General features: G+C 36.5%; 1 protein-coding gene across 1 annotated transcript; it reads left to right on the forward strand.

The window, feature by feature from the left end:
* The first annotated feature begins 22,569 nt into the window (after nt 1-22,569).
* FNBP1L (formin binding protein 1 like) lies at nt 22,570-52,245 on the forward strand. Its single transcript, XM_075711232.1, has 16 exons — nt 22,570-22,599; nt 25,615-25,730; nt 33,929-33,982; nt 35,506-35,653; nt 36,046-36,108; nt 37,774-37,878; nt 38,426-38,554; nt 40,651-40,797; nt 41,589-41,792; nt 44,157-44,315; nt 47,544-47,558; nt 49,574-49,683; nt 50,310-50,442; nt 50,917-51,011; nt 51,521-51,669; nt 52,067-52,245. The coding sequence occupies exons 1-16, from the start codon at nt 22,570-22,572 to the stop codon at nt 52,243-52,245; spliced, it is 1,836 nt and encodes a 611-aa protein (XP_075567347.1).
* The last annotated feature ends 3,363 nt before the right edge of the window (nt 52,246-55,608 follow it).

Here is a 55,608-nt window from a genome sequence, read left to right on the forward strand (position 1 = left end):
TGAGGGAAATTTGGTCATTTTGTATCAGCTGTTTTAATGTCTCCTTAAACCCTGCCTTCTCAAACTATATCTCTTCATATGCTGATTATTGGTATTTTATGCTGATTCACAGTTCTGATCTCCCCCCCCACCCCCCGCCCCGAGTCTTTATGCCATTTCAGTAAAGTAAAAAGTGTGCATGGATGAATTTAAAGACAAATAAGGTGCCAGAAGAAAAATGAGGGAATTAGGAAAGCAACTCATGTCTGGTATTTATGTGGTACTGATTTAATATGGCTGTTCTGGTATTGACACGATGCATATGCTGCTCTTATTTCTTAAATGGTTATATCAGGGACGTGGCAAGGGAAAGCTTTTCTTTGATGGGCCAGTATTTTCTAATTCTTTAAATTCTGTAGCTGCTATTGCTGTTTGTGGATTATGGGGCTTTTTGTTTTTCAAGCAACCATTTTTATAAGTACACCACCATGCTCTGAAGTGGGGGTGCATTGGCCAAAGCATATATGTCTTGAGTAAGCTGAAGTACTTGTAAGTACTTCTTTGTGCTTTTCAGCATGTCTTGGCTAAACAGCATGCTCCCTGTTGCGTTACTGCTTCCAATTACGAATGTATTTCCTTTGATAGCGTTGTATAAAATAATGTGAATAATAGTAAAATGAATGTTTATTCATTTAGGCCGTCCTGTCATTAGAACGGTTTCATTCCACAATGTTTTCTACGCTGTGTGAAATGTGTTGCCCTTTTCTGCTTTTGTATCACAACAAAACATTTTGATCAGTTTTTAAAGTATTATTCCACAAATAGTTCTGTTCTCGTTAGCGCATTTATCGTTGTGGTCACTCTGCAGCATATTCCTTATGGTATGTCCGCACAAAACCAAAGATACCTCAGTGAACTGCCTTGCATGATAATGGTCTCTTAATGGTTAGAACAGAGTAGTGAGAAGTGGAGAGTCTAATCTTCTGGAATCCAGTTGAAATTGTATTTTCTGAGAATTTGACTGTTGTGTGCTAAATTTTCCTATCTGTAATACTTAACTTTTTCCTAGGTGATATTTGTAAAGCAATAATCATCTGATGAAAGGACGCATGTGATAGCAAAGTAGCATTGCTGTGCTTCATTAATAATAGAAAATCGCTGCTGTTTATTTAGATACACTTTTCAGAGTTTTAACTTTTTTAACACGTTTTTTTCAAATGCAGCATGCTTATGTTCACCTCGTGAGCAGTAAGAGGGTTTACACATTGAAGTCTTGGGCAGACTTGCATACTTTGCTTAATGAGGTGCCCCTGTCTAACTTCTAGCAAACTGTACTGCAATATCCAGGGCAAGAACAAGTGAATGGAACTAAAATTGGTTTTTGTAGTAACTTGAAATATTTGGAAATGAAAATGATGGATTGTGATATGTTAAAGAATCTACTCAGCCTGAACATCTGTTTCTGTACATCTGGAGTTCTTTTTGTGATGGGCATAAAGTGTACAAATAACATTAACACAAAATATTTAACAAAATGGGTCTGGTTACTGTCGTCTTGGGTTTTTGTTCAGTCAAATTGAATACGTAGCGCGTTGCTTTGACGCTAAAGGCTCACTGAGCTTTGGAGACTGGAGGATGGTTGATAATGAAGTTCTTAGCTTAATGAGTGGAGGCAAGTGAAACTGTGTGATTGGCACTCTGAAGTGGCTTCCTTGGAAATTAATTAAAGAGTTTGTGCTGTCTCTTTAAAAAAATCAGGAAGGATGTTTTTCAACTTTTGATGCACATTCTGTCTTTCGAACCTCTGTGAACCCTTTAATAGCAGTTGGCAGAAAAAGAGTTTGAATACCATGTCAGAACATTTTCAGTCTGTAAAACCAGTCTAGCCATCTGTTTCTCACCTCTAGATAAATATTTAAAGCAGAATTTTTGCTCAGGGCTTTTGTGCTAAGATTTTATCATTAAAAAAAAAAAAAGGCTATAGAAGATTTAATGATACTATTGTTGTGAGCTCCTTGGGGCCAGAAGCACACCATCTTTTATAATTAAGAAACCACTGGCACTGTAGAATGCTATTTTAGAAATGAGTTACGTTTGACCAAAGAAAGATCAAAGTATATTTGGTGATGTGCTCTTTTTAATCTTTCCTTAAACAAAATTCATTCCGTGCCTAAGCCCAAGTTTTAGTTACAAAAATATTAAATGATTTTCAGTTGCATCAGTAGTTTTTTGAAAGCTGTTAAAAATTTTCTTAGGCTTTCGATGCCTGTTTCAGACACTGTTTCCTTCTTGTTTTAAAATCATATATTCTCTTTTTGTAGAGGAAGGCAAATTGTGTGGTGATGTTGTCTAATCTTAAAAGTTGCCAAGTTTAATTACATGCAAAACATCTACAGGATGTAAATATGAAAAAGCCGACTTCAAAAAGTAGCTGAGTATTATGTAGCATATTTCTGTTGTAATAATTTCTTGTATTTTTGTTCACTACATTAGAAAATTTGAAATTTTTTTTTAGCTAAATAGAAGGTTTTTTTCAAAGAAAGTAGTTTGAAACTGAGAAATGCTTCTCTACAGTTAATATGACTGGATGGCTATGTAGTCGCTAGCATTGTTAATGCTAGTAAATTGTTTTTTAAAACAGTTAAAAACCCATTGAAAGTAATTTTAAATACCAAACCGTATTCCACGCGGAAATTCTTCTGTGCTTTTGAATGTTAATCTTTTGTAAACTTCTTTTCCAGTGCGCTAACGTATACTGTGTTAAAGGCAATATTCTATTTAATGCGTAGATGTTCGTGAGATGAAACCTGGATGTTTTTTTCCCAGATTTCTCCTTCAACTTAACCCAGAGATTGCAAGCAGGCAGTACTCTGCATGGATTCTCTTTTCATTCAGTGTCCTTGCTGTTGTGGTCTGCAAATGTGTGCAAGGAATGTGTCTTGTGGCTAAAGTATGAAATTACAGAGTTTTCCAGATGCACGGGATGGCCATATGGTTCCTCTGTCGTGGGTAAGAGACTGGATGAAATGCTTAACCTCTGTGAGGTTACAGTCTTTCACAAGGAGTGCTGTGCAGCTTATCTCATTCTCGTGAAGACCTCCGAGATTTCCAAATAGAAAGTTATGCAAGGATCAAGTACTTGATTATTGAACATGTGGTTACTTCAGGCTCCAGAATGAAAACAATTGTATCGAGTTTTAGTTAGAAATAATGTTTGTCCATATTTTTTCCAGCAATTGTCTGGTTCATAAACAGCTGACCTTTTTACTGACCTTTTTACTGATTTTTCCAGGAAGGGGTGAGTCATTGTCTTGAGACTTTATCAGTTTGGTTTTGATGTTGAACATTATTTAATTTAAGAATGCATACGTGTTTGTGCCCTCAAGTATCTGTTTAGAAAGTACTTTTTCAGTTTTGAAAACTGTTTATCACCTGATATCTATTAAAATGGCATCTGTTTTTATTTATGGCTCCACTTGTGGATATACTTGGAAATGTATATGCTCTTCAAGGAAGTTTGTACGAATGTAGACGGGGCTTTACTAATCTGGATATGCTGAATGCTGGAAAAATATTTCTGTCTGTTTAAAAATAGATGTAATATCCTTATTCGTAATACAAAATCTGAAAGTTGTCTATATGAAGATACTAAATGCTACAGCTGGCAGTTTGATTTCCTGAGTGAGAATAGCAGGACGTTGTTTGAGACTGCAAGATCTTTTATCTCGACCAAGCAGAAGATTTCTTCAGAGAGTGTATCTGTCAAAATGCTCCTTTGGAACAGCAAACCCATCAGAACTTGGGATGGAGGAAAGCATGAGTAGAGAAAAGTCTGTCGTCAACATGTTCAGGTTTCTGTTCTTGGTGAGGGGTGTCCAAGTAGCTATGATTTCTGCTTTCAACAGTTTGCAGGTAAATACTGGAAGACAGAAGGTTTGTGTTAATGCTCGCGTAGAGTCGTCACTGATGCTATAGACAAATAAGTCTAAAGTGTCTAAAAGTTCCATTTGTGCATTTAAATTAGTTCTTACACTGGGTTGATCTGGGTGAGACCCTCTATTATTAATACAGTAGTTAAATACTTCAGTCCTTACATTTGCAGAACAGTTTCTTAGCGTGCTTGGTAAAGCTATGAATTGAGAGTAATGCAGGTTTTGGGTGGGTTCTTTTGGTGGTTTTTGTTTGTTTGTTTGTTTTATGGAGGGGAAGTTCTTTAACACATTTCAGATTGAATTTTCATTGTTCATAGCACACATGTGCATACTTTTTCAGCAACTTGAATTCTTCTTGGTAGAAAAAGAATTCCCCAAAGTCCAGATATGTTCAGCTTTTTCCTCGTGTTAGTGAACAAATTGTTCTGTGAAAGCTGAAATTCCAATCAGCTTGTTTCATTTTGCCCCTAGTGAGTTTACGTACCCCAGTCCTAGTGCTCTCTTGGCAGAAAGTGTAGAGGTTCGTCTTCGGCTGCATGTCAGTGCTTCAGCTGGATGGGAGGAGAAGGAAAAAAGAAGTATTACACTAATGAAAACCTTCTGGTTTTCATTAAAATGCTGACCCTCTACACTGACTTTGTTTATGGAATTTATCTGCAATAAATTTGTTAGTCTGGGTTGCTGTTTTTTTCTCCACTACAAGCTCTTTTCTAAGAGGAGAGGGGCAGGGGTATTGTATTTCCCGCTAGGTGACAAGAACAAGAAAGGGCTTAGTTTCAGGCGTACTTACTTTTCTATTCATTTCAACAGTATTGAAATTTGAAATAGTTACATGTGAGATTCACAAATACCTTTTCCTTGATTTTGTTCTTTAGTCAGAATTCTGCTTCTGCTTTGTCATTTACGATAAAAAGGGCATTAGACTGCTAAAACTGCTTTCTGGCGTTGTGGTTTGTATGTTTGTACATAGTTTTGTTACTTTTTACATCTTTCAAAGGGAAAGTGCAGTGTTGCAGTGAGCTAAAAAGCTACTATTGCAAGACTTGAATTTTTCTTGGGCTTTACTGTGGAACTCTTGTGTGGTCTTGGGCAACTAAGCTTATTTTTTCTCTCTGTTACTTGGGTTGTAAAATTGGAATAAAGTTTGGGGTTTTTCAAATAAAATTAATACTGTAACAATACCTGCATTTGTAGAATACGTCAACATTCTTTAATATGTAAGTGCAAAGCAATATAGCGTTTTAAAATCTTAGAAGCAAAACACAAAAAGCAGCAAATTCTAATAACTTGTCCTGATTCTCTTTGATCAGGCTGTCTGCTTGAAGTAACCATTTAAAATTCTTCACTCAAATGGGTAAAATCTGCTGTGTACTAACAAGAAAGTTCACCGTTTTATCATAGTATCTATTCATGTAATGCTTACGCTTAGCACGTATTTGTTTAGGAGGCAGGCACGGTGCAAATCACTTCTCATCGGCTGGTACACGAGAAATAGAACAACATGCTGTTTTGTAGTTCCATATTAAATAAACTATTCTTTCAGCATTGTGCAATGACAAGACGTCCACTTGATTTGAGTTTGGAGTGTTATTTAAGTACTGAAGAACTTCTGAAATACGACAGCAATTGCACTGGAGAGTCGAGAGGCAGTTGTACTTTCGGCATACTTGGGGGAACCAGAGGGGAGTGAAGGTGATGAGGATGGGTGTGCCTTTTGGACCTTTATCTGCTTTGTAAATCCTTTGGAAAGACAGCATTTGATTGCTGGATTCTTTCTCATTCACGGGGGGTGCCCAACTCAAGTGGGTGTGAAAACCTCACTTTGTAGATTCTGGTTGGCAGAGTAATTGAGGGGGTTTTCTTTGAATGTGGGGTGTGCTGCTTGTACGCTTTGTTTTTCCCCCAGATGCTTCATTTCTTTCAAAGAAGGTAAATAACGTTTTGCTTTTCTAATAATATTTTCAAATAAGCATTTGCTCTAGGTGGCATAAGGTTTTCTTGTAGCCGTGAGTGGGAAAATAATAATGGATACATATGAACCCAAGATGATATCTGTGCTACGATACAGTTGGCTTCCTCTGCAGTAGAGCAATATGCTGGTAGAGGAAATTTTAATGTTTCTAATACCCAACACTCCCCCCCCCCCCCCCCCCCAATAATAAATGGATAAATTGTTTCTGTTTTAGCTATCTGTCATGACATCTATTTTTCCTGCAATTTTTCCCCCTATTTATATGAAGTCAGTCACAATTAGAGAAATAGTTAGGGGATTTGACATCTGTAATCAACAATTGGAGTGTATTTTATGTTTGTCTTTATTCTGTGCCTAGAACCAATAATCGCATAGCAGGCTTGTGTTGTGCTGCGTTCTGTGCAAACAGAGAGTATAAAGGCCATCCCCAATTCAGTTAATTTTCAATTCCAGCAGAAGATGGGTCATTTACTGATCATGCCAAGTGACAGAGTTGCGCAAAACCAAATATTGTTCAGCACAATGGGCAGGGATCTTGGCTGCAGCATCTGAAGTGTTTCTTCTGGTAAGCCTTGCAAGCAAAGGGTAGCGACGGGGTGGACCTTTGTCACGTTTGCAGGGGATTAGCACATAAGCAACTTCAGAGAATGCAGGAAGGACTTGTTGAAATGTGCAAGGGAGTGTTGGAGTCTCATGAAAAGCAAACAGTAATCCTTCGGTATAATGAGATAATAGAGCTGGAATCAGCCAGTCGTATCCTTGAAAGTGAGGTTAGAGGCTAATGTCTGATGCAATAGAGAAGGATGCAAAGAAACAGGGAGAGATAACATTCAAGAAACGTATGCAGGCGAAACGATAACCTCTCAGTACCAAAGAAAAGGATGTTGTTGTAATTGAGAAAGGAGACGGATAAAGAATGGATAAAGATTGCAACTACTGGAATGGTTATAAAGAGCCTGATTTTAAAAAAATGATCTAGAAATTGTTAACGAGTCTTAGGATAGAACACAGATTTGAGATTCAGGCAAGAAGTCAAATGCTTAGGGGAAAGAAAAGTTAAAAGTTAAGACCCAAGTTTATAAAAGGTACAAAGCAATAAAGTGCAGTAGCTGATAAGAGATGATACATGTTATCTGGATTTTAATGAAATGTTTTATCTTAGTTTTTCTCTGAAAATAAGTTCAAATTTGTGATTAGTAAATGGAAAACTGTATGAAGGTTTATTAATGAGAACTGATGATAAAACAGTTTTGTTCTGAAGTCAAGTATGCATTCCCTCATCCCCCTTAGATCTGCTTTTATTTAGATCCTAATAGTGCAGATACTTGTCTATATATTTAATTTTACCGATATTTGCTCATTTTATGAGCAAAGGTCTCGCAGGGCCAGTGAAACTCATTAATGTGCTTGAGAGGAAGCGCTGTATACCAGGAACTTTTCAGAGCAGATTTTTTAAGAGAGGGGGTATTTGCAAAGTTGATTAAATCTGCAGATACTCGAGTGATACTGCAGTACAAATGCATTTTTCAAGGTAATCTTACAGGGCAGTCTTCTATTTTTCACCCTGCCTGGTCCCTCCAGTGTATTTCTGTGGTAGAATGTGCAGTATATCCTGAGTTACCACTTTGCATCTAAGCTTCCCAACTCTACCTGTAGATTGTAGTTGCTGCGCTGCACTATTTAAAGCAGCAACAATTACTGATGTTTTGTTATTTTCTTTAATTATTTTAATGGGATCTCTTTTCAGGCTTATGAGCTTTGACTGCGGTAAACTGGGATTTAGTAGAACAAGGATTAGGTTAGTATTTGGATTTATAAATGCTGAAAATTTTAATCAAATAAAATTATTTAGAATTAATCTAATTAATTAAAAGTTTTATTTTAATGATGTTTTTTATTATCTGGGGAATGTGCTAAACAGTAGATGATGACTTTTGAGATCTGTGCAATATGGTCAGGAAGGTGTTACAAATTTCTTCGGAGCAGGGGAAGAAAAGGATGAACTTGTGTTGTGAGGTTCTGCAGCATGTTGTAATAAAATGGGAAAAAACAAGACTGGAATATCTGGTTAGGTCTCGTATCTAAGAAGATGGCATGTTTAAAAGAGGAAAAATGGGTTTCTTGAAAATAAGTAGTAACTTATCAGGAAAATCCAAATGCCTGGGATTTTTCTACTTCGTAGGTAATGTGAGGGGAATGTGGACTGTACAGTTCCCTGAAACTTAAATAGGAGTGTCACCACGGGAGGCAAGACAAGCAATTTTGTGAGGTAGCGTGACTCTTTGGCATAATACTCAAATATCTATTCCTGTAGCAAGAGGTGTGGTGGTCTGATTAAGTCTTTAGGTTGGGACTAAGGAAGTAGGGGTTGTGGGTTAGTTGGTTTTGATTGCTTCTTTGTTTTGTAAAAGCTGTGAGGTCTTTTGGGTTCCTTGTTGTATTCTCATTCCTGCCAAAGTATTGCGTTCATATAACCTAGTTTTTTTTAATCTATCTCCCCGAGTTTGAGAGACCGTTAGTACTGAGTAGTTTTTTCCAAGTAGTCTTCTCCCAAGTAGTTAGCGATAGAACGAGAGGAAATGGGCTCAAGCTGCGCCAGGGGAGGTTTAGGTGGGAAATTAGGAAAAATTTCTTCACGGAAAGGGTGGTCAAGAATTGGAACAGGCTGCCCAGAGAGGTGGTGGAGTCCCCATCCCTGGAAGCGTTCAAAAAACGGGTAGATGTGGCACTTGGGGACATGGTTTAGTCTAGCCTACCCTTGATTGGCTTAGAGTAGACTTGGTAGTGTAGGTTAATGGTTGGACTGGATGATCTTAAAGGGCTTTTCCAACCTAAACGATTCTATGATTCTATGATCTCCCGCTAATGACAAGGGCAACTTCTTTCTAAAACGGCTTTTTAAGAAACATTTTTACTTTGGTGCTGGTGCTCGGGAGCCTAATGATTGATGTCTTTCAAGGAACAGTGTTGCAGTTCCTCAGGCACTAGCCTAGCACAAGCGCGATTCCCTGGGTTTCAGCTTTATCTTCAGCATTCCTGAGAGGGAATAGTGAGGTAGGAGTAGCTGTGTGTAACTAGGAAGTTTTTACCAGAAGAAACATCCAGTCAGTGGATTGGAATTGGAGTCTTGTCAAACCGGGAACTGGCTCTGTATGTTAAAAGCTCAGTAGGTGCAAACAAAACCAATGACGGGCTGCGTATTCGACTATCCAACTCTTTGTGCTTGCGTGGCTTAGCACCCAGTGACTTTCAGTTGGTTTGGTTCTGAGGGGGATGTGGAAGTCAACAGTTGAAGTCATTTTCTTAGAGGTTTAAAATAAAGTCTTAAAGATGAGATGCCAGTGCTATTTATGCTTAGTGATTCTTAGATAAAACGTTTTTCCATGTCCGTCTGGTTTATACTGCAAGGCTGTAATTGTGGGCTGTGTTACCAATGCATCTTGACATCATTTGTATGAAATGCCTTGCAATTTTTGAGAAACTATGTAATCAGCTGAAGGTGATAGTACTGAATGGCCAGCATTCATGCTTTTTTCAGTAATGAGATACAGTGGAATATCAGTGCTGCTTCAAACACGAGTTTCAATCTTGAGTTTTCATTCTGAAAGGAGGGCTGTTTCATCTTTATACAGACCTCAGGCGGGAGTACTGCTATTAGTTTATCTATACTGGATGCGGGGAAACTGAGAACAGTGAATTTCCAACAAAGACCTTATATGTAAACGTGTCTTATGATCTTGATAGACTATTTGTAGTACTTTGTACTTAGCGTTTCAAACTTTTATCATGCAGACATAATTGGACCATAAGTCAAACCTGAAGCTTGTGGCTTTCATGGCTGGTTTTCTTCCTTAGGTCATTGGAAAAGAGGCTTTAGTTTTTGCTGACTTCTGCTTATTTGTGGGAAGAGGATCATGCTCCTATATCTGCAAGTTAATCTGACAGTTGTTTGGATGTTGCCTGTGATACTTTTAGGACTGGTACCGGTTACTCTGTTAGAAAGACAGCGTAGCTTTTCATAATGTCGTTTCTTCCTGTCCTTTCTTAGGTTGCTAATATCTCTTACTCAATACAATGTACCCTCAAACTCATTAATAATTTCAGTGCATTTATTGGTGAATTTTCAGTGATTAATTTTACTGTATATCTGTTGTGGAATGCTTTCTCTTCAGTTCTGGTTACATACTTTGTTCGTTAAACACTGAGGAATGAGTGATGCATATTTTTAAACTTCTGTAACTTCTTGTCTTGCTACTGGTCATGACAATGAAATACAAAGGAAAGACAGAACACTTGCAGGCTTCATCCATCCTAAAGCGATCAACGTAAAACAATGTTTCATATGTTGTAAAGGGGTTTTTGTTCTTTAAGTACACATGGCTGCATGTACATAGCAAAAATGCCTTACATCTCTCTATATCTATAATTTCAGGTGGTGAGTTTTAAAGCATTTCTTCAAGAGCGTTTTGCAAATTTTTCATTTATTTCCAGTTGATTTCAGTTATCTCAAAGTAGTACAGTATGGAGGTTTGGGTGTGGTGTGTGTTTGGTTTTTTTTTTTTTTTTTTTTTTTAAATGTTACTATATTTTGTAGAGATCTGATAAGGGCACTTGAAAAATCTAAGTAAAGATCAATGTATTCCTGTCATAATTAAAGGGTTTGAGGCTTTGCTTGGAGTTGGATCCTTTATTTTTTGATATTCTCTGCCACTAAAAAAGCTAATGCAATAGTAAGTTTATACCAGGAAACGGCACCCTAACGTATTAATCAATTTTTTGCCATGAGATTCTGCTTTTCTTTTTCCTGAAAACAATTTCTTTTTATCTTCATTTGCTACAAGTTCCTAACAATTGACTTGCTGCTCCATTTTTAGTTTGTTTAGTCTATCTTCTTAAGTTATTTTTATTCATAATCTTTTTATCTCTTTAGAGTTACAGTTCATTCAGTTGCTTCAGCAGCATTAGTTTCTGTCTTCTGCTTAGTATTAACTTCTATTTTATGAGGAAAGTAGAGGAATAAAGAGTTAGCATGGCAAGTTAACAATGAAGAAGTACCAGTTATGTAAAGTTATATATAAGGAGGTCTTTTTTGGGGGTACAGCATACTTTCTGATGTCTGCAGTTTTCTTCTGGGCTTTGTATGAGCTGTGGTTCATCGTCTCTATTAAATATATATATAAAACAACTGCAACATCTTAAAAAAGTGTTACTGAAGGCTTTCATGTTAATATTTCAGCAGTCTTTCATAATCAGTATTGCCATATGAAGAACGCTTTTTAGTAGCCGTCGTTGCTTTAACTTTTTTGAAACAATGGTAGATATGTTTTATACACTGCTTAAATGTGCAGTTTATAACTTTATCTTTTGGCTTTAAACCTTAAGGACAGTATATGAAAAGACATTCCCAGTAAAGCCGTATTTAATACTAGCTGACACAGGAGGTAGTACGGCTTATCCAATTACATTCATCTGGCTGGGAACAGTTTACTGTTTTGACTGCAAGTAGTTTATTGGAATTACATTTGGTATGCTGTTACCCTACATTAATATTAGGAATCCTGAGTTATGTCTTGAGAAAAACACCTTTGTTCAGTATTTTCTCCATGATTTTATATGCCTGATTTCACCTCAGTGTTTGTGTACTAGTTGTGCATTTAAAGATGTTGCAGCCCAGTTTTATTGCTATTCAGTATTCTGCAGTAGTTACTGGGAATCTACTTGTTTCCATTTGAGTTCTTTACCTATTACATCTGTTTCATTGCAAAAAAGCTATTATTGGTTTAGTGGTGGACTTGGTAGTTAGTGTTAGGTTAATGGTTGGACTGGATGATCTTCAAGGGCTTTTCCAACCTAAACGATTCTATGATTCTATGATTAGTGTACGCATTACAGTTGTAAAAATGAATAGAGTTGTTTCGAAGATACACAGACTCAGAAATCAGAGATGACTATGCAGATGTATAAGTGTATTGTGTAATCTCTCCAGTTGTTTGCTGAAATGGGGAAAACTATTTTGCAGCATGGTGAAAACCATTTTAATTAACATTTTAGTTTATTGTTGAGTTTGGAATCCTTGATGTGAGATGTTTGCAGTAGTCATGAGCAACAAAGTTCTCTATCAATCAAAACACTTTATATAGGTTTAGTTAAAAGTACGATTATTAAGATATTAGTATATTGTATCTCAGCATGATTTTAAAATGCAAGTAGAACAATTGAAACTAATGATGGTGACAACCATAAAGATGGATGCTGAGAACCATAGCAGTTTCGAGAGCGTTAAATGATTTTTAAATTGCTCTCTTGTTACTAGTGATTGCCTCTATGAACTGGATGACACATTTGATTGATGTGTGAGTGATCCAGTTTGTGGAATGCTCAAGTCTCAAGTACTTATTATGGGTTTGTGCTACTATGTATTCTTGAGAGGCATAAAAATTTGGGATTGTTTGTATGTAACAAAAAAAGAGAAACTTTAATTTTACTATCAGCAGTGCATTTTTAATTGTAACAGGTTGATATTGAATGAGTATTTCCAGCCTAATGGACTGCTGCAAAATGTATAAGTATTAATGCTGGACATACCTCACGGGAGTTGTTTCCTGCATATACATATATATAAAACTAAATTGAAAACCAAGTTTTTATCAGTTAGAATAAAACCAAGTCCAAGATAACTTTCAGAGCTGAATATAAATTTTATGACAGTATAGGCTTCTCACAATTTAAGAAATATCAAGAATTAACCTGTGTTAATTATCATCAGGGTCCCATTCATTTAAACGACTTGGGCTAAAATCTAGTTCTCTGGATGACTCCTTCAGACAGGAAGATCAAATTGTGAGCAGTGTTCTTTCTCTTCTGTTTTTCTCCCCTCTATAAATCTTTCTAGGCTGTACAAGGTTATTTTCTATTTGCAGAGGAGTGAAGTTGCTTTGGAGTAAAGAAATAGAAGAAATCTAGCATTCTGAAGTAAAAACTTTGCATTGAGGATTTAATTGCTAAAGAGATGTTTCAGGATACTGCTGACAGGTTAAGATAGTAATATATTCCTGACTGTTACTTGACTCAGTTTTGCTGCTTTTGTTTCAGTTTATTAATTTACTTTGAAGCTGGAGAGTGGAGGTACTTAATCTTGGTACAAAATACTATTTAATGTGTCTCAAATTATCAGTTAAATACTTTGTTTCTGCTTTTTTATGACATGAAAACAAATTTTGCTGTCACAATAAACCTTGTGATCTTTTTGATGTGAATTGCCTGTTCTGCTCTTGTAAAAGTATAACAATTTTGCTTATTCTTATCAAGCATTTTAAAGCATCTGGGAAATAAATCCTTCAAGTGACTGTTTTGTGATACCATATGTGATACAGAAGTACATTCAAAACTTAGTCAAATATATTTTGATAAATGACCTTTTGAACATTTTAAATATTTAGTATTTTCTCTCAGACTCGTGGCGACAATAGTTACAAATAAAAAACATTTATGACAGTGTTCTCCTCCTTTGTGGAAATGATATGTAGTTGTCTTTGAAGTCTTTTCTTGCGATTTTCTTGCTTCTTTTCCAAATCATTCTCTTCAGAAAAAATGGGTGGCTGGGGAGAGTCTCTAATTTCTTTAATTTCCCAATATATGCCAAAGATGCATTGCATTCATCTACTGACACAGATAAGAAAAAGACTAATTAAATTTTACTTTGTTTTAATTTATTTTCTTTTTAAAAGATAGGCATGGTTTTACACATTGATATGCAGTGATTTATGAAATAAAAAAGAGATACTTAGGGATTTTCTACCACAAAATCCTGTTGTGTTTTTGATTACAAATAGGCATGCGTTAATCACTGATTTGAAAATAGTTGTGCTAGGATATAAAGTGTTAAGGCTCCCTAGATATGAAACATCCATTTTCAGTGGGTTTTTAATCAAGCTGACAATGTTAAAAACAAAGTTGGATCTCCCATATGCAATTAGATGGTTTCAGTTTTATAGTCAATGTAGTAAGAAAAGACATAACGGTTTTATTCAGTGTAAAAGAAATGGGTTTGTGGTTTTGTCATTATTTCATGTTTTATTCAATATTTGAGGCCGTTTCTCAGAATTTATTTAGCATTTTGTGACAGTTCCTAGAACACTGATTATTTACTGAGATTTATCATTTAATATTTTGCTATTATAATTCCCTGAGGACTTAGTAGAATGAGTACTTAGTAAAGACATGCGTAGCACTTCATGTTGAAGAATGAAATTATGAGTAGTTGGGTTGTCCATATAGGAGATAAAGAATGTGATGTGGCAATGACATAAAATGCAGGAAAGGTTCCACATCTTCAGGCGAGAAAAAGACTGTGCCACTTTCTTTTACTAACAGGTCAATGTGTAGTAATGAGTGTTAGATTTATAGGGTTCTTTGGTTACAACTGGATTTTGAACTACACTCCAGTATATTGTTGAGCACTTTTTTACCATTTTGCTCTTTATTATTTCTGATTTGGTAATACTGAAAAGTCGTTAGGAAAGAGACCTACTAATTATTTACTACAGTAGTAGTTTTTCTGTGGCTGTCATCAATGCAACAAGCTGCTTTGTGTGGAGTATAGAATTAACATAGTGCTTAAAATGTTGCTCTTAAATTGGTTTCCCAAAGTATTCCTTGATTAGGGCAGAGAGAAGGTTCTTGGTATCTGCCTGTTCAGTAAACAGTGAAGTTATGTCAGTGAGGTAAATTGTGCAAAAGAGGCTTAAAGAAGGAATTAAAAGGGAAGTAGTAGATGGACAGGAGATGAAAAAATAGATTAGAAACTGATCTTGAGAAATTATGAGAGGGAAAAAGTGGTCAAGACACTTCTGTTTCAGTCACAGATAAAGTACCTGGATTTGATGCTTGTTTATCTATACCTTTCTGATCTCCGCTGGATTTCAGTGTGAATACCCTTGTATTGTATTTTATTAGTTTAGTCAGGAAGGAAATAACTGCAGAAGGTAGGCTTCTCCTGAAGTACCTTTTAATTTCTACACTGGCTGTTTGATTGGCTCTCAAAAAGAAAGTGGCTCTTCAAAAAGAAATGGATGCAGTCTGGTGCTAGTATTGCCAGATGTGACCCTGCCTTTCCACGTTTGCTTCTGTCCTGAACATGAGTACTATTTGTCTTGCTTCAGAAATATGTGCACTGATTATGCTGTAGGTTTGCTTGCTTTCAATACTGAACTCCTGCAGTGGTGTGGAATATATTTATGGAGCCCATTGTCTTTGTAATACTGATGTAATTGCTCTGCCGGTTTACAGAATCAGTATGAACTTGAGCTGGTTTGAGTTTGGGCTTTTTATATGTTTTGGAAAGAATGAGAAACGTAGCTATGACAGTTGAAAAATGTGGTTTGTTTTTTTTTTTCTTAATACACTGGAGTTTGTACTCAGCTTTTGTTATATGCAACTTCAATGTCCAAATATGCTGTAATAGGGTTTTTTTACTGTTTAAAAATGTAACTTCTCTAATGGAAGTGCATATGCTTATGGTTAAGTTACATCATTCTGATAATTTCCCTTGTAATTTAAGGGATTTGGGAAGGAAAAATACCTTGTTAACCTGGAAGGGGAACAGTATGTGTTTGTATTATTTGATCTTGCAAAGAAAGTACATTTCTACTAGGAAAAAAAAAGGTTTATGAATAATTTTAATGTTATTCTTACAATACAGGTTATGATTCTGAAGTCTATAGTGAAGTATAGGAGGACTTCATATTTCTAGGCTCATATCTTAAAAACTGACACACAGCAGAATTCTGTTACTTTTTTAATGTTAAGTTATCTGAATCACAAAACCTTGAAAAATTCCATTGTTTTGAAGATGCCAGTAGTAACATCTGGTTTGAGTTTAAATTCTTTATTCAGTTACGTTACCGTTACTATGAATTTTGCTTTAAAAACAATGAGTGCAGTAGATTCCATTGCAAATAGAGGATGAGTTTTGTGGGTTTGTTTTTGTTGTTGTTGTTGTTTTTGGGTTTTGGTTTTTGGTTTGTGTTTTGTTTTTTTTTTTCCCCAGGGTATTATCTTTATCCGAAATAGTGTTCCAAAGAAGACAGGAAGGCTCTAATTTACTGCCATGTTACTTGTCTGTTAAGTATATGGATCTGGTTTTATAATCAAGTTTGAAAAGTATTTACTGTTGTTCGCCAGATATTCACGAAGGGGAAAAGATGTGGCTTGTATATTCTTTCTCTTGAATGCTAAAGTATTCACAGGTGATACTGAGAAGGGAAGTTCACCTTAGAGTAGGCCTTTTTATGGAAAAATCCCCTAGTCCATTGAGTTGACAAAACCAGCACATGGTGAATCAGTGAACGGACGAGCCTTCCAGTTCCGTAACTCTTTACCGAACCAGTCCCCAGGGATCTCCGGTCTTCTGAAGTATTGAACAGTGTCTGCTCCCATTTAATGGGAAGTGAGTCTGCTCAGAACAGTCTGTGGTGATCAGTTCTGTTAATTGTTATTTGCAGCCTCTCCTAAACAACAAAAGGCTAATGATTCGGTTCAATAAAATTGAAGAGCTGATCAGGATACCTGTATATGGGTGTCTTACTCTGAGTGATTTAGAAGAGCAAATATTTGTTGACAATCTGTATAGTACAGTTGTATCTTTTGAATACCACTAGCAACAAATGTAAGGTATATGCCTTCATCCTAAATCTATCTGATGGGAGCTGATAATAGCACTAGGAAACACCTTCTTATATTCCAGTTGCATTCACTGTATTACAGTGTACCTACATTGGGAACAGTGAGAGCAGTTGAAACAGCTCATCAGAGCTATGCTAAATAAGGAGATTCTGTCTGGATCTCTATGTCTGTGTTTAAAGGTAACAGATTCATGTTGACCGGAAGATCCAATATGTATTATTTCAGTACCAAGTTCTTCTAGGTTTACTGGGTATTTTAATGACACCTATTGTGAGAAGTCATCTAAAAATTAACACCAGGATATGCTTGGTTTATTCCTGTACTGTAAGTTTTATTTTACGAGTTCATCGTTTACTCCAGTTAGTGTTTAGAAATAGTGCCATGAAAGATATTTTAGGCAACTGTTGACTTGAGTTTAATATTCTAAATAACATGCACCTTTATTAAATACGTGTGAGGAAAGTTATAAGGGATATACCTTGCTTGGATATGCCTTGCTCTGTGTGTTGAAACAGTGAAGTTCTGCTGCTTATACTCAATGCTTGGATTCTGCACAGGTACTTTTATACTATGTTTGTCTTAATTGTCAGAATGATAAACAGTATGATTTGACCCATACCAAACAGGTTTTTTTTCTTTCTACTTATTCCACTGAGATAAGGCTTAAACGGGCCTCTTTAAATGTGCAGCTCGCCAAACAGACTCTTCTGCATGTGATTTGTGCACCCTACTCGTTAAACACTCTATGGTTTTTAAGTCAGTTAAACATGGTATCCTCAGAGCGGTCTACTTAATAGCTGAGCAGATAAATACAAGGAAGTGATATTTGGATGACAGGGAAGTTGATACTCTTCCTTCTTTCTTGCCTCCCCCAGCTGGCAGAAAGTACTTCCTTCTTTTAAATTTGTATCATCTTGGCTTTTTGGTGAGTTCAGAGCTATGACTCTGTTAAGAGTTGTGAACTATAGTATAGTTTATAGTATAGACTGAGTTATGTACGAACTAATAGTTATTTTACTTCAGTCACATTTCAATTCAGTAAAACTTCCACTAAATTAGTGCAGTGTAAGCTGGGTTTCATGGTAGTGCAGCGGGACATACTGTAATGCGGCTTGTACAGAGCTGTGCGTGTACACGTTAAGGGGTGGAGATGTACCTTGATAAGCAATGACTGTGTCCTGCAAAGCAGTGGATGCAGGCTCCTTGCAACAGAATGAGCAGCAAAGCTGGTGGAACTAGTTTTCTTCCGAATTTGTGATGGAGGGCATCAAGGTGTTCTGCAAGAATATTCCATTTGCAAAACCTTTAGCTTTCCCCTATTGTCTGCTCTGTACCTCTCCCCTTGTCATTGTATCTCCAGGGTAATAACCTCCAGCTCTCAGGGAACCATTTCGCTTTGTAACATCGATACCGCTCCCTTCTTTTCTTTAAGTTCACTCCCGTAGTGTATGGAGAGGAAAAAAGCAGTGCATGCTCTGCTTGTTAGATGCTATGCTAGGCTGGCCAGAGCAGGAACTGAACCCTTCTCTGAAGAAGTTGGCAGTAGGTAAGATCTCTTTCCTGTTTCTGCAAGTTTTTAGAAAACAGATCCTTTAGAATGCAAAAATAGAATGTCAAGTCACATATGCAAGAACTGGAGAGTGTCAGGGGTGCTTGCTCATTTGGTCTTCTGTGGATGCATTTTTAATGATATTGTGGAAGGATCTATAATTTGTAGAGAGGCATTTAAAAGTTTTTAAAGTTTTCAATAGTTTCACCAATGGATTGCTTAGTAATACACTGAAGTATTTACCATGTACACTGAGTGCCAAACCATGTAATAATCTTTTCTGAGGACCGAAATTATTCTTTACACAATTTTTCAAAAATAAAAATCTTGCAGCATTGTATATCTCTTCCTTAATTGTGCCTCTCCATTTTTAGCTTCACTTTGGAAACCTGACTTGCTGTGTACATTATCTTACAGGAGCATGGCTACATCTCCAGTGGTTCAGTACCATTTTTGAATTGTTTGCCCCCTTTAGCATGCAAACATTTCTCTAATCATAGAAATTGTCTTTAAAATCAAAGCTGACAGTGGTATTGCTTTTTAAGAATCTATACAAAAGTTTAACAGGCAAATGGATTTTTCGTACTGCATTCATGCTATGAATTTATTAATCCCTTATTCCTTAGAGCAAAGTATTTTCATCCAGCTAAAAGTAATTTTTTAATTCCCATTGTTTTCCCTTTGCATACTAAGCACTTCAAGTCTGCATTTCTAGCAGAGTTTCCGCTTAAATATTTTCAAGCTGCAACATACAGTTTACTGTTAGCACCAGTGTCTTAATTTTTGCAAGTAAAATAGCTCCATGTCCTGAAGGTCAGTTAACAAATTGTTTTCAGAAGTTCTCTTTAGGAATTATTTTTCCTTTTCTTGTCTCCAAAAGACTAGTAGATTTTGTTCATATTATCCTGCCTGTACGGTCTATACTGAACTTTTGTTTAATATGAAATTAAAATGCAAAGTACTGTTTAGTTTGTGTATATGCACCTGTAACAACTTTTTTTTTTTTTTTTTTCATCTTAATCTCTGGGTGCCTCTGCCTTATTTCCAGTGTAGCTATGGCTTTTGGTGTTGCTGCTCTGAACCTTCTCATTGATATTAATCTCCTAGTCTATAAAATGCTTAGCCTTTAAGTTTGCTCACAGCCACATTTTTTCCACTCTCTTAATACATAGATTGTTTTCAGAGAAGAATGAGGTATAATTTGCAGGTTAGGCTGGAAGCTACAATCCAGAACTTGTAGAAAGCAGAAAAGCAAGACACTTTCTATTTTGTTCTTGGTATAGAAACAGCTCTTTGTTAGTTTTTAGATGTAAAACTAACAGGATGTTTAAAAAAAATAAACTACTGTTTAGCTGGAAGCAGTTCTTGTCTGCCTGTTAGGAAGCAGCACATTGCTGTTGCAAGAAAAAGAGAGACCAGAAGACCAAATTGGTAATTATAAAAACAAGCAGGCAGGAAGAGAGAGAAGCGATAATTAGTTCAGACAGTAAAATAGAAGAGCTATTATCCTAGGATAGAAAAGGAAGTAGGAATGCATAAAGATAGAGACAAAAGTAGAAAACAAAAACAATTAGGCACTGAAGAGGTTTCAAAGATCGGAAAAACTGAAATGTATTCTCAGCAGTAGATTAGTGTAACATACTCTAGTTAAAATACAATTTTGTAATGTAATTTGTCCTGAAGGCAAATAGGGAAAGGCGTACTATACTTACCGGTAACTTCTCATTAATATATTTATGTCCGATTATGGTTACCATAATTTTTAATGTAGCACATCAAGTAGTTCTTTGCACAAGCACTGCAAGTTATTTTAAAAATAAATAAATTTACCTGGGGTCATGTCATTCATGTAAAATGTTGAATTGTTTGAACTTAATTCAAGGCCTTGATCTTTTTAAAAAAAGAAAAAAAGGAAAGAAAAAAGCAAGCTGCGTAATGTTTCATAGCACCACTTCAGATATTTCAGGAAAAGAGTTTGATAAAATCTCACTATGTGGAGTAGTTGCTTTATAATGTTTTATAACTTAAAACATTTAACTCTTTTAACAGAGTTGGGACTTCTTGTCTTCTGCAGTACTGCTGCTGCAGGAAGGATGGACATTATGCAGAATTTAACTTATCTAGCCATCATTCAGGTTCATTAGACTAACCCTCATGGGCTTTAATTGAGTAAACAAGAACTGCTATGGTCGATGTTGAGTTATACAATCAGCCACGTTTTCTCAGTTGGATTGCTGTGCACTTGCAGTTGTGTGGTTAAGTAATTTGTTGTTTTTCCTAAAGTGATAATAAAATACAACATTTCTATCCACAAATGCACTGGGGCTTTTTTGATGCCAAGCAGAAGACCTGATTCCTGCTTTTCTGTGCTCTGAACATTTTCTTCATGGAATCTCATTAGGGCGTAGTATGTATTTCCTTATAGCGGACTGCGTTAAGTGTTAAGAATTTAGAGAGCAAAGTAGCTTGGATTGGGTGGAGCTTTTAATTTCCCACTCACTGAATCGGAAGTTTAGACTGGCCAAGCTATGCAGGCTGGAGAACAAAGAATTGGGAAGAAAACCTAATTTTGTGCCAGTGCTTCAAAACTGCAAATAAGATCACTTGGGTAACTGCAGACTAAAACTGAGGTCAGATAAAAGTATGGAAATAATGATGTACAATTGAGTCAAAAGAGACTACAATGATGGTAGCATAATTAATGCGAAGTGTCATGATTTCAAATAAAGTGTTTTATTAAATAATGTATTTTAAAGATATTGCAGATTTAATTTAGTAATTAATTGAGATAGATTGCTTAAACGTGGAAGTTGACGTAGCTCTGTGTTTAATATGATTCTTAAGGCTTTCAACTGTGTTGTCTGGAAATCATCAAAATGGAGGTCAGTGAAGAGGAGGCTAATCAGCAATTCGATGTTGATGCAGTAAACCAGAGTTTATTGTAAAGGAATCATTTAGCAAAACAGATTTTTTTTTTTCTTCCCTCCAGAATTTGATACCACAATCCTAGCTTTTAATGCAAGTAGAAGTGCTTTTCAAAGTTGATGAGAGCTGGGAACATTAGCCCCTTTAAAATCTCCATCTGATTTAATGCTTTTTATTTGAAACTCCCATATAAAACAGTGTCTGGAGTAGCTACTGACAGCTTCAGGAAGACTAAAGGTTTGGTATTTATGCTGTAGCATTTCCTCCATGCTTATCCCTCTGAAGAGATCCTCCATGTCTGTCTTTTTGCTGTTTCATGAGGCTTGTTTGGGGAAAAACAGGTGTCTATAAGAGGGGGAGAGCAAATCTTGAGTTTAACCCAGGAAAGGCTGTTTTGTCTTTGGTGCAGATTTGATTCAGCTTGGCTCCTTGCTTTGATGCTTCAGTTGGTATTATTGTAAAGCTTCCTGATATCTGCAAAAACCTGATAAGTATTCATAACATTGATTTGTGGTTCCAGTAAATAATCTGGAAGTAGAATTTAAGGAGGTAACGTTTCTTTGGGAATGGTCTATATTGACCTACTGCAAACTTTTTGTGAAGCGTCAGATTTGTTTGTTGATAATGTAGAGACTTTGGACTACATTCCAGCTTTTGAGTGGGCAGTTTCTACTTAGGGCCACCATCCGTTAGCTGTACATTAATCAGTTTAATAATAGTCAGCTGGGGTTTTAATAAAGTTTTTTACAAAAATTGCCTGCTCAGCTGCTAAGGGCTGTGGGGAGTTACTAGACAAACAGCAATGCATATTTGCCTTGGAGTATTGTTGAGAACATACTTTGCTATCAAGGTAATATATAGCCAGATCTTGTAGGATATGCTCTTTTTTTTTTTCTTTTTTTTTTTTTTTAAATTGCCTTTTGCTGATCTTTAGTTAATGCAGTTTTCACATTTCCTGTGAAGGAGCCGGCCAAATTAATATGCTGATATATTTATTTTGAAATTCCAGGCTTAAATTTTATTGCAACTATTTGGTCCATTTTCTCCTCTGTAGAGTATTGCCTGATTTTTGCACCTTTTTTTTTTTTTTTCCATTCAAGATATTGCTTGGCTTGGCTTGGCTTGTGGTCAAAGTGCATTAATTTGATTTCCTTTGTAGCAGTGTGGAAGATTTTCTGCTTCTGTTCCTGGATGAAAAGGAAACTTTTTGCTTAATTGAGGCCCAGAGCTCAACCATGGATGCTTGTGGAGAGAAGTTGAAAGGACCATGAGTAAATTTGTGACTCACCTCTAGAAGCCTTTCTGAAAAGGCCATTCCTTTCTGCTTATTCATCGATGTTGCCTGATAAAGGCATTGCTCATCTATCTCAGTGTCATTATTAATCAGTGTAAGGTGATATTTTATGACTGCGGACTTTCATTCACTGGTTTGGTTTCTTGTAGAGAATTTGAAAAATTGTGAAGCTGATGTGTTTGCTTAATATATTTTCTTTATCTGTTAATTGAGAGCTGTGTTCTACAGTACATCCATGACTTATAGAGAACTTGAGACATCGTCGGTATGTCCAGTTTAATCCAAGGAATCAAATGTTTATGTGAGAGTTTTATTGTAGCGTTTTTGTTTTGAATACAAATCTGTAGGATTTTTTTTTTTAAAGGTGTCCAACTTCCGTCATTCATAAGCCAGTTTTCAAAAAATGCTTTGGTACTTCTTGAAAGTATATTTTTTTTTTTATCCTTCATACTGTATGCTTCATTCTAAGATAATGCATAATACAATATACAATTGCTGACCAAAAAATGGCAGTGTACAAACTGATGTTGTCAAGCTGTCTCACTCTTCAAGAGAGTGGGAACATACTACTGCTGTGGGTTTTTTTTAATTCCAGTAAATGTGGACTAATGGCCCACTAAACTAGGATTTCCATTCCTTATCTAGGAGATCATTAATGCATCCATGAGTAGTTTCGTAGATGATTGACGTTATTGAAATGGTAGAGGAGCTGGGCTAATGTAAAGGTCCGCGGAGTGGTGAGGATAGCTAATGGGTTTTAATTTTTTTCTTACATGGGATTTACTCCATTCAGGTGGTTCTGTGTATGTTCTGTGCATGTTCCTCGTATAGGGAGGGAACAAATTCTTTCTTCCCTTGCGGGTCTATGGGATAATCCTACAAAGCTGTCTTTGCACAGAGCGTACTGTTTCTAGAATCAGATGAAGAAGAAGAATTGAGGAAACGAGGAGTTTTTGGCACTTGGTCAGTGATGAAATGCTTCTAGTAAAGCATGAGGGGAGAATAGCATGTTAAATGTACTCGCTTTTTTCCATTCCAGTTTCATATTAGTAGCAGAGAATTAATTTTGACCAGTAGAGTCCTTTTTTGTTTGAACAAAGTATTTGGAAAGCCATCCTCTCTGGTTACATGTTTGGAAACATAAGTAATGTGGTGTTCCATAATGCTAATGAAACCTTAGCAGCAAATGAGAGCTTTGTGGACTAAAGAGCCTAAGTAGGACAGCAAAGGCTTTGTTCTGCTGCGCACTGAAGGAAGTCAGTTCTTAATGGTATTGCATGCTGGCTCCATGCCAAAAGCACCTTTTTGGAACTTCCTTTGGATGCCAGATTGATGTCGTTAGCGTAATTATAAAAACAAGTGCAATATAAAAAAGAAAGGCTTCTTGAGATTGCTGATGTATTTCTGTGCATATGTGCAGCAGTGGTTTGACACTACAGTACGGTAACTGCCTCCCTCTTCCCGCACACGAACAGTGCACGGGCAACTTGTCTAAAAACGATAGCCGGAATGTCATTTTATTTGACAAAAGCTATTTAGTGTGGAAATGTCCAGTTGGTGTAAAGTGGGCACATCAGAACAATACGAGATGCAGGCCACGCTTCCCCAAATCTATTCAAATCTTGTCTTTAGTCCCTCGCCTGTCTCTTGGCTGTTTATATGGTTCTCTGGTGAAATGGATGAGGGAATGTGGTTGTGTTTCTGGTGGAGAGAGTGATGCAGAGGCAGGAGCACCTGGCTGGTAGCGTGGGTGCTTTTGGGTGGCAGTGCTTGCATGCCATGGGATTGAAGTGTTCAAGGCACTACCAGCCATGGTTGTTAGTCCATGGTGTAGGATACTAAGAGCCGCAAGGCAAGATTTGGGAGCGACCTTAATCCCGCTATGTTCTTTTTTTATTGTTGGTTGTATATAGTTATGTTGTCTTGGTATCTCTTTTAGTGAATACATTTTCCTTGAGTTTCAAGCCCTGCAGCGTTTTATGGCATTTTTTTAATTTAACTTCAGATCATCCTACTGCATGTTGAAATTGAACTTAAATTGCTAATACTAAAGGTTGACATAATTCGTTACGTTCAGACAAGTTACCGCATCTGCAAGACACAGCTTCTGACAAACACCCCTCAGTTTTTTGTGCAAGTTAAATAAACTTTGCCTTTAAATGCTTTCTTCAGCTTTTTTTTTTCCCCCTACTTTTTATTTTTTAAATTTGTTATGAAGTGTATTTGGATTCAGCATATACAGGACACAAACTTTGATGTTGCAGTTGCTTGTCTTTTTTGAATAACTTAAGTAACTTAAGAAAAATTTATCCTAAATGCTGTTGTAAGCTGAAAATCCTCGATTTTTTTCACTGTGGCAGATTTTTTAGCATGAAGTACAAATGTGCTAGACTAAAGATATTTGGTAGGCTGTATTTTGTACCTTTATTCATTCCTGCCTAATTCCTAACCCCCGTATTTGCACTTGTTTTTTGAATTTTCAACTTGTCCTAATTAGTGTATCTTCCACCTGTTCGTCAGTACAGAATACAGTGAAAGATTGGTTTTGAAGATGATTTAATGTCCTCAACTTTTTGAGGAAAGTGTGTTTTATTTTTGACTGTTTATCTTCTTTGTTTTGTGCTTTTGCTTTGCTGTGACTTTCTTAGTGGCTAAGGACAGGTTTGCTTTCTTTGGAATCTCTTGCTAGAGCCCGTGAACTGTTATGTAGATTTGCTTTAATAAATGTTTTTCACATGCAGACTACACCCAGCTTAGTCATGCAGCTATAGTTTGTATTCTTTTTCTTTCAGTGGGTAATCATAAGAATTGAAGTAATTTTTGTAATGCAAATTACAACTTCTTGTGTTTTAAAACTGCCAAACACATCTTTTTGTTGAACAGTCTCTTACTTACCTAATACTGATCTTTGGTTACGTCTTTGTTATCTTGGTGTAAAAGATCCACTTTTGAATTAAAGGATTTTTAGGGGGGGGGGAAGGGCACATTTGCATTGTGAAAGTGATCAAAGACTGCATACAACATAAAATGCAAGTATTTAGAGCTGATTTTACAGAAGGAAGTGGATCTGTGCCTGCACATACAGCTTACTGTTCTGGTATATGGCTGGTGTGTATGTATATGTATATATGCACATGACTGATTTATAACTTGAAAAACTTCTATCCAAGTAGCAAGCATTCCCTCACAGCACAACTCATGAATAAATTACATGTCGTTTCTGGTGCTGCTGTGATTCTTAACTAATTCTGGGTATTTTTGTTTCCTTTTGTTTTTAAAGGATCAGTTTGATAACTTGGACAAGCATACACAGTGGGGCATTGACTTCTTGGAGAAATATGCAAAATTTGTAAAAGAAAGGATAGAAATTGAGCAAAACTATGCAAAACAACTGAGGTAAGGATTTTTTTCTTTTTCTTTTTAAAAGAATCTTAACAGTTACTTAAAATCACTGTATCAGATGATGGGCAAGTATGTAATGTCGTGATTAAGGACCATTGTTCGTTTACAGGGTGAATTAGATCACTAGTTCTTTTCATGACAGACAAGTTTTTCTTCACCGGTCCAAACCAGAAAATTATCTTTGGGTATGCGCTTGCTTGCTTGCCTGTTTTTGCCTTCTTCCCTCCCTCTCTTCCCACCCACCCTTCAAATCTTTGAACTAAAAAGGTTGAAGATTAAAATGTTAAGATTCAAAACAAAACAAAGCCATAGTAATATTTTTTCCACTGACTGTCAGCGTGTTTGTTGCAAAGCACATTATCCATATCTACATTTTTGAGTGCGTGTGTGTTCAACCAGCTTCAAGCCTCTGCTACTAATTCATTTCTCATGTTGAATTGGCAAAAGCTGCACTACATTCTGTTAAGAAATCTGATTGAAATCATCGAGTAGAACTTGAGAAAACAGCAGATCTTTCTGCCCTTAAAGCGCGCCCTTTCTGTGGCTGGTCTTGTCCCTTTGGGTGAGACTGTAACCCAACAATTCTTTGTATTACCCCTCCGGTTTACTTTCTCTTGGTGCCAAGTGAAACATCTTTTAGGTCCAATAGGAATTTCCCCTCAGGGATCGTACAAGAAGAGTAGCAGCAATGAAATAGCAGAGAAGCACATTCTTCAGAAGGAAGTAGGATTGAGTTTTACCAAAAGGTGCACACAGTGCTTGAAGAGCAAGGTTTAAAATAAGTCACTCCTATGAACTTGGCCTTCACCGTAATCTTTGCTGTCTTGAATTCCTTTGGGGATTCAGCTGAAGCTGCTGCCTAGCCCTTGTCAGACTGAAACTGATAGCAGCTCCTCTCCTGTGGTGGTGTCCGTTGTCTCATCATCGGCAAACTAGATTGTCACCAGATACAGAGTTGAGGAATCCTTCCTCATAAATGCAGTAATGAGGCTCACAGTTGAGGGTACGGATGTTCTCTGTCTAGGCTGCTTATTTCCTTTTTGGTTTCTTTATCAGTTTCTTTTGATCCAGTTCTGTTATATTCACCTAACATAATACCCCATTACTTTACTGAAGGAATTTTTTTCTTAAAAGGAAGGAAATAAATACCACTTTTCCAAAGCTGGCATAGAAGAACTTCAGGAGGTAAAGGAAAGTTTGAAGCATGCACAGCACCAGTTCACAGCCCAGTTTTGATTTGTTTTCAGTTGTCTGTTTAAAAATGGAAATGTATTTTATTTGCACAGATCTACCCAGATCTTTTTCTTAAGTAGTATTAACAAATACCATTTTGCTTAATTATATTTAAAGGTTCATTCCACAGCTAGCAAGATGAGACACCGCATTATTACTTCAGGATTTGACTAAAAATAGGAAGTCTTCTCAGTTTCTTCTGGGTAAAACTATTGATTTTTCTCAAACTGTCTTTCAAAAACGAAAGAGTTATGTCGAGTACCCCTTCTGTCAGAGGACTGACTGACTGTCCGTGTGCAGTAAGTATGACAGTTTTGGGAAGCACAGGTCTTGCTGCACACGCGTTGTACCGTGCATGCATGCACCTCCTGCCTGCCGCCAACAAGGGTCTGGACAGCACGCACACGAGAGGGTGACTGATTTTCTGCCAGTAGACCAGTTCATGAAGATCCTCTTCGATATACTTGCCTGTGTATTCCTTGGGGGAGAATTTGATTGTTAGTAGTGAACTGTCTTCTGATAACAACTTGATTTCAGCTGTCATTGCTCTTGAGGACACTCACTGTTTTTAACCATGTGAAACGGTCATGAGGCCCCAGAGGAGACTGAGATAAGCAAAATTTTCACCTCTAGAAGAGTAAGCCAGCCTGCAGCTTGCTCCTTAAAAGTTCTGAGAGAGAAGATCTTGGGGATGGACTGTGGTTCTGGTGAACCTTAATGCTGGCAGCATATGGCCTGTGAGATAGATACTAATGTCTCTGATAGAAATTTCTAGTTTATCATCGTTTTTTCCTTTTGTAATGAAATACAATTGGAAAAATACAGTGTTGAGAATCTCTTCATAATTAACTTCATAACTGAGATTAGGTTGTTTAGTAGATGTGTAAACAATACAGTGAGTAGTCACCTCTTGTAGTTCTACGGCTCTCTTAGTACTTGGATGGGAGACCAAGAAAAAACAAGTTTAATGAGGGAGATAATGCTAGTGATGTATGGTGGTATTTTTTTTTCTGTCTTGGTTTCAGCGTGGGCCGTGAACATTCTGTTGAGATTGTTGATGGACCTTATTCTCGTAGACTTAAACTCAAGGATGAAAAGTTGAGTGACTTTTTCATAACAGTTTTCACAAATTAGAGTCCATGTCCTGGCAGAAATTCATATTCTCTTTGTGTATACCCTTGCATTTTGGTAATTTTTTTTCTTTTATACTGTCACAACAGAGTGATGAGACTTTCCCAGGTGCAACAGCTGTTTTGAGTCTTCTAGGAGATGACAAGTGATGCATGTACATCATATGAGGAACTGTTTGAGCGAACTCGCTATATTCTTACTGTATGCAGTTATTGCAGTTTATGGTTGCTGAATAATTCCAGAAATAGTTTGTGAGAATCCTGTCCAAATTCTGTTTTTAGGTTGCAAGGCATTCCTTGCTATTCTTCTTTGATAGGCAATTCTTGATACTGAGAAAAAGCGTAAGAAAAATTGAAACAACTGAGGAATCCTCAAATGTCTACAGAGAAAACAAAAAACCTGTCTAGAGAGCTCTTCTTGTCTTCGTCTGCAATATACTTTGTTCTGAAAAAAAGCAACTATAATTTCATTTTTTTTGAGCTAAGTTAAAGGAAAATCTTAAGTTTTGTGTAGCTTAGGTCTCAGCTAATGTTGTGGTACCTCAAGGATTGTGAGGGTTATTATAGGCTGTTACTGAGTTACAGGGATGTGAATCAGGACAAACATATTGCAATATACATTGTAGATTAATATATTTAATTTTAATTATATGGTTGGTTAATTTGTTCTTATTTTATAATTGTAAAAAACAGATTTTGTATGGGCCAAATAACTGGGCTCTTGGCTGAATTTTGGAATTGAATTCTCAGATGCTGTTTTTGATCAACATTGTTGCTTAAAAGGGGCGAGGCAACAGTCTGTTTTGTTTACTTCCACATCATCACACACAAAATAATTCCGGAGGTTTACTCCCTTTCTGTTCTGTCTGAAGCATGATGACACTGGAGAAGACAAGGGAGTTCTGCTTCCTGTGATGATAGGCAGTAAGACAAGTTATACCTGCAGTTACAGATGAAACTGCCATGCAGAATAAGATTGCTGAATTTGGTCAGCTTCCCTGTTGTCAGTTTAATGAAAATAGCGATGATTGTTCTTGAACTGTTTGAGTGTTTCCATTTAAAATAGTATGTTGTGATCTCTGGAGATGTCTAGTTAATCTAAGCAAATGTATTTTTCATGTTCCTTCTGCATACTATTGTGTATGAGCGGGGTTTTTTCCTAAACACAATATTAATATATGCATATGTCTAGTCAAATTGAGACATAGTTACCACATTTTTATATGCAGAATCTTGGAAACATTATTTAAAACGGGTGTAAGCTCAAATGTGAAGTTGGGGACACAAATTTATCACCATATGTGTTCATTTCTCAAATCTCTCTTCCTTTGATTGGAGCTGAGAATTTACGCTGTTGATTATTATCCGAATATGGATGTGGCAGGTTTTTTTATAGTGATGTTTCTGCAAGCCAAAACATGCAAATTCTTAACGGTTCCAAGGATATTCAGCTTTGTAAATTCAAATTCCATGTTACAGTATTTTAAGTTTCATCTCTTCAGTTAAAACTTATTCTGATGACATGTTACTAAATACAGTTCATTGTCATTGTTCTCACCCCGTCCATAATACTGATATGCAGTCACTGAAGCCATCAGAACCCTCTTGAAAGTATTACTTTACACATAAATATGAAATGACTTTAAGTACTTACTGCATTTTTTTTAGTAACTTAGGAAAGCAGACTTCGACGTTTGTTCCCAGGCTTGTTTGCAATATGGTGTAGAGGCTGTAGAGGTTTAGTATAAGCAGATGCCACAGTACCTGAGCTGCTACCTTAGTACCAATTCTACCATATTGATGATGCTGCTCCCATTCTTTACGTTCTATATTAATTGGCTGAAGGAAACTTAGTTTTGAGTTGATAAACACAATGTTTTTACAAATATCTGTAAAATTTTATGTACATGTTTTACGTACATGACTATAAATAATTTTAATTTATTAACTAGGGTGCTTTTTGAAACTTATGGCTATGTGACTGAGGTACTACTACTCTTAGAAATCAGTAATACAGTCCAGGCTGCTATCTCACTGGTGTTGACCTGAGACTGAGGTGTACTGAGAAGAGAGGTTGATAAAATTACAGGAGCAGCACAACTGGATGTGGTTAGTCCTGTATAAAATTTGCTTCCAGATGGCTGTAAGACAGAGGGTGGTAGCAGAAGTCTAAATTGTACTCCAGAGAGGATTATAAAGTGTCATCAATGTACACTTTTCTAAGGAAGCATAGAGCATTTATCCCGTAGATTTGGTTCAGTTCAGATTGTCTGCAATTATTTCTGCAGTTTTCTTCTAAACTAGTCCAGATCCATATTTGGATCCTGAGGTTTAGGCACACGTTTAGAAAAAAAAATGTTAAAGAATGTTATGCCCCCTTAAAGTGTCAGCTGGCTCTTCTTTAAAATAGTGCTTCAGTCTTCAGATCCACACTCATACTAGCTGCTTGTCAACCTGCATTTTTTCAAAGATTTAAATCCAATTTCTCTGCTTTTTCTAAGTGTTGGTGTTCACTTCTTGGAAAAGCCATTTATGCTTCATTGTTCACATGAACTCTGGCTTTTTCTTCGAACTCTGCATTTGCTTCTTGTTTCATATTTATCGACTTTGATTATTGTACCTCGTGCTGTTCCTGAACCTTAAATCCTGATCACACAGCGTCTCAAAACTATGTTCCTGTGATCCTAAGGTAGACAAGATTGACTAATGAAACTGACTTTTATTAGGAGAAAGGATTATATAATATTTTTGTATTCTTAGAAATAGTAAACAGTTGCACTAGAAAATGAAACCAGAACAGAAATCAGCATGCTAGTAAATAATCTATATTTGTGACACTTCTCTCCTGCCCCTTTAAACGGTATGTTTTTTAGTAAGTGGTTTCTTTTCTCACTTTTAACACCTCTGAAAAATCTTCCCTTGAAAAGGCTCGTGCGTGGTTGCTTAGCTACAGCAGTGTGTGCTTGTTACGCATTCCACCTTCTGAATAATAATAAGGTGAATTTTAAGGGTTTCCCATGCATTAAAGGAGCAAAGCAGAAATGTAAGGGAAAATGAAACATGGGAAAGTTACTTAGCGAAGAAGATTTTTTTTTTTTTTTCTTTTACTTGGGTTTAAGCATTTTCCAATCAAAATGCCTGCCTTTAATCCCTACCAAGTAGAATTTTACAACAGGCAGTTGATTCTGGTGATAGCAAAAAGAGATTCTTGTTTTAACTTCAGTGAGAAAGTTCTTACAAAATTTGTAGATACTTTTTAAAAAGTCAGTGTTTGTTCTGTTTCTTAGTCCATGCTGATGTAAAAAGGACTATCTTATCGCGGTTGTTCTTTCTGGTTGTAGTCTCTGAGGGTATGGAAAGAGACAAAGGGTCTGAGCTTGCTATTTCCACACTGACTCCCTGCTCATATTTTGGTATATACCTCATGAATGAACATAGTCTCACTGCTTGTACCCTTGTACCATAGAGATAATGCGGCTTCCAAGTAAATTCATTCGAGAAGTTGCACAAGGTTATTTTAGAGGAAAGCAGGATTGGCACCCTTGTTTTAATGATAAGGTAGTTCATAGGTTGCCAAAGTTACCTATGGAGAGTGGGAATGAGATACAGAACATGCATGCCATATTTCGTTTCACAGGATCTTCTCTTATTCCTCCTCTCCTTTTTTCTGTAGCGCTGGGGCTGTGCATTGCTTTATATAGTCCACTTCTTTGCTGCTTTTGGGGAAACTGTGTTGGGCTATGTTGATAATCAGTCTACGAAGTCAGCGGCCAATTGTCTCAATTACTACTGGACAAACAGATGGAAGAATTATATCCAGAGGCGCCAATTAAAATGTAGCTGTTAAAGCAGCTCTGCTAGGTTTGCATTGTTTTATACTTAATTGCTTCTTTGGGTGGATGCGTAAAATAGTGTCATTACAAAATACTATTCCTTTACACAATACAGATGTTTGAATGAAGTCTGCTTCATACCAGTTAAAAAGCAGAACCATTCTTTGCATAATCCAGGTCCACCTCAAGAACGCACTTTGAGAAGTCTTCCCTGACAAGCTCAAGGCAAACACTCTGTCTCTTGAACAAAATGATTCACTTGGCCTGCACTTTTGTTGTTGTTTGGGGCTTTTTTTGTTAAGTGGAAGGTATGATTATTTAGAGATGGATGGGGGGGGGGGGAAATTGCCAGCATTGTGTTGCTTCTATATTTGTGGATTGTAAACAATAATTGACATGCATTATTTTCTGCTGAGATGTTAATTCACACTTAAATATAATACTTTGATAGTTTAAATGAGAAATATCGTAACAGGCAACCTGGTCCACTTTTTAAACATTGCTTGCAAGTTTTTGATGAAGTGGTTCTAATGTTTGGAAAACAAGAGAATTTTTGTGACGGTGGGCATTGGTACTTAAATCCTGGTCTGTTTAATTATAGTAGTAGATCTCTCTTTAAATACTGTTTGCTGCTTTTAAAAATACACAGCAACTGAGATGTTTTGCTTCTTTGACCTCAAATAGCACAAAGGTTGAGGGTAAGCAATTTGAGAAAAATCCTATGTCTTACCTGTTTTTTTTTTTTCATACAAAAAAGGATTCTTTATTTGCTGTAAAATGACAAACTCTCACAGGGAACGGAAAAGAACTGTGGTAGGGTTATTTCAATTTTTCTGTTTCTTGGAAAAAAATGACAATTTTGAAAATTGTTAGAATAAAAAAATGCAACCAATTGAAGGCATGGACATCCAGCTACTAAAAATTAGAAGGAAATTATGGATTTTTTTTTTTCAAGATTGACAACATGTATCCTTTTGAATTTCAAGAATTTTAAAAGACCTTATTGCTGTCAGAAAAACAATATTGTAGATCAAGGCAGAATGCTGTGCTGGAAAAAATGTGTACTCAGAAGTTTAAAGCAAAGGTTGATGTACAGGAAGATAAGAATTCAAAAAATCATTGGACATTCTCACCTCTTATCCCTCCTGTCTGCAAAATTGTGTGGCTTCATTTCATGTTCATTAACAGGGTTTGGGATATTTGTAGCAATATATGTAACTGCAATTATTTTGCGATTCTTTGTGTAAGCAGTGTATGCCTGTGTTATTTATGCTCTAGGGTAGAGTAGGTGGTGTGGTTCGTATGTTTCTTAAGGTGCTGTTTCTGCGTTGTATGATAAGCAAATGAGTTCATATCAGCATTCTCAGAAGTTGGACTGTGACACTGTGTAAAGTGCTCGTCCTGTGGATCGTCTTTTAGAGATTTTCTTGGTTTCTAAAAACCTGATATTTACAACACTGGTGGTAGCGCAAAATGTAACCTCTTTCCTGAAAAGAGGTGTTGCCTCTTCTGTTCTGGAAATACCCTTATTGAAGATTTGGAGATACTGTGGTTAAAACCTTCGACCTGAATGTACGCTCAAAGCTTAATTCAGGCATGGAGTTTGTGCTCATGGGTATAGCATACACTGTGTGCTACCTATATGTTACACAGTGATTATACATTTGCTTTTTTCTTGTCTGCTACCATCTTTTGCATGTCTGAAAAGGATGTTAAATAAAGAACGTATTATTTTATGTCTAGTCACTGTGCAATAGAGGTTTTAAAATACTTACAAATATATTGTTCTACGTCAAAGAGACTTAAAACTTTGAAAATGCCATAGATTTCTGCCTTGTGTTATCTAAAGGACCCTTATAAGATGACAGAGAGAATAGATTTGTTCATTGAAGTCATTAAGAAGAACTAATTCGTTCATGCAGTTTTCTGTGTGCGTGTCTTCTCTTCTCAAAAGAGACTCTAAAATAGCATCTTTTTTTTCATTCTTCCTTAATAGAAATCTGGTTAAGAAGTACTGTCCCAAACGTTCACCCAAAGATGAGGAACCCAGGTAAAAATGTGCATTTCAAGTTCTGTGTATGAGAAACGAGGACTACAGTATGCTCTGTGCTTTTATGGATTTTTTTTTTTTTTTTTTTTTTTTTTTTTTTTGGTAAGATAAAGTATTTAATTGGCTAAGACAACAAAAGAATTCTGCTTGGCTTATTATAGTTCTGCTGTAATTCTTAATCATAAAACCTGAGTTTACTTCTATTAGTATTTTAAAGTAATAAACATGGCAGGTTGTACTTGCTCCGTTCCAAATTAATCTTTAGCTAGCTGAAAGTTTGAAAGCAGAAGTTTAGTATGCTATGTACAGTCTAGGCTTTTTTTTTTTTTTTAATAGAAAAGCGATTATGTGTCCTTAGGCTGTGTTTTTTGCTTAGTTTAGTAGAGTTTTTCAGTGCATTTGTATGGCAATGCAAATGTAGCTATATGTTTGTATACTGAGACTTGAGTGTACACAAAATTGTCATGTTTTTGGCAAGAAGAGCTCTTAAACTGCTGACTTGCTTTGACTCTGGAGACAAAATAAGTGAATGTCTAACTGTGGAGGAGGAATTTGTGCTAAGCAAGTTGATGATTATTTATCAGAGGTGCACGTTTTGCTGTCCGTGTCCATAGCCATTTTTTTAATTTATTTAGAAAAACACTACTTTTTTTTTCTTTAGGAATAACTCTTATGAAGGAAAGAAAGTGGGCAGGTGTCAGGTTGCAGCCAGAGCACATGCTGTGCACAGAGTGCCTAAGAATTCGCACTAGGATTTCCTCTAAGTCTTTCCACTATTTAAAGATCCTGGACCACAGGGAATGGGATTTCTAGTGCTAGGGTGGCATTTGAATTCCCCAGAGCCAAGCCTATGGAGATGGCAGTATTCCACAGAGAGAAAGATGTCTATTTTAATGCAGTGCCTATTTTTTTTTTTCCTTTCTACCCTTCCACACACACTTTCTACCCTTTGCCCCTCCTCTTCCCCCCTTTTTAGTGCCAGCCATAGTGGCACCTTACTTCCAGCCAAGAGGTGGGCAGGCAAACAGGCAGCTGTCTCCAGAGCTGATAGCAAACTTGTTCTGTAGATCATCCATCGGGATGCATATGAGTGGTATGATTGGCATGTTCCACCCTCAAGACTACCAAGCACATCATCTCTGCAGCAAGTTCAGCCTCCGAGCCTAGGGACGTATGTATCTGTTCCCAAGCTCAGGCCTCTCAGTTGGCAGCTTAGGAGATACCACTATACTACAGGGCTTTCCAGGTAGTATTATTCTTTCTTTTCCATCCGCAAAAATCCATATTCTTATAAAATGTATTTGAAGAGACATTGCAACATATAGTACGTGCTAGGCTTAATGTAGGCTTTCCCAACTTGCGTTTCTACTGTAATTCAATTAAGATAAGGTTTATTGTAAAATATGTATCTTTTTTTTTTAAATTTATTTCATCAGGAGTGCAGACTATACTAAAAGAAGTCCATTAAAAAAAAAGTCTCACTTTTTGTATATGTATGTTTGTGTGTGTGTGCTTTCTGTCAGGTTTACTTCATGTATTGCCTTTTTTAACATCCTTAATGAGTTGAATGACTATGCAGGACAACGAGAAGTAGTTGCAGAAGAAATGGGACACAGAGTGTACGGAGAATTGATGAGATATTCTCATGATCTAAAAACTGAGAGAAAAATGGTAATTTCTGTATTTTGATTTGATAATAGGATAGCAAAATGGATATATCTTTTAATGAATTGATGTGTTTACTCAATTTAACGAACTTGGCAATAAGTAGGTTTTGTAATACATTTATAAAACACATTTTTTCTGTATTTTTATGTACTGGTTTACTACAGTTATTAAACATAAAAATTAAGATCTTGGGAGATAGTGCTTACTAGTAACTTTTTTGCCAGTGTAATTTTCATCTGTGGTGTACTGTTCTTATAAGATTAGTAGTGTCTTCCAAAAAGTACTGGTAACCTGTGGGAGATACTGCACATCAGTGTGTCAGCTAGAGCAGGGACTAACTAATGGTAATAGTACTAAAAAGGTATGTAAATTAAACTTATTTGTGGTGTTTTTAGCATCTTCAGGAAGGGCGAAAGGCTCAACAGTATCTGGACATGTGCTGGAAACAGATGGATAATGTGAGTTTGTGTTTTGGTTTTTTCCCCCTATCAAACTTAATAATACACAGTCTGTAAATGGAACTGTTGTCATCTTGCTTGCTTAGACTTCAATGTTTAGCTGTATTACTGAATGTCCAAATCAGACTTGGTAACATCCAAAATACAGTTCAATGTATTTCTAGTTCCCTGCTTAAAAAAAATCTCCTGTAAACAGCTTCTGTGTGTATGTTTGAGTGGAGCCTTGGCTTTTATCCAGCGTAAAGGGATCTGTTTTTAACAGGTTGAGTTTGAGTGAAGCCTTGGCTTTTATCCAGCATAAAGGAATCTGTTTTTAACAGGGGTACAGACTTCTTCGGTTGCTTCTGCATGGGCTACTTTTTGTTTAGAGAGTAATTAATAAAGACAATTTATTTTTATGAAGATGAAATCTTAAGTCGCTATATTTGACTTGAGTTTGAGGGCTTGTTACATGAGGTCTGTTCAAGAATACCACTATAGACTATGATACTTTCGGGAGGTAGAATTACTTTTTAACAGAGAAACGCAGGAAGTTAATTTCTCTAGAACAGATGATAAGCTCCTTTTTTCTTGAGAGACATGCTTTTAAAGATGAGAAAATACAAAATTCAACCAAGTATGTTCAAGTTGCAGTCTGATATTCTGCTGGTTTTGTGTCTTAGAAATTTAGTATATCTTTGACCCAGATTATTGTGAAGCAATACCAGAGAGGTGAATTTGTATTTTGTTGTTGTGGACCCAGATAAACAAGTCTTGCTTCAGTGTCACGTCAAAGAGTTTAATTCATGGTCAGAGGATCAGAGTAGAAGCGGATGTGGTAGTTTTAGATGCTATCAGCCTTCACCAAGATAATTCCCAGAGTTCACTTCAAACAATCAGTTGTGTTGTGTGCACTGTATTTACTTGAGTGCAAAGTCAGTCTTTTAAATGCATACAGCCTTTAAGGGACACATTAACCTCAATTGCCTGACTTTGCACTGAAGCAGGAGAGCAGTGCTCACACAATCTCTGTTGCCAGTTTGTCTCTAGAGATACTAACTTCTTGAGCTGCAACAGTTTTTTTCCTACAACAGTTGTCTTGACAACAGTCGGATATATTGAACATCAGGTACATTGAACACTGTTGTCTGTGCTGCTGACAGCTATGCTGGTTGATATGAATACTGATGATAATGGACGGGTATGCTAAGATCTTGTAATGTAGATAAATCCTTCAGACTACCTTGAAAATTATTTAGCGGAATTTATTCCATTAAAATTGATCACTGAAGAAGGGAACTTGAAAATTTTACTCATACAAGTCCAGGGTTAAGTTTTCTGCCCCCTCACTTTTATTTAGGTTATTGAAGTGAGGCTAGAAAGTGGGCTTGTCTGTTTATAATTAACTACAGATCTTTGTAATAGGTTATTTTGTATTTTGATTATCTGACATCTTATAGCATAATTACAGTTGTTTCTTTTCTGGTACTTCAAGGAAATAGGTTTTAAATAGAAAAGTTGGACATTTTTGAGACTTGGTTGCTGTGAGAACAATGTATTTACTTAAAGGCACTTAGTGCATTTAAGATATTTAAATGGAAGGTTTGATATTTAGAATTCAAAATTACTGTACAAAACCAGAAAGGGATAGTGGCTGCTGAAGCAGTAAGTTTGTGGCTTTTGTAGAGCAAAAAGAAATTTGAGAGAGAATGCAGAGAGGCAGAGAAGGCACAGCAAAGCTACGAAAGACTGGACAATGACACTAATGCGACAAAGGCTGATGTTGAGAAGGTAAGAGCGATGCCATTTCTTTCTTCATGCTCTCTTTATAATAAAAAAATATTTTATTTGCATATTTTTCATCAGTACTGGAATAATACTCTTTGTATAAAATTGTGTATAAAATACGCTTGCTTATTATGTCCAAAATCGAAGTCACAGTGAAATATAAGACAGCACAGAGAGGGAGTATGCTTCGTTAGTCTCGAGATGATGCTGTTGAGATGATGATTACCTTCCATAAACAGGCAGGCTTACTTACTGGTATTTGGTATCTTGTGGTATGTATGTTCAGTCACACCTATCTTTTCTGGGATATGCATTTAAGTGACAGGGCTGAGGGAACTAAAATGGTCACTGCTCTCTGTGTATAACAAGTTAGGTCTGCAGACTGTCAGTATATATGACTTCTCACGTTCTTTTTATTTCAATTATAAGGATGTCAGTTTTGATGACTTGTGATTAGTGGCTTTGTATAGTTGGTAAAATAAATTAAAATAATGCTGGATGTCATTGAAAAGCACAAGACATGTTTGAACTGATAACCCTTTCCTACTAGGCTAAGCAACAGTTAAACCTGCGTACACATATGGCTGATGAAAACAAAAATGAATATGCTGCACAACTACAGAATTTTAATGGGGAACAGCACAAACACTACTACATTGTCATTCCTCAGATTTATAAGGTAAAATAATTCACAGAGAAAGTATGTCTGATCTTGTTTTAAGGGAGAAGTAGATTTTAAAATGTAAAACTTTTATTTTGGGGATTTTAGTGGATAATTTTATCAAGAAATTAGCATAATCTTGATACAACCTGTGTTTTGTCAGGAGACTTACTGCTTACAGTAATTATGCTTACACTTGTAATGAAAATATTCTGTTGCATTTTCTGTGAAGATTTTATATTTTATAGACTTGGTTTAAATATTGCTGAAGAGGTATGGCAAAATAAACATTTGAGACATCTGAGCGAGAGCAAACATTTAAAACAATCACTCTCATAAGGTTTGATCACTAGTTCTCTTGATATTTGTGTGTGTGTGTGAATGCTTTGACTCTGGCAGAGATGAAGGAAAGCACCGAGCTAATGGCGGCTGCGTGGTTTAATGTGTCTCATGTATAGGTATAAAATGGGTGGATTGGAGGCAGAAGTACTTCCCCCAGCCTCCCCCCCCTTGGTCACTGCTTCATCAGTATTACCAGCAATCCACAGAACTCTCTACAGTAATAAAGTTAAAGGTCAAGTTAGATCAATGCTTTGCATCTAAAGAGGAGATTTCTCAAGGTGCTTCATGTAACTATTAAGACTTTTTTTTTTTTTTTAAGATTCTGTCAAAACCAGACTTTGCAAACTAGTTTAAAGTAAAGTAGTTGGGGGGCGTCAGTTGAGGGAGAGTTCAGAAGTGTATTGGCATGTACGTTCAGCTGTTTGGGGGAATACTGTGACTGGAGAAACTGATTCTGAGATGTGGAATAAGGAATGGAAAGTAAAAATACTGACTTTATTTGAAGGTGTACCAACTTAAGAATGGTTGATATTTTCCAGAAGCCCAAGGGAGATCATATTTCTAAAAAATACTTATTAGGAGGTCTAGGATTCGCAGGCGAAAATTGCCTTGGCTTATTAAAGAATTTTCTAATATTTTAACTGTTAAGCAGCACTACAGTAGATCTGACATTAGCACACTGATGGAGGAATTGCAGTGAACTCCCAGGAGAAACAGTTCGATTGTCTTTCTTTGTAGCTTGGACCAGAGTTTTGATTTATTGCCTTTATTTCTCTAGGGTTAAAATCCATTATCATTGTAAGATATTACTTACGTTTTTTTGAAATCTTCAGTAAGACCAGAAAAGCCTAGTCCTACTTTCTCTTGGGACTACATTTTTATTATTTCCTTGCAAGTATTTGCTAACATTCTATGGGAGAACCTTGGGAGAGGGATTTAGCATGACTAGGTTGTTGCTTTGTTTTGGAGAGATGAAATTGGATGCTGTTTGAGACATCTGCCTTTGTTAGAGTAGATACAGGAAAGGTCCAACTTCTTATCCCGTTTTTGATAACCTATTGATGTATGTACTATTGCTTTTTGTTTTCTTTTGGTTTTTTCCTCACCTTCAATTAGGGATTTCTCTTTAATTTGTTCTTTTTGTTGTGTTCCAGTAGACTTTTATTACAAATCTTATGTAATGGTATTCTTTTCTTTATTTTCTTGCACACTTCTAAAGGAAATGGTTTGTATTTCCAATCAGAGAGCATGTCTAAACAGCATATGATTTTAATATTTCTAATTTTTCCCTTTTTTAAAATAATTGGTATTTATTGAAAAGTATAAAAATAAAAGCGAGATAGAGATATTATATCATCAGAGAGAAATTATTTGGAACTAGGAGAGAGTGAGGAGATGTAGAAATTGGTAGAATTTCTTTACTGTAGTTTTCAATTTTGCATGAAACAAGTATTTTAAACTAAATAGGTGGCTGTAGACACTGTACACGTGCTTTAAAAAGAATAAGGAAAAGAAAGTCCAGTCCTTTACATAATTTTTAAAAATCAAAGAGTATCAACTCTCATAAGTACTGTTCTGGGCATCTTAAGTCTATGTCTGAAAGGACTTGATTTTTTTAACTTGATTCAGTTCTGTTAAGCAAATAAAAATACTGGGAAAGCACAGAAATTCTGTACTACACTGTGATGACCACAGTAAATGGGTACATCAGGATTGGGGGGAAAAAAAATCTGCAAATAAAAGCTTTATTTTATCTTACTTTGTGCTTGCAGCAACTTCAAGAAATGGATGAAAGAAGGACTATCAAACTTAGTGAATGTTACAAAGGCTTTGCCGACTCTGAGCGCAAGGTTATTCCGATTATCTCTAAATGTTTAGAAGGGATGATCCTTGCAGCAAAATCAGTTGATGAACATAGAGTAAGTAGAATTGAGTGACTTTCTAAATGTGCATGAGCAATTTAACTGATACGGAAGCTGTGGAGAGGGGAAAGACGGACTTACCCTGTACATTTATCTCTATGTTGTCAAATATTTGTCTGCTTGAAAAGTGTTGTGACTCCAGTTTTAGCCTCAGTGGTCACTTCCACTTTCAGTGTCTGTTCTCTTCCTGATTTATTGCTTTCTTGCGATCTGAAGATCTTTGACACTTTCTCACTGTATGTGATTTTGGACACATTGTTTTGGTTATCCTGAAACATCCTGGAATACCAGTGTGGTTGGTACTTTCTCCAGCATGTAGCATTAAATCATCTAAAAGGTGTTCAGTTAACAAAGTACCATTCTATGTCCTATTTGATTGCAGCTATTGGCACTTCTTTCTTATTCCTTCTAATACGGGTTCTTCCCTATTACATCTTACTACATCTAGTTTCTTAGTGTTATCTTCATTTCAGTGCTAATGTTGAAGGATTAGTTTGGCCCTAAAGCATGTCCTGTTTTAAATTTGTGATAACCCTTTGGGAGTATTTGCTGGATTCTGAATAGCAGGGTATGCTTTGATTTACACTCATGGTAACACTGCTGATAAAAAAGGACAGACGTTATCTGAAGTTGATCTATCCAAAAGCATGCATTTTGAACTCTCTCACTTTCCCATCTGTGCATCTCTGCAGTTAAAGGGAAAATTTATGCCTCCGTGTTTTTTTCTCTCCGGTTCTTGATGGGTGTGCTTGTTTTGCTTTTTAAACTCCTTAATGTCCTATGTTTAGGACTCTCAACTAGTGATAGACTGCTTCAAATCCGGTTTTGAACCTCCTGGAGATTTTCCATTTGAAGATTACAGTCAGAATATTTACAGAACTATCTCTGATGGAACCATCAGTACACCAAAGCAGGAAGGAATGAGAATTGATTCAAAAACTACAGTGGGCAAGGCTAAAGGAAAGCTGTGGCTATTTGGAAAGAAGCCAAAGGTAACAATTAAGAAATTACTATTTGGAAAATTAAAATGTGAAGATCTAGAGTGCATGGAAGCAGCAATTTATTTATTTTAAAATAACCTTCCCCTTGCCCGCCACTGTCTTTTGAAATACATGTAAGGTTTGAGGAGGGTTGGATGCTTATTAAAAATCAAGTTCTCACTGGGGGAAGTTTTCCAATTTTTCTTCTAGTGATTTTTGCCTGGGAATGTTTTAATGGTTGTTTGATAAAAGTAGCTTCCCATTTCTGTAACGTTTCTAAGTTTCCATAAAGACTTCCTGCAGTTGCATAGAAAAGGTGTTAATTGTGAATGTAACAATAAGGGGAGGGGGAGTATGCGTGGGGATTGGGCAGACTTCAGATCTCTCTTTTATATTGCAAAAGCAACCCCCTTCTAAACATCACGTTTGGTAGATGTTTATATAAGAGTGTTCTATATAAATTTTTATTATACCTGCTGCTAGTTTTGAAAACTTTGGAGGTTTGTCTGAAAACATTAAAATTTATAATATCTCATTGATAAAGCATACTGTTGAAGCTCCATATGGGTAAATGTCCTAGAAGAAATATTACTATGAAATAGGTAAAAATATTCCTACGCTCAAGAAAAAATTGAAAGCAGAGAAATTACTCCTTTCTTGTATTATTATGAGTTTCAATTAACACTTTCTGTGCAAGATATCTTCGTGGATCAACAAAAAAGATTACAGATTCATGCATTAGCTATATAAATGACTAATGAAGCATGCATATTTAAATTTTATGCTAGGTTGTTATTTAGTATGGGAGCATATCAGTGAGTCATTTTAATGATTCCCACAAATTTCAATGAGGTTATTTTAATGCTCCAACTCAGTTTCTGCCATTTATTATAGGAAACTATTCTTAGAGCTTGTTAATGGTAGGATTTATTTTCCACTTGATAGTATTCCAAGAAAGCAGATCTTTACAGAAAGAAAGGATATAGCTGATTCTTTATTCCCTCCTCAGTGTATTATGTAAGTGCAGCTGTGTGTTAAAATGAAAACTGATTGTTTACTTTTCATGCTGTATAATTAATGATTGATAATAGTTGAAATGCATTAATGCATTAGCATATTTATTGCATTTGGCTGCAGAGGTCGGTGAGATTCAGCCTGCTCTGAAATTAGATCATGATTACCAGTTTGACAACAAGGCATCTTTCTGAGCATTTTGGAGAGGGAAGCTATGAATCTGGACCTTGGCATTGTAAGAAATACCTTAGTATGAGGACAGCTGAAGAAAGCAGACAGGACTTTCCCTACTCTTTCTTCTCCCCAGTTTGTTCATTTTGTATGTAGCATTCAGAGAGTCAGCCTTACTATCTCCTGTATGGAATCACAGATATACATATGTGTATACATACTGCGTACATCTCTTCCTTAAGGACCTGGAGGAAATGGAAGATTATGTCCCTTTTTTTCACCTGTTTTTGGGGAGGATGGAGGCATGCTCTACAAAACAGCAGCTGGGAGCAAAATATGTATCGGGAGATACATACTTAATCCCAAATATTATTTACAGGTTTTAAAAGATATTCTTAAATTAGCTAATATAAAAATATACTGATTTATTGTAGCTGGGGTATTCATGGTGGCCTTTGGGCTTTTGTTTAGCTGAAACTATGGCTGGTCTTGACTTCCAGATATGCATTTACCTATTTTTGATGTTGTCAAAGACATAAAAGTCTTTTGGAAAGGGAGTGAGTTGTGCCACAGAGGAAATAGTACAGAAAAATCAAACTGGGAAAAAGCAGCAGAGGTATGAGAGACAAAAAATGAGAGAAGCAATTTGAAAAAAGGGGAGGAAGAAAGTGGAAGAAGTTCTTGTGATGATACTGATTAAGAATGCCATGCAGCCATCGTGTCAGTCCAGCTTGACTACAGAGGCTGCGTATACTTTTTGTTTTAGTCATTCTCCATAGATGTACCTAATATTTCTATTTTAGCCTACCTGGTAGGTAAGGTAGGTTACATCAAAATGTAGGAAGAAACAGTGAGCAGGAATGCACAAACCTCCAGAATGGCCATAACTAAAGTTGGGAAAAGTGGAACTTCCTCTTTTAAGAAAAGAGACTGGCAACTTCGGGATCTTGTGGAAGTGTTGAGTCTAAAGCTTCTTTGAATATTCCTTCATTCTCTGCACCAACCTGTAACTGAAGATTAATTCATGACATAAGCCTTTTAAAACCAATACAGTTATAGTGTAAATGTGTCTGGAATGTTACAAGCTGTTTCTGTGTTGGATGGAAATTTTATTTTTGTAAGACAGAATTTTCATTTTAAAATTACTTTGAACATTTGGCTTATTTATTGCTTTCTTTATTTCCACATTAGCCACAATCCCCACCCCTAACCCCTACTAGTTTATACACATCCAGTACTCCTAATGGGTCCCAGTATCCCATATTCTCCATTGAACCAGTGCATTATTGCATGAGTGACATAAAAACAGGGAAGCCCAGAATTCCTTCTTTCAGAAGCCTCAAAAGAGGGGTAAGTTCGATAACAAGTGGAAATGCATGATGGGCTATGAACAGTGTGTTTGTGATGTGGCTTTTCTAATGCTCTTCACCCTCATTATAAGGCTTACTTTGTTAAAAGTAACACTTCAGCTCTAAGGTCACTGTTAGGATACTGTGTTTCATATTATACAGAAGTTACCAGCAGGTTAAAAATAAAATCAAATAGAAATGCTCTTGATCGCATTCCAAATACTTGTGCCTAAAAGAAAGGTGTTATAAAGAGGGTGCTCAGCATGTGTTTGATACCTTTCTTCATTGTTGTTCACATTCACAAATGTTTTCCTACCATCATGTAACATATTTTTGCAGTAATTTATCATTGGGTATATAGTCATCACAAAAACCATCTGACAGATCAGATGTCTTACTTGCTGACTTTTAATTGAAATAATAGTAGTTGATTACAAGACACCGAACTAAGAAGGGAGCAATTTCATTTCTTTTGTACATCAAATGCTACAGCACATGGTGCTTGCAGATTTTGAAATGCTGATTTTTGAAATGTTGCAAGTTTAATGCATTTTTCTGATTAATAAGTTGTTCTTGTTTGTCCAAGGTTCTTTTGGGTAAAATTATTGAAAAATTACTACCAGATGCCACCTTCTGAGATTTATCAATTAATTTACTGATTTATAGTGGCATATTCTGCAAATAGAATTTGTTTGGAAGAAAATAAAAGGGAAATGTTAAGTGGTTTCCTAGCAACATTTATAGTACTGGTGCTAAATGTACTGGCACTTTCCTGTTATGTCAGTGAAGCATAGGCTGCCTACTTTATGTACGTTTTATGATACTTATTGATCCAAATAATGAGATAATTGGATGCATTTGACTATATATAATTCATGATTTTCTGATCTTTGAAAACAGTATTGACTTGCTGGCTTGCTGCATCAAGAATGGTTGACTACTGTTGACTTACTGTGGAGATCAAAGTACAATGTGATATTGCAGTAAAGTTACAATTCAGAGGCTCCCTTGCTGTCATTCTGAAATATAATGAGTTACACTTAAAACTTATTTTCTTATGTTGTGGCATCTTATTTCAGGGCCCCAGATATCTTGGAAATACCCTTTCTACCACCACCATTTTTTAGAAAATCCTTGTGGTCCTCTAAGTATTTATGGAGGACAGTTTCTCCTTTCCCCTTCCGAGTCACTTATATCATAATTTGTTCTGGTCATGAGGATAATGATCATTCTTCAGTACTCAGTGAGGAGCTAACTGGATTAGATAGTTGTTGAAATGGCACAGGTCTTGATTACACTTCGTTTTTGTTGATCACTAAATGTGTTGACTCCTGGCTCACAAATCAACACCTTGTAATATCAGTAGTTCTAGAACCTCTTGCTGAAGCAAAAGATCATCTCCTAACAATTACAGAATGTTAATGGAAAATTAAAGCATATTTTAATTTAATTTTCTTAGTCTTACAATTCATTGTTCATGTTGTAAAAGTGAGTGATTTTAATGTAGAATAGTATTCCGTAAAATCAGCAAGGATTGCTAGTATCCTACAAGTCTGGATTAACTCAGATATCCCACAATATCAAATAGTTAATCTCTGTAAATCTTCAGGATGAACATTTTATTTTTATGTATTTTGAAATTCCTTGCAAGCATATTAACAGACATCACATCATCACATATTGAGTGCCTTTTCAACTGAAATGTATACTGTAATTCTAATCTCCTTGATCAGTCTTATCTTTATAATATATCTTGATTCAGTGCTTAATAGTTGCTAGTATGTGATGCTGTTTTCCAGTTTTGTCCCTGGAAAATGATGTCCAAGTGGTATTGACATGCAGAACCATTAAATACCAAATGGTATTTAATTCGCTTCTGCTTCTACCGAGATTTATCCGTGAGCTGGCGTATATCAGACAGTAAGCATAGTGATTATTTTAATGTGCCCTGTACAAGATTTCACTCAAGGCACTGGTGATCACAAAACCAGACTGCCCTCATTCTGTGCTGCATTGCATTAGATTTTCCTATCGTGATGTGCAGCGAAAGCAGCAAACAGTAGCTGTAGAATAGGTTTTTGAAAAAAGTCTTTTAAGTGTAAGCAAGTGTAACTTGCTTTTTAGTACTGCTATTACATGCTGTTTATGATCCTTTGAAATCTTAACATTTGTAAATAGTGTTAGTGCTGAGAGGTCTTTGCTCAATGCCACTTGATACATAAATAGCTGCATCATCAACAGTGATACGTAAACCTTACTTCTGTTTTCTTGGAAGACTCTAAAGGGAACAAGAAGTTTATTCTATAGCTATTTTACATCTTTGGACTTTATTGAGGTTTCTACCAAAGTATCGTTAAGGTGCTTTACTTTCCTCATTGCTAGAAATTCTAATTTTGTGTGTGTGTCCCAGTCAACAGCCTTAACAATTGCTGATGGTCATAAATGACATTGGAGATACGTATCTTCTACGTTGCTTGGTGTTCTCTGGAAAGGGTTATCCAAAGTCATTGAAAGCATGGTAGATCTTCAAAATCTTGTGACTGTTAAACCCAAGATAGGACACCTGGCATCCCATGTTCTGTTTGCTTTCTCCAAGGATAAAGTCTTTACTCTTTAAATGGCTTTATTTTTATCTGGACTAAAACATTTCTAGTATAGCACCAATGACCCAAACGCTGTTTTCAGAAAGTAAAATCACTAACTTCTAAACTTGAAAAAGATGTTTGTTTATTGTAGTTCTACTGTGATAATAAAGTAAATACCTTGTAAAAATTACGTTTGTAACAGTGATGGTAGTGGATTCTTAGCTGTAATTAACAAATTATTTGCGTATGGCTGACCAGTCCTTCATCGTCATCAAATTCTGCTATTTTGTGCAATGTTGGCTGTGTGTTTGTTTCTTCTCCTACAGTAGAAGTTCTTTAGCGTATTGCTCAAAACACTAAAATTCAAAAGTAGTTTGATGAAGTTGTGTATTAGAATTTCATAGGTTAAACTACCCATTATCACCTAGTAATGTTTAAATCAGTAATTCTTAAAGCAGAAGTGCATTTCTGATTCTGTATTTTGCTTTTCTTGTGCTCATAGTAAAATGTATTTTTTATAAATTTAAGTTTTAATCCTTATGTAGTATTTTAAAGATACATTTTTAGGCATTAATCATTTTCGTAACTGGTCATTGCATGTGAGTAATTTCCCGTTTCTTTCTGTTTTCAAATGAACTGTGCAGTGGTCGGTGAAGATGGTAAGCCCGTGTGCTGATCTGTCTGCTGTACTTCTGCTAAGATAGCATGAAAGTAATCTTCTGAAAGTGTTTCCATACCATAACTGCTTTAATTCAGGTGCTGAAATACATCTTCAGACTTTCCTCTCATATACACAGTCTTCTCAATCATCCATGCTTAATGTAAGATAATTAGATTTGTGATCTGGCTGCAACTAAATCTGTGATTTTGGAATTTTAGGGTTGACCAGTGTTCACAAGTTGGTCATGATGGAAATACTTGGTGATTTCTCTTTGTCAGGAAAATTGTTAAAGCAGCATAAAATAGGTATATTAAAAGATTACAAAACTTGTGTAAAGGAGAAATGTTGAATATTGCAAAATTCACTCCTTTGAATTTAACCAAAAAATGGCAGGGGAGATAATCCTTTACACTTAGGAATATTAGAAAGCTGTTATATTAAATGAAAACCACACCTTAATGTTGTTTTGCAGAGTAAATCAGTAAAAATTCACAAAAAGACCTCTGTTCTTCTGATTATTGCTGTAGGATACTCTGGTTTTAACTGACCTGTAAGGAAGAACGATACAGAGGATGTGATTGCCTTTTTGTTTCTTTGTAGTGTGTAAAAGCACCTGAAAGGATTTTAGTTTTTTTTTTTCCTCCAGAAAGAAACACTTCTGCTTTATTTTGGAAACATCGTCTCTTGCTTTCCCTCCTTTTATTGTGTCTTGTATTCCCTTCTTAAAAAGCAGTGAGATTATGATTTTACAAGTGCAAAAGAACCAAGAAGTTGAGGGGCAAGAAGATCTTAAGAGGGGGTATTAGAAACTTGGCACCTGAGCCTAAGGCTACTTGTGTCAAAATCTCGACAGCCAAATTTCTGTCAAGTTTCGTCTTGACAAAAGAAATGCTGTCCAGTTCGGTTGGCCTCCATGGAGGGTTACTGTTATGGCAAGTGGGTTTCTTGTGCTAAAACCAACTTTCTTAGGCAGCTAGGACACAAATAATGTAACTTAACTTCCCATTATTAAGACGTGTACTGTATTTCCTTCTTAACACTGTCGGTGTCTGTCACCCTGAAGGGAAGAGTTTTCACAACAAATGCACAAGATATGTAAAAATCTCTTCCCATGCTTTTCATACCCAAGTCTTTCCATCCTGTTTATAATTGTGGCAAAAGTTTGCAGTCAAACCTTTGCAGGTTTGGGCTCACAATAGGTGGTCTTAAGTTTTTGGGGTGTTTTGTGGTGGTGTTTTCTTTTTCTTTCTTTTTTTTTTTTTTTTTTTTTTTAAAGTGTTTGGGAAGTAGGAGGGTTTTCCCCTCCCTGAAACATTATTTTTTTATAATGAAAAAGGTGACTTGGAATATTTGAGCAAGTTTTGATTCAGATTAACAAATTTAAGTCAAAATTTTGATGTTGTTATGGCTTTTACTGTGCTCTATGAACTAGTTTTACTCGAGGTAAAATGCATCAGAACTTTTTAAGTTTTAGTATCTTTTCTAGCAAGATTGCCGAACTTCGGGAAGAGAACTATACTAGTACTTTGGAATGAAGATCCAAAATACAGTATTTTTCTTCTGATAGCGTCCAAATCTCCATAGAATGCACACTCCAGAGAAAGAATCCATTATATACGTATTACTACTATTATATACACACCTTAGATTTTTGTTCTGACTGAAATTACTCTGTAGTAATTACTTCTGTCCTTTCTAAATCTGCTTGAAGTGCAGTGGCTGTAATAGGAGTACATGGCTCAGCTTTTCAGAAAAATAATTAAGTGTACAAATTTTGAGTTATGTCTGTGAGCCAACTGTTACAGAAGGCAGACAGAACCTTGAATGAATGCCTACGATCTGGCAGCAAGAACGTGCATCTATTCTGTTGCGGTCTTTTATAGAGCTGTGTGTCAAGTAGAGTTTTTAAAAAGGTCCATCCTGCTTCCAGCGACCACTGTCCGTGTGTGGGTATGTCAGTTCAGCTGCCCAGACACCCGCGTGTTACTTGTTTAATAGTATTTCTACTTGCAGGGCCCTGCACTAGAAGACTTCAGCCATCTCCCTCCAGAACAAAGACGCAAGAAACTGCAGCAGAGAATCGATGAACTCAACAGAGAACTACAGAAGGAAACAGATCAAAAGTGAGTCCTTTTTTTGAGTTTTGTCATGGTTCTCTCTCTGTCTGTTTCTTTTGAAGTCCTCTACGTAAGCCAACAGTGCTCAGAAGCTAGGAGAGTATGCTAGTCCGAGCTATTACAAAGCATTTTTTAGTTCATGGTTTATTGTATGTAGGTTCTGTTAGCATTGCTTCCTTCTGCTTCACTGTAATATGCATTTTGATCCTAATGTAGCATAGGAAACACGGGATCTAAAAGCATGCATTAAAAAAAAAAAAAAACCAAAAAACCAACGCGTAGGTCTGTTGAGCAAGAGCGCTGCAACTTAGTACATTAAGAACGTTATTAATATTTAGGAAATTGTGTGTAACAAACAATATGGGAAACGGTATTGAGACTGGATAGAGAAGAGTCAACAGTTGGAGTCCTTGTGTGCTTGTGCACGACAGAAGAAAGGAAGGCAAAGGGCTAAGGTGACAGAATGGCAAAAGGATTTAGGTGTGGTGTGGGGAGCAATAGCTGCTCATGTCTGTGCTTTGTATCTCATCACGGGTCAGGATCACACACACATAAACATTACTTTAGCTTTAATGGATCAGTACTGAGGTATGTAATTTTTATAATCATTGTTGGGTTTTGTATGTTTTTAGAGATGCCCTCATCAAGATGAAGGATGTTTATGAAAAAAATCCCCAGATGGGTGATCCAGGCAGTTTGCAACCAAAATTAACTGAGACTATGAGCAACATGGACCGTCTTCGGATGGAAATACACAAGAATGAGGTTTGACTCTAAAACAATTCCTTGGAAAATGTAAATGAGTGGTAATAGTTTGCCTTATGGGTTATAAATATAGCACCCAGAAAAACTACTTGGTTTAAGAAGGCACTCCTGCTACAATTTTTTTGTGGGGTGCCGTATTTTCATGTATGTTCATCTAGCTAGAGTAAGGATGTACGTTATTAAAGATGTAAACTGGTTAGAAGAATTTCTTATTAATCACTTGCTCTGAAATTCATATGTGATTGAAGATTTTTTTTTTTTTCCTTAAGACTAGTGTGGAGTATAGGCTAAGCATGAGGGATAGGTTCATGCTTCACGTGAAGTAATTAGGAGACTTCACATGTGAATGCAGTCTCTGTGTGGCTGTGTAGTGACAAGTAAACCGTACGCAGTTAAGTGCATTTGTTCAATGGTATTTGCTGGTTTAGAATCAAGTTTCCTCTGACACCAATATTTGTCTTTTTTTCCCCTAAGGCCTGGCTCTCTGAAGTTGAAGGTAAAGTAGCAGCCAGAAGCGACAGGCGGCACAGCAGTGACATCAACCACCTTGTAACACAGGGCAGAGAGAGGTCACTATTCTACCTCTACTGCTTTTATACCTTATGCTTGAATCGGTACTTCTCTTTGATAGTTAATAGTAGGTGATGGTTGTTACTCATCCTCTGAAAAGTTTATGTTCTTCTAAAGGAAAATCTCACTGGTTCTGAACTCTACAGGTCACTTCATGTCATTATGATAACATAAAAAAAAAAAAAAAAGTGAGTCTATCAAAACACCCGCTCATTAAATAGCAGTGCCTTTTAAAGCTATCTTATTGCATTGCATAAGGCTCACCAGTTTTCCATGTTCTGTGGAGCCAGGTTTGTCAGATTTATGTTTGTTTTTGTAGCAGAATTCGGTCCAAGCCTTTGTTAGATCAGTATTTTCAGAAAATCACCTCCGGCAGTAAATACAAAAACCGCTAACAGGCGTTCCCAGAGCGATATCCACGGTCTGCCCCTTCTGCGATGCAGCTATGTTCTGAGTTTTAGAGCTAAGAAGTCTTCAGAGTCCTCACGCTCCAATCATTGCATTGTAGCCCTGAAGGGAGTTACACGGATGATGCAAATCAGGAAGTTCGAGGCCCACCACAGCAACACGCACATCCAAATGAGTTTGATGATGAGTTTGAAGACGACGACCCATTACCAGCTATAGGACATTGCAAGGCAATATATCCGTTTGATGGTAAGGCTAGCAACATGCGCTATGATTCCTTGACTGCAAGGCAACTTGACTATAAGGCGCGGGTGTTATAGCGGAGACAGGTAAAGTGATTTGAAGTAAATTAACTGTATGAGCAACTCGTTGCTTGTAAGATCAGTGGAAATATTTTATAAATCGGTTTAATTCACGAGCAGTGCTTTTGTGCTGTTCTAAGATAAATATTAGCACAGCTACTGGCAAATGTTCAGCTTTACAAATTGGCCTATGTTTTTGTCTGTAAGCCTGTTTGACCATATGTTCTCTTGCACAGATTTTTGGTTCTTCCTGTTTATACATAATCTGGAAACTATGCCCTGGGAAAAAGATGACTTGAAATTCTGTCGGAACACTGAGATTTCTTTGCCTCTTGTTTTCCCAGGTCATAATGAAGGCACTCTAGCAATGAAAGAAGGCGAAATTTTGTACATTATTGAGGAGGACAAAGGAGATGGTTGGACAAGAGCTCGAAGACATAATGGAGAGGAAGGCTATGTGCCAACTTCATATATAGATGTAACGCTAGAGAAAAACAGCAAAGGTGCAGTAACCTATATCTAACAGTAAACTGGCAGCTTTCAGTTGTACATTCCCCAGGGAAAATAGTGGAAAAATAGTAAGTTACACAGGTTCATGGAAAGCATTAGAATATCAGAAGTCAGCAATGGTCTGTTGTTTGCAATGTGAGTTTGTGATAGTTTTTTTTCCAGACATGACCACATTAAATTATGCATCTTATACTGGTCAGTAATTTTGACCAACATTTTCTGCTTTGTTTAACTGATCTAGTTAGGAACACCAGTTCCTGCTTTACAAAGCACTCAATCCAATTCAGCTATTAAACTGAAAAAGACCAGGATTCCTGCTTTTTTTTATCGAATACTTTGTTTTTATAGAGAACTGAAAAATTACTTAAAGATCTCTAAGTTTTACTGTTCCCACTTTTATGACTTAAACTATATGCTTAAACCAGAGGGTTTTTTCCTCTAATAACTAACTGAACTCAGTTACTGAAAATTATTAATTTCCTTCCTTAGCAAATACTTGGCAGCTTTCACTTCTTAAACAGGAAAATGTTTTCTGATTCTGAAAGCTCAACAAAAATACTCAGGAAAAAACATTCTGATTCAGAAGGACAGAAAGTCCACTGACCTGCCTCTCGCCTTCCTTTTCAGTACTTGTAATGTAGAATGTTGTGTATTGGACACAACTTTATTAACTCTAGACACCTTGAACAGACAAAAAAAAGAGACCACATGTAATGCTTGATGTCTTACTGAAACCTCTCTCTGCTCCTGAAAAGGGAATGATTTTATGTTCTTAATCTGTGCCTGTAAGCGAAGTCTTTTAATTGCACCATGTTTAGCTTGAAATCAAGGTCTGAAATGTACGGTAATTCCCCTCACTGTTAAATCACTGAGGATTAGAAACTGCATTGCACTACTTGATTACTAGAGGAAAAAAAACCAAACAAACCCAAAGCTAATTAAAAGCTGTGGCTCGTATTTCTAATGAGAGTTTGTGGAATTAAGTACAAGGCTAATCTATAGCCACTGTGAAATGGCCTGTTAGAACTGAGCACGCTCCTCTGTCTTCTAAAGGCCTTCAGTAACTTTGTTCTTTTCTTTTTCCTCTTGGACTGCAGGTTCCTGAAGCGGGTTTCTGAGAAAATGGGCGAGATCTTGAAGGAGGTTACATGCAGCTGCTGGGGGGGCGGGAGGGGGGGACTAGACTGGGAGGCCCAAGGGGAAAAGCTAGTTGCATGAATGCATGCAGACATACATTTAGTCACTAACATCTTAGCATCTCCATGCATAGGTAAGGATGTATTACAAACTCTTTGATTTGTGCAGGAAAATAGAGTTCCATGACCAGAGTAAAAAAGGCTACTGCTCCTAAAAATTGCTTTATTTTCATCGTCCTAGGTTGTCCCAGATGCACAAGCTATATTTTAGCTTGTGCTATGTTTTGGTTATCATCTCAGTCGTGCTCTTTTCCAACTCATTTTAATCAGCAGCCATTTAGAACCATATGTCAGTTATCAGTCTGCCTGTGCCACCTCCACGCTCGCCCTTAACCTCCTCCTGCATGCCTAGGACAGTCGGGCATCTCTGCGTAACACTTCGCCATCATTGCTTGTCTGATTTTGTAACAAATCATTTTGTTTGAATATCTTCAGCACTAGAGTTTCATCCCAGTATCCATGTATGCTGCTATAACTATACCACTGCAACCATCATTACATTCCAGTTTTTTTGGCATAACCCATAAGAGACCATAATAATGTATTTGTGTTGATTGGGGGAAATAATACATCTCGGCTCTAGCCTACAATGCAATCACAAGCGAAACTCCTAGAACTGTGGTCCGTCTTCAGCACTTCGGTAACCTGTTGTGAGCACTGAAAACCTGGAACACCAGAGGGATTCACCACTGCAAGCCAACGACTGTTGCAGATGTCAACCACTTGCCATTCAAATGCTGCCTTAAACTCGAGTGCCTAAAAAAAAAAAAAAATCTGTTGTTTGCCAACACTACCACAGTATCCCACAAAGGGCTTTGCGTCTCGGCTCTTTCCACAGTGCTGCAGCTGCTGAGGTAGCCATGGTAGGTGTTTTCTAGAGCTCTACTTTACTGGATACATGGTGCATCATGAATTTTATACATTGAAACGCATATCTCTTCATTTGACTTTAATATTTTTTAAAATATTTTTATGGAAACTGTCTTTTAGTTTTTGACTATGAAGTTCCAATTCTAATCACTGCAGTGCTAGTCCATTCCCAGGTGATGCTTCATTGTATGGACCAGTTGAAATTCGAGTGATACTTCGTAATGATCTATGTGCACTTTTACTTGTAAACAACTGAAATTTGGATATGTTTATACGTGTAAATATAGTTGTCTGCAGTGCCCCTATCGCTTATGTTGTCTTGCCTCCCATTTGTGGTTCTATTAATAACTACATCGTATCTGATTTATTAGGGTGATAAGGATTAGACTAGAGGTGTTGGGGGGGGGGGGGGGGAGGGATACTTGTATCAGAGCAAGCTTGTCAGCCCAGCCGCCTGCTGTTCGGGGAACTGAAATAATGATCAAAACATCCTGGGGTTCGGGGGAGGGTCTGAAGCCGTATCTGGATGCAGCAGCGCTGGATTCTTTTTAATTTCAGTGTTATTAGGAACTGTACTACCAGTAAAACTGAATTTGAGTGACTTGTGTAGAGGTTTATTCCTTTTGTTATGTATACCACTATTACACAGCTTGACCTAGTGTATCATGGGGGCTATTAAAAGTTTATTTGGAGCTTGTATACAGGGTTATTTATATAATAATGTGACATTACTCAATACTGACAAAACTACTTAGGTAGTTTTTTGGGTTTGGGGTGTTTTGGGCGTTTGTTGGGGGGTTTTTGTTTTGTTTTGGGTTTGTTTTTGGTTTTGTTGGTTTGGTTGGTTTGTTGTTTTTTTTTTTTTTTTTTTTTAATCTAGTGCTTTTTTATTTTAAAGTTAGAGAAAAGGAGGAAATGTGATCTGTGTATTTTCTGCTAAAGGGCCTGTGGTTTGCCTGGCTACCAGCCTTGCAGGTCAGTAATAACACTTCCTGGTAAAGGACTAAATGTCCTTTTCACGCTACTGTTTGTTTTTCTAAAACCAGGATTTGCTTCCTTTGGAGGCAGGTTGCTTTCATGAGGGATAGTGCAACTTGTATGAGGGTTATTAAACATAGGAAAAAACATTTGTACTTGCACAGCTAGTTATAAATCACTTAATCTAAAATTCTGAACGTGCTTTGTCTTAAAGAATCTGACATTTTCCAGTAATTTTTAATCCTTTTTTGTGCACATGTTGATTTCCTAAATGTTAAATGCTTTGTTTAAAAATAGTGTTCTCTGTTGAGAATATTTTCATGGAATAAAAA

The sequence above is a fragment of the Pelecanus crispus genome, chromosome 5 (assembly GCF_030463565.1).
Source record: "Pelecanus crispus isolate bPelCri1 chromosome 5, bPelCri1.pri, whole genome shotgun sequence".
Taxonomy (NCBI): domain Eukaryota; kingdom Metazoa; phylum Chordata; class Aves; order Pelecaniformes; family Pelecanidae; genus Pelecanus; species Pelecanus crispus.

What these genes read in the sequence shown, in the direction of transcription:
- FNBP1L (XM_075711232.1), top strand. Translation starts at nt 22,570, where the DNA reads ATGACTTATAGAGAACTTGAGACATCGTCG. An exon ending in TATTTGGAAAGAAGCCAAAG is followed by an intron (nt 41,793 to 44,156) that starts GTAACAATTAAG and finishes TTTCCACATTAG; the next exon opens with CCACAATCCCCACCCCTAAC. An exon ending in GGCAATATATCCGTTTGATG is followed by an intron (nt 51,670 to 52,066) that starts GTAAGGCTAGCA and finishes TTGTTTTCCCAG; the next exon opens with GTCATAATGAAGGCACTCTA.